Source organism: Sminthopsis crassicaudata, chromosome 3 (genome assembly GCF_048593235.1).
Source record: "Sminthopsis crassicaudata isolate SCR6 chromosome 3, ASM4859323v1, whole genome shotgun sequence".
NCBI lineage: Eukaryota > Metazoa > Chordata > Mammalia > Dasyuromorphia > Dasyuridae > Sminthopsis > Sminthopsis crassicaudata.
The window spans coordinates 402252250-402324338 of record NC_133619.1 but is presented as its reverse complement, the minus strand read 5'-3'; the positions used below and the strand labels follow the sequence as shown (position 1 = coordinate 402324338).

Below are 72089 nucleotides of genomic sequence, written 5' to 3'. Positions count from 1 at the left end.
CTATTAGAAATAATTCAGAATTTTAGCAAAGTGGCAGGATACAAAATAAATCCACATAAATCCTCAGCATTCTTATATATCACCAACAAAATGCAACAGCAAGAGATACAAAGAAAAATTCCATTCCAAACAAATGTTGAGAGTATAAAGTATTTGGGAATCCATCTACCAAAGAATAGTCAGGAATTATATGAGAAAAATTACAAAACACTTGCCACAAAAATAAAGTCAGATTTAAATAATTGGAAAGACATTCAGTGGTCTTGGATAGGTGGAGCGAATATAATAAAGATGACAATACTCCCCAAACTAATCTATTTATTTAGTGCTATACCAATCAGACTCCCAAGAAACTATTTTAATGACCTAGAAAAAATAACAACAAAATTCATATGGAAGAATAAAAGGTCGAGAATTGCAAGGGAACTAATGAAAAAAAAAGTCAGAGGAAGGTCGTCTAAGTGTACCTGATCTAAAGCTATATTATATAGCAGCAGTCACCAAAACCATTTGGTATTGGCTAAGAAATAGAACGGTACATCAGTGGAACAGATTAGATACAAAGGACAAAAAAAGGGTACATCTATAGCAATCTAATCTTTGACAAACCCAAAGATACCAACATTAGGGACAAAAATTCATTATTCGGAAGAAACTGTTGGGAAAACTGGAAATTAGTATGGCAGAAATTAGATATGGACCCACACTTAACACCATATACCAAAATAAGATCAAAATGGGTCCATGATTTAGGCATAAAGAATGAGATAATAAATAGATTAGAGGAACAGAGGATAGTCTACCTCTCAGACTTGTGGAGGAGGAAGGAATTTATGACCAGAGGAGAACTAGAGATCATTATTGATCACAAAATAGAAGAGTTTGATTACATCAAACTAAAAAGTTTCTGTACAAACAATACTAATGCAAACAAGATTAGAAGGGAAGTAACAAATTGGGAAAATATTTTTAAAAGTAAAGGTTTTGACAAAGGTCTCATTTCCAAAATATATAGAGAACTGACCTTGATTTATAGGAAACCAAACCATTCTCCAATTGATAAATGGTCAAGGGATATGAACAGACAATTCTCAGATGATGAAATTGAAACTATTTCAATACACTCATATGAAAGAGTGTTCCAAATCACTACTGATCAGAGAAATGCAAATTAAGACAACTCTGAGATACCACTACACACCTGTCAGATTGGCTAAAATGACAGGAACAAATAATGATGAATGTTGGAGGGGATGTGGGAAAACTGGGACACTGATACATTGTTGGTGGAGTTGTGAAAGAATCCAGCCATTCTGGAGAGCAATTTGGAACTATGCCCAAAAAGTTGTCAAACTGTGCATACCCTTTGACCCAGCATTGCTGTTATTGGGATTATATCCCAAAGAAATACTAAAGAGTGGAAAGGGACCTGTATGTGCCAAAATGTTTGTGGCAGCTCTTTTTGTTGTAGCTAGAAACTGGAAGTTGAATGGATGTCCATCAATTGGAGAATGGTTGGGTAAATTGTGGTATATGAAGGTTATGGAATATTATTGCTCTGTAAGAAATGACCAGCAGGAGGAATACAGAGAGGCTTGGAGAGACTTAAATCAACTGTTGCTGAGTGAAATGAGCAGAACCAGAAGATCGCTATACACTTCAACAACAATACTGTATGAGGATGTATTCTGATGGAAGTGGAAATCTTCAACATAAAGAAGATCCAACTCACTTCCAGTTGATCAATGATGGACAGAAATAACTATACCCAGAGAAGGAACACTGGGAAGCGAATGTAAATTGTTAGCACTACTGTCTATCTACCCAGGTTACTTATACCTTCGGAAGCTAATAATTAATGTGCAACAAGAAAAAGGTATTTACACACATATATTGTATCTAAGTTATATTGTAACACATGTAAAATGTATGGGATTACCTGCCATCGGGGGGAGGGAGTGGAGGGAGGGAGGGGATAATTTGGAAAAATGAATAAAAAAAATAGTGCACATCAAATAAGTTGGTTTTAGTAAAATATGTTTGCACAACAAGATGTACTCTATAAACAGATGTTATTTCCACATCAAATAATAAACTTAAATAAAATTGTTTTTTCCCTCAAAGTTACACAAAATATTTCATGTCACTCTCTTTTAAGAAAATTAATTGCACTAAAATTCTTTTCTTGAAAACAAGGATTGTTGAAGAAGTGAAATTCTCTGAAGTTTCAAGCACCAATGTTTTTCTTCTAACTCTTATTAAACAACGCAAGAACTAGTTATCACCATCTGCTTGCTATTAGAGAAGTAATGTTTAGATGGTTGTACTAAATTATATTGTGATCTATTTTGTGAAAGATTTTAAGAAAAATATCTGGGGATCTACAAGTCACATGACTTGTAGCAAATATACTTCAAATCTACTTCAAAAGAGGAATCCATTTCTATGAGGGAATATGTTTTCAGAAGACCAGAGTCATCTGAGAATCAAGATGAAATGTGCTACTTGAGTAGATATTGAGGGCTAATCACTTCCAAGTATTAACCTATTTCCAAAGTGCAGTTTAATCCCCCTCACCATTGTTCATACTATGGTTTGTAAGAGTGCTATCCATCCACTCTTTTTCAAGGAACATTTCATTCTCCTTCTACATACCTTACCTTTGAGGCGATTAAGCATTGTCTAAATGTCTCTTTTCATATTGGGATCTGTGTAACTGATAGTGTTTAACTGATAATAAAAATCCAATGGTCCCCCTGATCAAAACGGGAAAGTGTCGATCCCTGGAAAATTCTGGGACCCCTACCATATTCTGATTAGCAATTTCTAATTATCTTCTACTCACAAGATAAACTACTAGGAGTTTTTGTTGTGATCAATAGTTTCTAACTTCCCCAGTTTCCAAAGAAAGCTCCAAGGCACTTCTGCAAATCCATTCTTTCTGTAGTTCAGTTATTCTTTTGAACCTACAGTTGACCTGGCTAAGGGCATGGTCAGTGACCTCTCTCTTTTGGCTAGAAAGAGCCTAAACCAATTCTATGATTTTTTTCTCCCTAGAAATGTGATTTTACCCTGCAATGAATAATTTGTAATCCATTATCTATTCCCTCTACCTAGCTGCCCTCCGGAGCATACATACCCCCTCTTTTTTACTCATCTCATTCTAAGAACAAGGCATTGCTGTAGAGTGCAATTTTTTGATCCTTAATAAATGTCTTACTTTGTTTATTGATTACCATGTCGGTATAATTTTTTTATAGGTTTGACATGGGCCAATAATAAATAAGGCAAGCTTTCCTATATGTTTTTTCTGACCCTGTACAATAAAGACCAGGCAAGGGGAAGGTGTTCTATTATATATTTTAGCATTCATATTGATGTTAAATTCAATTTAACAGACATTAATCAAACATCTCCTACGTGCTAGTCATTAGTGATATAAAAATATAAATGGAATAATCCTTGTCCTCAGGGAGCTTATATTCTTCTTGAAAAATGCTATATGTATACATGCATCTAAGTAAATGTAAATTATGTCTAAAGTTATATAAATTAATTTTGAGGGGAGCAGAATTCATTAAGAAAAACCTTGTGGAGGAGATTGTTTCTAAATTGTATATATAAAGTGGAAGTGAAAAATGGTTAAAGTCCAAATATGTGGGATCATCAAAGTAAATGTACAGAGGCAAGACAGGAAAGATCATAAAATTATCCCTCCTCAAATTTCTCACATATCTGAATCCCTCTTTTGTGCTTACCTCACATAATATTATATCATAATTATTTTTAAATGTGCCATTCTCTTTCCTCTATCTTAATGATTCTAAACTCCTTGAGAGCAAAAATTTTGTTGCATCTCTCATTATATTCTCTTTATTGAAAGATTCAACATTTCTAAAACTAAGGTCTTTCTTTAATCTCCAATGCCCGCCTCTCTCCATAACTTTACTGTTTCTGTTGAAGGTACCACATTTTTCCAGTCATCCACCCCTCAAGTCACTCTTGATTATTTCTTGTTCCCCACATCCTTCATTCAATCACTTTCCATGTCCTGAGGATCTTGCCTATAAAATGCTTTTTCCAGCCACCCTTTCATTTCTGCTTCCACTAAGAACCACCCAAATTTAGATCTTTATCATCCTTTGCCTGGACTATTAAAATTGACTTCTAAATAGACTTATTATTTTTGGTTTTTATCTTCTACAATTCATTCTTCACACAGATTTACATGTATAAAAACCTAATGTGTAATCTAATTCAAATGAATCATATTTAAGGGCCTACTAAGGCATATTAAGTGTTTAAATAGAAAGAAAAGATGAAAGAGTCCTTGCCCTTTAAGAGCTTTCATTCTAATGAAAGTTCACAACATGTGAAATTAAAAGAATGTAATAATTTAAAAATTATTTAAAGAGGGTAGGAGTACTTAATTATGAGGCTATCAGGAAAGATATTGCTTAGGATGAAGATCTGAGTTGTACTTAGAAAAAAGTTAGGGATTCTGTGGGAAATGGGATTTCTTGTATAGGAAACAGTTAGCAAGCCATTATAAGTAAAAGAGAGAGAGAGAGAGTACTTAAAAAGAAATTAGATTAAATAAGACCAGAGAGATTCATATAAACCATTTTATTGAAGGGCTTTAAAGGTTAGGCTGGGATTTTGTATTTTATCCTAAAGGAAATATGAAGCAACTGCAGATTTTTAGAAGAGTGTGACATTTTGGTAGAGATGACGGATTCAAAGTACAGACTGAGGCATCTTCTACTTATGGATGGTAAATGTGGAAATTTCCTTAGTTATACATATTTATAACAGAAGTTTGGGGTTTTGTTTCTTTTTCAGTGTAGTGAAGTGGATGAGAAGAAGGGAAGATTTTTGTTTCCGGAAAAAAAATTTAAATTAATTTTAAGAGATAGGTAGAAACTCAGTCTATAAAATAAAATCTATGTTTTACTTAAATGTGTACATATGTGTACATATATATTATATATATTCATGTTTATCCACTTGATGATTTTATAGAGAATGACTCAGATAAGAGAAAATTTTAAGAATAAGAGTATTATATTAAGTTAGTTAAAAGTGATGAGTGCTTGAACTAGAGCACAAGTTAAATGAGCAAAGAAAAGGGAATGGATGAGAAAAGATATTGAATATTGTGAAGACAATATCAGTAATATATTGGAAATGTTTGGGAGAAGGAGTGTAAAATTAAAGAAAGAAAGAATGATGGTGGTAATGTTGTGAATGTTAATGAAAAAGAATAGAAGGAGGAGGAGGAAAAAGAGAAGAAGGAAGACAAAGGACGCGGAAGACAAAGGAGGAGGAGGAAAAGGAGGAGGAAGAGGAGGCAGAGAAAGAAGAGGAGGAAGAGAAGGAAGACAAGAAGGAGGAAAAGGAGGAGGAAGGGAAGACAAGAAGAAGGAAGAGGAGGAGGATAAGAAAGATGAGGAGGAAGAAGAAGAGGAGGAGGAGGAGGTAAAGGAGAAGAAAGAGGAGGAAGAAAAGGAGGAGGAGCAGAAGGAGGAGGAGGAGAAACAGCAACAAGAAAATATTGGATTTGTTTTGAATTATGTTAAGTTTGAGATTCCATTGAAATATCCACATGAGAAAATCCATTGAGCCATTGTTGATGTGATACTAAAACTCAGGAGACAGGTTAAAGCTATATAAATAGATTTAGAAGTCATCTATATAAACATCTATATAGAAATGATCTTTGAATCTATGAGAACTAATGAAATCACTAATATAGAAGATGTAGAGAAGACCCAGGAAAGGATCTTGAAGACTCCTCAAATCTAAAGAGACAATGTTATCTTATCCTGAATTGTAGGATGTCTCTGTTTTGCACCATTCTCTGGTGATCTGATAAATTTAAAACCTTAGTTAGGGAACAAGCTTATCAGTTGTGAAAGATCTTGCTGTCTATCCCCTTTATCATCTTTCTCTCCAAGTCCTTCAGTGTCCCTGTTGATTTTACTGTACTCTGTACAAATACAGTGGGGCAGGAGAATACTCAGATGTTTGTTTAGGTGCTATAGCCATTTGCTAAAGGAATGTTATTTTAAAGGAAAACTTCTTTGTAGATTACAGAGATCAGGTGTACTGATAAAAGTGAAATTTCAAAGGCAGAAAAAAGGACAAGGAAAAGTAACTTTCAGAAATAGGAGACTTTCAAGGAAGGCAGTCCTATGCATTATGTCTTACTCTAGAACCCATAATATTAGATCAATAAGTATAGTGATGAGGGTATATTAGAAAATGGATATGATTACAGAAAAAAAATAGTAGAAAGACAAAAAAGGAACATTTCTCCTTAAAGAGTTATGCTGACATAATTATACTGAAAAGAACAGTTTAATAATATTAATAGTATGCATTTATACTGAACTTTGAGGTTTAAAAATGTTTTACATATGTTATCTCACTAGGTACTTACAACAATCATGGAGGTTGTGTTATTTTTATATTAATTTTATATATGAGAAAACCGAGGCAGACTTAGGTGTGCTAACTTACCCAGAGTAATAAAATTAATAAGTGTCTGAGGCAGGATCTGATTCCAGGTCTAGTGATCTATCCATTGCACTATTCAGCTTTCTATAATGTAAAAATTTGGAAACTAGTGGTTCAAAATATTACATGTCACCTCAGATATAGTAGCTTTGTCAATTCTTTTTCATTATCATAAGGGAGTTCCATGGAAGAAATATTTTGGAAAAATATGATAAAAAAACAAATTTTTAAAAAGTTACCATATAGAAAAGTATAAAGATTTACAAAAGGATATCTTGGTATTAGATATGAATTTAATGAATTTAAGTCCTGAAACTCTTATGAGCAATAGTAAGACAAACCACCGTTTGTTCCCCTAAGCTGAATATGCCTTATTATTGCAAGTCAATTTGGGGATAAATCTCAAATCATAAAAGCTAAGTTGTATTCACAGTCTTAGCATTCAGAGCCATAATTAGAGTTGGGAATCTGAAGCCAGAGGAGATTTAATTTAGAAGGTACTGTATTCCTTCAGAGGCCCAGAAGAAAGCAACTTCTAAAGTAATTAGCAAGAACAGTTAAAGTATAAAACTACAAGGACATCATTTTTCACTATCCACCCCCATAGATAAATTTCTCTATCTCAAACTCCTGCCAATGACTTTCCACTATTCCACAGTCTTCTCTCATAGACATTAACATCCCAGTATTGCATGGATCCTGGTGTACCTATTTCTCACCACCCTCAACTGAATTTAACATTAAAATTTTAGTTAAGGGCACCTTTCATACTGCTTACTTTCAATGTATGGATTCCATGTCCCTTTCCCCAGTTTGCCAAACTTGATTGTTATATCTCTAACAGCACTTATTCTCTTTAGGGGTCAAAAAGATAGTAATGGTAGCAACATGAAAGTCAAAGTCAGTACTTACTTTTTCTCTCAAGGGATTAATTACAGCATTTTTGTGTAATGAGCATGGGTCAAGATGGTTTTCTTTGGGGATCATAGCTCTAAGAAAGTTAAAACAAATTTTAATTGATAGAATTGGGAATGAATTAGCTGTGTAAAGTTTAAAGAATTTCATCTCTTCAAATGCGCAAGTCAATAGGAAGGATAAATCCTAGTTACAGCTCATTCTTTTTATTTGGAGAGTTCACTTGGCCCTAGGACCAATTTGGTCCTCTGTAGTTAAATTAGAATGATTTCAGTGGAAGAATGCAAAAGAATAAAGTATTGGGATGGGTAAGTGAATCAGATTCTTTCAACCTATGTACAGTGGGTTTTCAAACTCAATGCCTATATTTTATCACAATTCCTATTTCACTAAAGTTCAACTGACTGATGGACCTCTGAGACAGAAGGACAAGGGAGATAGAAAACCATGAGCCATGGGACCTGTGTGATTTTGATTAAATTACTTAATCCCTTTGAGACTCCATGAAGTTATTTGTACAATGAAGTTGAACTACATCATCCAGAAGGATCCTTCCATTCCTAGTATTTTATGCTTCTAAGATGCTAAACTCTAAGTCATCAGCTCTGGGAAGATAAGTTAAGATTTTCCATTTCGATTCCTGGTAATTGGGGTTAACTATTTAACGTTTATTTATTCATTCACCAAACCTCTATTATGCCCCCTATATATTTTAGGAACTATTTTAAGCACTGATTATTCAGAAACAAATTTCCAACAGTCATCCCTTGAGAAGCTTTTCAAAATGTACATAAGTAAGTACAAAATAACAAAGTAAATATGATGTAATTTTTTAAAAGTAGGAATAGGAGGTAGTACTAACATCTAGGAAGACCAGAAAATGTCTTAAGTATCAGTGGCACTTGAATTGAATTGTGAAGGAAAGCTAAGGATCTCAATAGGAGTAAATGAGGCAGGAAGGTATTCCAGGAAGGGGTAACAGACTGAACAAAAACATGGAGACAAGCAATGAACTGTAGTGGATGTGAGATGATAAGCAAGTCAGCTCTGGATCAATAAGATGAAATAAAATGAAACCAGTCTTGACTGGTTAGAGTCAAAATTGCACAAAGCTTTGAACATCATATCAAAGTATTTGTATATTATCCACAAAGAAAGGAAGGAATGACTGAATGAACACATATAGGAATAAAGGATTCAGCATTAATTGAATATTTATTGTTTGCCATGAGCTGTACCAAGTAATAGGGATAAAATTTAAAAGAAAAATACTAGCAGCTCTCATGGTACCCATCTTCTAATTAGGAGAGAGAACACATAATGTGTATATATGAATTTTAACCTATGAGAACTAGAGTACATAATGTATATAGAGCTTTAAACTATGGAAAGTGCTTTGCATTTGTGATCTAAGTTAAATCTTATGCTTAAGATGTGGGGAGAGGAAGAAGTGGAAGGCTTGCTAACATGGTCTTTGGCTTTCTCAATTCCTTCTCACAGCCTCCTGTTGGTTCAAATTGTTTTTCCATCTTTCCTTAGCTCCTGAGGCTTTCTATGGTGCATCCAGCTTTATTGTGACTTCCAGATTATGACTAATGTGTTTTGCTCCTTTCATAATCTCTAGTTGTCTCTTTTAACAGTCTAGTAGCTTTGTTGGACCCATACTATTTGCACTTCTTTTTCAGGCATAACTTTCTCTTGGCTACTAAGTTTCAGAAATGTATTAGAAGTCAAGAACTTATTCACAATGCAATGCTGTTTCCTTTATGCTATGCTGATTAAATCTTCTAATGGATAGTTACCAAAAGTAATATCTATTACTTTTGAAAAGTAATAGATACTGAGAATAATCATAGCTCCATTTCTACAGCCTTTTATGAGTAAAAAAAGAGCTTTTCTTACTGCAATACTACTAAAAGAGATTACAAATTCTATGATTTCCATTTTATCTTTTTTATTTTATGATTCCCATTTTACAGATGAGAAAATAGAAACTTACATATATTAAGCAATTGTTCACAGTCACAAGCTAGTAAATGACAGAATAAGGACTCAAATCTAGGTGTTTTAATTTCAATTCCAGGATTCTTTTAACTAAATGACACTAGGGATTCAATAATTTTTTTGGTAAATTGAATTTAATAGGTTACCAATTTTCAAGGAATTAAAATATGATAAAAATTGCTCAATGTTATAAACATAAAATTTCAAATTTTCATATCCTCACTTTGTGCATGAGAAGACCAATATCCAATACACATTAATTTCCATCCTATGCTGACTTTCTCTGTCTCTCATATAACACTGCTTTTCTCATCTGCCTGTCTTTGCACTAGTTATGCTCTGTGCCTAGAATACATTTCTTCCTCTCCTCTAATTTGTAGACTCCCTTAATTCCTATAAGATTTTCTTTCTACTATAACAATATAATTCAGGAGATACTTGTGATTCCAAGATTCAGGGGTGGAGGTCACTATAATGTACAATGTCATTTCTGAACACCTACAACCATAAATTTACATGCCCAATATGTGGCTCAACATCTTTAAACAATAATACCAATAACATATTATCACACATACTTATTCTAACCTCAGTCATGTATTAGACTATTCAGTACTCCAATCCTTGTTTACTCTTTCTTCACCCATAACCCAGAAGTGTATCTTAGCTTGGGTTGGGAAGTAGGTTGACAAGCTCTAGAAATGTTATGTATTTTTAGTCAGAAAACATGAATTTATTTGATTCTTTATTTTAATATGTCCTAGTTGTTTTATTGTAAGTCTTTTTAGATAGTCAGCTTTTTCATCCACAAAATGGGATTAATAATGGTCTCACCATGTATCTAATGATATTATTCTGAGGAAAACACTTTGTAAACTTGTGGGTCTTATATAAGCATGTCTCTATCTGTTGGGTTGACAGTCTACTAAGCCAAATGGGGCTGGGGAAAACATAATTTTAACATAAAAACTATAGGAGGAGGTGCTTTACCTGAGGGTTTAGCTTTATTTTAAAGAAAGATATGCATGCAGCCCAATGAGCTTGTCCTCTCTAGGTCTTCCTAAAAATATGGGAAAGATCCCACAGGAACTTTACCAACACCTAGATTAAAAATAATTAGAATGCTTTCCCAAAATTTTTCTTCCCCAATACTATGTCTTCAGCTACATGCAAATTGGAAACTCTGTCTCTGTATATACTTAATGCTCTCACATTCTTGCCTGGGGTCCTCCATATGGTAGGTTAAAAATAAAACAGGATTAATTATATATTACTTAACCTCAAATCATTCTTTTCCTTATACAGATAGAGGGAAATGTATCCAGAGAATTGGACCCAGGTAACAGAATTTGTGCTGACAGGTTTCCCTCATAGCTGGACCCTACAGCTCATGCTGTTTCTGGGACTTCTGGTGACATATATAGTGACAGTCATGGGAAATTTGATCATCATTGTGCTTAGCTGGTCTGACCACCGCCTGCAAACTCAAATGTATTTTTTCCTGAGAAATCTCTCCCTCCTGGAGCTGGTATTGGTCTCTGTTGTTGTTCCTAAGATCCTGGTCAGCATCCTTACTAGGGATTACTCAATCTCCTTTGCTGGCTGCATCACACAATCCTACCTCTATTTCCTCCTGGGCACCACTGACTTTTTTCTCTTGGCAGTCATGTCTCTGGATCGCTATCTAGCCATCTGCCATCCATTACACTATGAGACCCTAATGAACCGTCCCATCTGTGTCCGGCTAGTAATGGCTTCTTGGCTTGCTGGTTTCTTATGGGTGCTCTCTCCCACCATCCTCATGGTTAGTTTGCCTTTCTGTGGCCCTAATGTCATTGACCACTTCTTCTGTGACAGCTGGCCACTTATGCGGCTCTCTTGTGGAAATACCCAACTTCTGGAATTAGTGGCCTTTATACTTTCCACAGCTGTTCTTCTTGGTTCCCTGGCAGTGACTTCTGTTTCCTATGCCTGTATCCTTGCTACTGTCTTCCAGACTCCAACAGCCGCAGAACGAAAAAAAGCCTTTTCTACCTGTGCTTCACATCTTACTGTGGTTGTCATTGTTTATGGCAGCTCTATCTTCCTTTACATCCGCACATCAGAGGCTCAATCTATGCTTCTTAATAAAGGGGTCTCAGCTCTGGGATGCATCATCACCCCACTTCTGAATCCGTTCATCTTCAGTCTCCGTAATGATAAAGTAAAGCAGGCCTTAGGAGATGCTTTAAGATGGCACAGGAACATAGGTGACAGAAGGTTGTAAGGATCTTAGAAACTGGAGAAAGGGAGTGATGCAAAAAGACCCAGGTAACTTGGTATTACTCTCTCTTGGAGTCAAAGAAGAGACTTCATCCATAAACAATGAAAAGATTCTTCATGAGATTAGCAATTCTATTGTCCTTATGCAGTTCTGGAACACAGTTGCAGTGCAGAAAGGAGTGCTGATGGTCAGTCAAAAGAGAACAGACACTTTGTTCACAGTACCAAAGCAGAAAGGAATGCTACCTCTTGAGACTGCAAGGAACCAGAAATTCTTCCTAGAGAAAAACCAAAGTGCAAACCAGGAGAGCAGTGATCACACTTCTCCCAGTATGGCATCACCTTGGAAGCTTCAAAAATTTGCACTCCCCAGAACTAGCTCTGAAAACAGCAGTACAAAAAAACTTGACAGTTAGGGACAGTTTCTCCCCAACCCCACGTGAGCAGAGTCTAATTTAACATAAAGTTCAAAGTCAAAAATAGTCTAGAAAATGAAAAAACAATAATAAAAAGAATTTACTAAAGTTAACAAATAAGACCAAGACATAAACTCCAAAAACAATGTGAAAACAGCTACCAAAAAAATCTTCAAAGCAAAAGGCTAGTTAGATCCAAAGCCCACAAGAACTTTTGGAAGAGTTAAAGAAAGAGATAAAATTGCTATAGAAAAGAAATGAGAATGATACAAGAAACTTATGAAAAGAGGAGCGATGACTTCACAAAAGAAGCATAAAAATATTGAAGAAAATATCACTTTAAAAACAGAATTGGCCAAATTAATAAAGAAAATACAAAATTTCACTGAAGGAAATAATTCCTTAAAATTAGAATTGAGCAATTGGAAGCAAGTGACTCCATAAGACATTAAGAAACAAACAAACAAAAAAAAGGAATTCAAAAGGATTGAAAAAAATGGAAGCAAATGTACAATTTTTCATCAGAAAAATCACTGACCTGGAAAATACTTTGAGAAAGAATTTAAGAATTATTGGACTCCTTAAAATTCATGATCAAATAAAGACCTTAGACATCATGTTTTAATAAATTATTAAGGAAAATTGCTGTGATATCTTCGTTCCAGAAGCCAAAAATTCATATTGAAAGAATTCAAAATGGAAATTCCCAGAAATATCATAGCCAAACCCCAGAGCTCTCAGGTCCAAGAAAAAATATTTCAGACAGCCAGAAAGACACAATTCATATATTGTCGAGTTATAGTCAGGATCACACAAGATATAGAGACTTCCACAATAAAGCAAAGGACTGGGAATATGATGTTCCAGGAGGCAAAAGAGATAAGATTAAAACCAACAATCATCTACCCCATAAAATTGAATATAATTCTTTGAGGGGGAAAACGGAATAAAATGAAGGATTTTCAAGCTTTCCTTGTAAAAATACTAAAGCTGCATAGAAAATTTGACTTTTAAACACAAGACCCAAGAGAAGCAGAAATGGGTAACCATGAAAGAGTAACAACAAGGGACTCAAAATTAAATTATTTACTTTCCTTTATAAAAAGATATCTGAAAGAGGTCAAAAAATAAAAGGACCTATATGTGCACAAAAATTTATAGCAGTTCTTGTGGCAAAGAACTAGACATCAAGGGGATGTTTATAAATTGAGAAAGACTGAATTAGTGTGGTATATAATTGTGATGGAGTATTATTGTTCTATGGAAAATTGCAAGGGGGTATGGTTTCCGAAAAAAAATATGGCAAGACACATGAATTGTTACAAAGATAAGAGAAGAATTGGTAGATCATTGCATAGTAATAGCAAAGTTAAAATGATGATCAACAGTGAAAGACTTGGCTACTGTAATCAATACTATAGTCCAAGACAATTACAAAGGTCTCACAGTGAGGAAAAAATGCTATCTATCCACGTCCAGAGATGGAACTGATGAACTATGACTACAAATTGAAATATAAATTTTTACTTTGTTTTTCATACTTGTTTTGAAATATAGACATATTTTACATGATTTCACATATATAATTGATATCATATTACTTGCCTTCTCAGTGGGTGAGGGTGAGTTAGGAAGAAGAAAGAATTTACAACTCAAAATTTAAAAAGAATATTATAAATGAGTTTTTTAAAGAGGGGAGGACATGTTGTAAAATGATCCAAGTACTCTAGAGAATAATATGAAACTATGCCCAAAGAGCTATAAAACTATACATACTCTTTAATCCAGCAGTGCTACTACTGCATCTGTATTCCAAAGAAATTATAAAGAAGAGAAAAGGACTCACATATACAAAAATGTTTGTAGCAGTCCTTTTGGGGAATGGGTGAATGTTATGGTATATGAATGTTATGGGGTATTATTGTTCTATAAAGAATGATCAGCAAGATGATTTCAGAGAGGGCTGGAGAGACTTACATGAACTGATGCTAAGTGACATAAGGATAACCAGAAGATCATTGTACACAGTAGCAACAAGATTATGACATGATCAATGAGATCCTGAGAGTGGAGTTAGGCAAGCAAGTGAGATTGAGTTTAGTTTCTCAAATACAAGAAAAGAAATGACATTGTGCTGAACTGCAGATAAAGGATCTTAAACATCTAGAACTACATTATCTTCAAGGTATGGGGATGAATTTTTCTGAAGGATGAAGAGGAAACATGACTCTTCCCTCTTTAGCTAAGGCATACCCACTGGATAAAACTCTAATTGTCTCACTATGATTATGGCTCTAAGCACTTGCACAGTATATTTTTCTAAACATGTATATATCCATTACACAGATTACAGATTCTAAAGTATTCTACAGAGAAATCCAAGTAATCTTTGTGTAGCTTCCATTTCCCCATTTTTAAGGGAAAAGAGTGACTTAAAAGTGGATAATGTAATCTTCAAATTGGAAGAAGCATAGCAAAAAAGAGCCAGAAATTAGAATAAAGAGTTAGACAACTCTGAGCTATATGACCATGGCCATTAAACTTTCTAAATCTCACTTCTATAATATGGGTGTGATAATTCATTTTCTGTTTACTTTACATAATTATTGTGAAAATAAAATAAAATAATGTATCTAAACTGTTTTGAACATTTTAATTAGGAACTAATTGGAGACTAATTAGGAACTAATAGCATAAACTAAATAATGACTGATAATAGAAAAAAATCAATAATTTCATTAAAGATAATGACAACATATGAAAAGTGCTCTAGAGCACTATTGATCAGAGAAACACAAATTAAGACAACTCTGAGGTCAGATTGATTAAGATGACAGGAAAAGATAATAATAAATGTTGGAGAGGATGTGGGAAAACTGGGACACTAATGCATTGCTGGTGAAGTTGTAAAATGATCCAAGTACTCTAGAGAATAATATGAAACTATGCCCAAAGAGCTATAAAACTATACATACTCTTTAATCCAGCAGTGCTACTACTGCATCTGTATTCCAAAGAAATTATAAAGGAGAGAAAAGGACTCACATATACAAAAATGTTTGTAGCAGTCCTTTTGGGGAATGGGTGAATGTTATGGTATATGAATGTTATGGGGTATTATTGTTCTATAAAGAATGATCAGCAAGATGATTTCAGAGAGGGCTGGAGAGACTTACATGAACTGATGCTAAGTGACATAAGGATAACCAGAAGATCATTGTACACAGTAGCAACAAGATTATGACATGATCAATTCTGACAGACATGGCTCTCTTCAACAATGAGGTGATTCAAGTGCATTCCAATAGTCCATTCAATGGAGAGAGCCATCTGCACTTAGAAGGGGCTGGAGGAATTTAGTGTGGATCATAAAATAGTATTTTCACTTTTGTTGTTGTTTGCTTGCTTTTTGTTTTCTTACTTTTTTTCTTTTTGATCTTACTTTTCTTGTGCCCCATGATGAATGTGGAAATATGTATAGAAGAATAATACATGTTTAACATATTGGATTACTTGCTATTTGGGGAGGATGGGGGGAAGGGAGGGAGAAAAATTTGGAACACAAGGTTTTACAAGAATGTTGAAAATTATCTATGCATATATTTTGAAAATAAAAGGCAATTTTTAAAAATATAATGACCACAATGACCATATTAAATGATAACATATCATAATTTGTGGGATGAACCCAAACAACAGTTAGGAGAATATTTATCTTTAAATGCTTAACATCAGTTAAAAAAAGACAGAGTACAACACTGAAATGGGACTTTTCTGCTTTACTTTTCCATCATATCATTGCACTGGATAAATTACCCCCAACCCAGTCACCTCTTTTGTGGGAGATAAAGTAGCATCAATCTCTACCTCTGGTCCTCTGAGTACTGTATGTTATTTTTAACCTGTTGGCTTTCTCCATAGGAATGTAGCACTGTCTATTTTCCAAGTCTGTTTAAAGCAATACAACCTAAGGGGAGGTTGAGTTTACAAAGTCACAACATTTTCAAATGCTATTTTTCTTGCCTCCACATACAAGCTCTACATTTCAAATAACCAATTTTATCAGTCATCTCTTTAACAGGTTCACCACAATTGCTACACAATGAAATGAACTTACAGATTCTATTTCTGTGAGCCTTAAGTCACTTGAATACAAATATATGCTATAATGTCTGAGGTATTATTTCAATTTTTTTTGCTGCTGAGCTGCAAGCAAAGTAGGTTCACATGACAAGATCTGAAAAATGGCAGATAAGGAAATTCTGTCCCAAAATATTATCTCTAATCATTATTCAAATTCATTTTTCATAGTTTCTTTTATTTTTAATTTATGGAATAAAATAAGCATTTTATTTTTAAACTAACAATTACTCACCTTATCTTAAATGGAAAAAAGAAAAACATCTGTGTATAGAAATGCATTTTATTAGAAGAGCATAAGTGATTTATCAGATAATCTTCTATTGTGATTGAAAGGTTCAGCATAAGTGAATATCATTAGATGCCAATCATCATCATCATTATAATATCGTATTGTTCCAATTTTGACCCAATTTGGGATTTCTTAACAAAGATATTGGAGTGTTTTGTCATTTTTTTCTCCAGACTATTTTACAGATGAAGAAACTAATGCAAACAGTGTTAAGTGATTTATAGAGTCACACAGCTAATAAGTATCTGAGATCAAAGCACTCATGATACTGTGTTTTCACTAAATAATGAAAGTATCCAATTAATCTGGTAAGAAGAGCATAGAACTATGCCAACAAAGCTGTGAAAAAAAAAACTGTTTTCTGCTTGACCTTAGGGAAATTTCTTCTGTGTCTATGAGTGAATTGTTGTCTTGAGTCTTTTTCAGCTTCTTTACACTTTTCCTTTATTGCTCAGGGCTTTGGTTTATGGTAGGTAACCTTTTCCCAATATGTATGTATATTTTTGAAGCTAGAGAAATTTGGAAGCTCATGTTGAGCTGATAAAAGCACTAGGGATACAAGTCCTTGGTGAGAAAAGCCCATTATATGTTCATCTAGGCTTATGATTGAATTTCAGGAGTTAAAAACCCTATCTATATTTTTTTTTTCGGAAGAAAAGGAAATTGTAAGAAGAAAAAACAGAACCTATTAAACTTTATTTATATATATAACTTTATCCTATACACACATAATCTAAATGTGTGTACATACATATATATATGTGTGCTATAAATGTTATTCTAATTTAGAAAATAATTTTTCATTCAACTCTTTTCTACTTTGATTAATAAAATGTTCTAGAAGAATTCCATAAAACTCATAATGCAAAATACTATAGACAGAGAGAGAAATAATAGACTCTGGGTACAGATTGAAGTGTGTTTCTTTCTATTTAATTTTTCTTGCTTTTTCAACATGACTAATACAGAGAGAGAGATGGTTTACATGGCTTCACATGTATAACAAATTATCATATTGTTTGTTTCTCAATAATGGGGGAAGAAAAAAATTTGGAACTCATAATATGAAAAATAATGCTAACAGATGGACTATATAAGATAAATTGAATAATGTGACTAGCATTGAGTAATTTTTAAAAGTTATTATGTGAAGAAATGAGTATCTCAAGAAGTGAAAGTGATAAATTTGAATAAGAAACAATTGATCATGAACTTGGAGTAAGATATCTAGCTGCATGCCTTAGAAATCTGTCCATGGTCCTGAGCTGGTCGACAATTTTTTTACTTGATTTGTAAGGCATAAATGGTGTGATTGTCAAATTCTCAAATCTGTGGGAATAGTTTAAAAAGATTAATATCCCAAGAATTTCTAGCAGCTGTAATAGTTTTAATTTAATAAAGATAATTGCAAAGAGTTACATTCACTTTTATGAAATTAAATTCACCGGCATAATAAAGGGGAAACCTGACAAGAAAGTCATTTGTCTGAAAGTGATTTGGTAATAATGGAGGACTGAATTCTCTCCATGAATCAACATTGTGATGTGGTAGCTATGTGGTAGCTAAAAATGTAGAAATCAATCTTAGGCTTTGTGTTTAGAAGAAAAAACTCGGATTAGGGAAGTGACACTATCATCCTACACATTCTACTCTGATTAAAACATGCCTAGAAGACTGTGTTCTAATTTTCAAATTACATTTTAGTTAAGGCATTGAAAACTGTGCCTAAAGAACATAATTAAGATATTGAAGAACTTTAAAACCATAATATATAAGTATTCACTGAAGGAACTGAGAACATTTAGCATGAAGAATAATGATTTCACTTAGGTACAACAGCTATCTGAAAATCCAGTACCTGGAAAAGAGATTAAGCTTGTTTTATGTGACTCTAGTGGGCAGAGCTCTGAACAATGACCAGAAGTAACAAAATGGTGAGTATTTATTTGGTCTAATCTCTAACATTTAAAGTTATCAAAAAATGACATAGTATTCCTCTGGAGAATGTAGGTTTCTCTTAAATCCAAGTCTTCAAGAAAAGGGTAGATAACCAGTTATTATAAGAATGGCAAAGAGGAGATTCTTATTCAGTTAGGATTAAACTAGATGGTAACTGAGGCTTTTTCTTTTCAGAAAGACTCTCTGATTCTGAAAAATGATAGAAGGCTAGGGGGGAAAAAGGGTACTATGAAAAAAGATCTGACCATTTAGTAACTCTAAGCAAAAACACAATTAACTGTGTAAGGAGATAATAAAAAATTTAATGTTAACTCAGAAGAACTTGGTATCCAGAAAGAAAGTCTCACTGTAGTCTCTGTTCATCAGACCATTTCTCTAGTACTATGTTCTATTCTAGAAACAATAAATTCATTTTCCTTGGGAGAAAACTATTCCACGTTATAATAAATGATAGAAGAGGAGGAACTAGGCATAGTCTGATAAATTTTAGGAGGACTGGTTTTAAAGGAGTCAGAGAAATGATAGCATCTTTGCATCTTCTACCATTCTTTTTTTCATTTATATGGATCAAGATGTCCCTCTGCCAAGTACCCCTTGGTATCCTGCTTCCCCATGCCTCCTTTTTGTGTATTATGTTTCCCTTTGTGAGGTAAGCTTATGAAGAGAATGGGCTGTCTTTCTTTTTATTAACTTGATACCCAGCACTTAGCCCAGTGCCTGGTGCAACATAGGCACTTAAATGTTTGTTGAATTGAATTGGATGGATAAGATGTTATAACCTAATGCTGTTCAAATCAGACAGTTTTCAGATACTATGCCCTGAGCACCAGGCACGTATTGATGTAGGTATAGATTTTATTGTAAGAGACTCTTATTTTTACATGTTTGTGCATCTAAAAATACATAAGAGAACATTTGCACAGATACTAAAGTAACACTAAAAGAGTTGAAATCTGACATAGGAGAACTGTAATCAGAGTATTCCTGACACTAACGACCTTTCAGTCCTTGAGGGGAATTGTCAAATAATTAAGATGTGTCCATTGTTTCTGAACATTAACCCTAAAATATATTTAACATATTATAATCATTTCTTTCAAGAGTCCTATATGTGTTACTTTAAATTGTATTGGGGAATATAGCCATATTTGGGAACGTGGAAAATATATTCCAATTTTTACTAATCTCTCTCTAAACAAAATGCTTGCATATTAAGAATATGTTAAATTAAATAAAATTGTTTCTAGCAGATCATGCTTAAAACAGGGTAAATCAACAGTAATCAGCAAGCAATCGTTTTAAAGGATGATTAGAGAGACTCCCTAAAGGTTTTTACTGGGGGTTTTTCTTATTCCATAGGCTTGTTTACTTTGAGACTGTATTGATAGTGTGTAGAAGGGGCTGGGAGAATCAGGATAGCTGGACTTGGCCAATACAGAGAGTGGTCAATTACTCAGGTACTATGACTTTAAAGGAACACTGCCCATTAAAATAAATTCAAGGAACTACCTGAGAAATATATGAGAAAGTGGACTGACTCTACCTTCTTTGACTAGGTGATGATGGGTGACCATGGATGGGTATATATAAACAAGTCTAAAATCTTTGTGAGCAAGACAAGTTATCTTTTCTCCTCCTACTACTAACCCCTGTTTGTGTTTTGTCACTGCCAGACCTAAATCATAGAAGTCAGCATGTACACACAGATGTAACAAAATGCCTTTGCCTTTGGGTCACAAAGGAAGCAGTTACAGCAACACCAAAGTCACAGCCAATACTCACCCTCTACCCCCAAGAGATTAATTACACTGTTCATGTTTAATGGGTCAAGGTCCCTTCAGGATTCTAACTCCAAAAAAAATTGAAGTAAATTTTAGTTGATTGAATTGTGAATGTATTAGTAGTACAAAATTGAAGGAACTTTTGAACTGCTATTGTCACAGATGTTGCTGTGCTTAATATTATTTTGAAAGACAAGTCCTTTATCAGGTTAGTTGGAGCACTCTTTTCAGAGTAATGGAGTTATCTACATTCTCTGATATTGAAACTTCTATAATGGCCATGAGAAGAAACTCAGGAGAATGAGACGCAGGTTAGGTAAGTGAATCAACTTGACAGTTCATCTGACTTTTCAATCACTCTCCTCAGTCCTAGTTCATACTTCAGTCAAATTTTAATAGATTTCTCTAAGTAATAAAGACCATGGAAGCATGGTATTTTTTTCAAAGTGCCAACTTAGCAATGTGGTACAATGAAGTAAATTTTAAAAACCAACACTAAATTGAAAGTCAAGGAAACATGACATCTTTCTTGGCTCTCCCATTAACCTCCTGTGTTATCTCAAGTAAGTCACTTTCCCTCTCTGGGTTTGAATTTCTTCATTTATGAAAATATAACTCTTCACAATATGATATTTAATAATCTTTATAGATTTAGAATTGCATAATATGTGGTAAATGAAAATGCTTCATTCATATTCCCCATTTATGGTGGCCACCCACATAGAAAGAACCAAAACCTCAGTTTTATATTATACCTGAAGTACATGAAGAGTTTTCTGAAGTAGTCAAAGATTTTGGGGATTTTATAGTATAAGACTAGATAAAATGTCTCATATTTCTCCTTCTGGTTGGAAATGATTGGGTATTATGATTTGGGGGGGGGGGGGAATAATGTATATGTGTGTTAAGCTCTCTGACCCTCAGTTTTCCTCTTCTGTAAAATAGGGGATTAGTCTTAATGATGTCAAAGGTCCTGGGGTCAATATGGTAAAGGGAAAATGTACTACCTCTGGAAATGGAGAATTTGATTTTAAATCTCACTTCTGATGCTTCAATCTGTGATCTCAAGCTTAAGTCCTAAGCTCCGGTTTCTTCATATGTAAAATAAAGGAGTGAACAAGATAGGTTCTGTAGTCTCTTCCAACTCTAGAAGGACACTGCTTCCTTCAGTGTCAATTGTTCTCTGATTCTGAAGAGTATCAAACATTTACTGCAGTGCTATGAGCTTTACAGATAGGAATCACCTGATATGATGATTTGAGACTATACTGGGAAGATAGTCGATAAAAATTTGGTCAACAGGTAGCTCAATGAGTTCTATTCTTAACTGAGGAGATACTGCATAATTGACAAAAAATAGAGGCACTGGAGGTTCATCTAACAAGCAATCCTCCTCCTGTGGCCTGAGAGTATTATAAATACCCAAATTAACCATAAAAACATAAAAAAAGACTTTATCTGCATCAAAAAAACCTGATAAACAGATGTATATAGAGAATCATTTTATAAAATACAGATCAGAATGATTAGAGATGGCCCTGGATACAGTGGGAGATCTTGGCCTTTTAAAGTTAAGTTCCTTTTCAAGTCTCACTTGACTGAAGCAATGTCTATACAAGTGATTAAGCCTAGGTAAGAATTGAGACCTAAAAAATAGCCTCTTTCACCTAGTCAAAAAAAAATCAGTAGGGGAGGGAACTCTCAGGGTTTCTGACCAGAATAGAAACAATTGCTCTTTAAATTCATTCTGAGTTAATCAGGGCCCTAACACTGAGCAACTGAGGTTTGGTGTGGGAGCTATTGTTGGCCAAGGAAGGAGAACTAGAGTGATTTGGGTTTAAGGCAAGGTCCTTAAGTATGATATGTAAGTAGTAAACTACAAAGGGAGAGACAGACAGACAGACAGACAGACAGAGACAGAGATTGAGAGAAAGAGAGAGAAGAGAGAGAAAGAGGAGGGAAGAAGAACTTCCTCTAAATTAAGACTGTGCTGGCTTGAGAATATACTGTAAATATTTTAAGTGTTTGTTTTGTAAGCAACATATTGTCAAAAACTAAAAAAAATCATAGGAATAAATTACGTTTTCCTTAAAAATGATCAGCAGTATTTACCTAAAACCATCAGCAAACATTATATGTAATGGGAATGAGGTAAAATCCGTCCCAATAGGATCAGGGGTCAAATAAGGATGCCCTTTATCAGCACTATTATTCAATTTTATGTAATATTTTACCGGAAATATTAGCTATAACAATAAGACAAGAAAAAGAAATTGAAGTAAATAGAATGGGAAATGAAGAAGCAAAACTGTAACTCTGCATACAATATAATAGTATATTTGGAAAATCCTAAAGAATTAACTTAAAAACTAGTTGAAATAATTAACTTGAGAAAAGTTATGGGATATAAAATAAACATATGTAAATCACCAACATTTCTATATATTACTAGCCAAGTCCAACAAGGTAAGTTAAAAGTGTTATGCCACAGTCTCCTTGAGCTGTTCTACCTCAGTTACCCAGCACTAGTTTTCCTCATTGTCCTGACTGAGTTTTCCTGTATTGTTCTATCTCAGTTTCCTTAACTATTCTGCCTCAGTCCCTTAAGTCGTAAACCCCCCCTGGTTCATTAAGACTGAGGACCATTTGCTCTAAGGTTGTAAATTGTCAAATGGGAGAGGAAGAACAGATCAGACTTTCTGGCTCCTAGCTCCTTCTGCCCCCAAGAATTTATGACACTGCCCCTCTAAAATATTCCAAAATATAAGACTACCTCAGATACTTCACTGACATTTTTACTTCTGTTATTCAAACATTCTGACTCTGGCTTTTAGTAAAAATTTATAGCTTCCCCCCCCCCATCCTGACAGAACCAAGGCTTCTAACTTTTCCCGCTCTTCTTCCTTTCCTTTGTCTGAAAAGCTATAAAAGTGTTTATCATTCCCCCATTCATTACTGGATACTTTGAGATGAGAGTCCTGTCCAGTCAATTAAATTCTCCAATTAATAAAATGTTAAAAAACTCTATAATCTCTATCTTGCCTCAGTTTCTCCGGCATTACAAAAGAGAAATTCCATTTAAAATAATTTCAGATAACAAAATATTTGGGTGGGAGTCTACCTTCCAAGACAAACTTATGAACTTTATACACATTATCACAAAACACTTTGCACACAATAAAGACAAATCTAAACAATGGCAGAAATAATAGTTGCACATGAATAAGTAGGAAAACTTGCAGAAATTATACCAGCATCTCACAACATATAACAAGATAAGGTCAAAATGAGTACTTGATTTAGAAATAAAGGATCATATTATGAGCAAATTAGGGAACATGGAAAATTTATGAGCAAATAAGAAATAGTATTATGGGATATAAAATGGATAATTTTGATTACATTAAATTAAGAAGGTTTTGTACAAACAAAACCAATGCAACCAAGATTAGAAGGAAAGCAGGAAACTGGAGAGAAGGTTTTAAAACAAGTTTCTCTGGTAAAGGCTTCATTTTTTCAAATATATAAAGAATTGAGTCACATTTGTAAGAATTCAAGTCATTCCTAAATTGATAAATGGTCAAATGATATAAATGGGCCATTTCCAGAAGAAAAAATCAAAGTTATCTATCATCATTTTTATCTATCTATCTATCATCTATCATCAATCTATTTATCTATCGATCATCACCATTTTGTATACCTGTCTACAGGAACAGTGCAGTTTCCAGACTGATTAGGGAAAAGATAAAATTTCAACCTAAAGTTAACTATGATTTTGGCTTAATATTAAAAGAAAATTTTGAGTTTGTCTTCTCACAATTATATAAAATATAAGGAAGAAAAATGGAGGTACTTTCCTAAAACTGTTTTTTGATAATCGGAAAGATTTCCCCAAAAGTTTCTTAGAAAAGTACTAGAAATATCATAAATCAGACACTTAAACCAATATATTTGAATGCTTTGTAACAGTGGATTGGGTAAGTATCTCTCACCAAATGTCAATTCTTCTCCCATTCCCTTTTTTACTGCAGGAACTAGAGATGAGGCGAGAAAACTGGACCCATGTAACAGAATTTGTGCTCCTGGGTTTCCCTAAGAGCTGGAGCCTACAGCTGATGTTGTTTCTGGGGCTCCTGGTGACATATATGGTGACAGTCATCGGGAACTTGGTCATCATCATGCTCAGTTGGTCTGACCACCGCCTGCACACCCAGATGTATTTTTTCCTGAGAAATCTATCCCTATTGGAACTGATGCTGGTTTCTGTTGTGGTCCCCAAGATGTTAGTTAGTATCCTTACTAAGGATTATACTATCTCCTTTTCTGGCTGCATCATACAGTCCTACTTTTATTTCCTTCTGGGAACCACTGACTTCTTTCTCTTGGCTGTCATGTCTCTGGACCGCTATCTGGCCATATGTCGTCCATTACACTATGAGACACTGATGAGTGGTCCTATTTGTGTTCGGCTAGTGTTGGCATCCTGGCTTGCTGGAGTTCTCTGGACCCTTTGTCCCACTATCCTCATGACTAGTCTGCCTTTCTGTGGCCCAAATGGCATTGACCACTTTTTCTGTGATAGCTGGCCACTTATGGGACTCTCCTGTGGGGATACTCAACTTCTTGAGTTGGTGGCTTTTGTGCTTTCCACAACATTGCTACTGGGCTCACTGGCATTGACTTCTAGCTCCTATGCCTTTATTCTTGCTACTGTCTTTCGTACCCCAAAAGGCACTGAGCGAAAGAAAGCTTTTTCTACCTGTGCATCACACCTCACCGTTGTGGTCATATTCTATGGCAGCTCCATCTTCCTGTATATCCGCACATCAGAGGCTCAATCCATGCTTCTTAATAAAGGGGTCTCTGCCCTGAACTGCATCATTTCCCCACTCCTTAATCCTTTCATTTTTAGCCTGCGTAATGACAAAGTAAAGCAGGCCTTATATGATGCCATAAGGTTGCACAAACTGACAGGTACTAAATTATGAAGATACTAGTAAAGAGAGAGAGCATATCTTTGTGAGAAGGAAGATGAGACTTCTAATGTGATAGATTACTTGTATCTCATTAAGTCAAATAAGGACGTACATGAATATATGTGATAAAGACCCTTGCTAATATAGGAGTGTTTTCATCCATCTCATACACAGGGATAGCAAACACTATCAACATTTATCTTTAAAATGGAAAAGTTGTAAAAGAGTATAATGGAAAGAGCACTGAACTTGAAATTAGAAGACTTGGATTTGAGTCTCAGTTCTTCCCCTTAGTTGCTTTATGATCTAAGGTAAGTTATTTCCCTTCTCTGGGAAAGAGTTTACTTCAGTATAAAATGAGAGAATAAGTTCCACTAGATATTATATTATCATCCATATATGGCACAGAGTTGACAGTTTCAAAAACATGATATTAGAGGAACCAGGAAAAATTTCTGTGCTTCACTTATCCCATTTGTGAAATGAGAAGAATAACTCAGAAGAAAGTAATGCCTTCATCTGAAAGGAAGTCAGCATGAAACAATGTGAGACGATGACTCAGGATGGCTTGAGTCATCTCTGACTGTGGGAAAGTCATTTGACTTCTTGAACCCAATTTCTACCTCATCTACAAAATGGTAGACATAAGATCAATAATGCCAATCTCTCAGAGTTGTTTTGTTTTTGTTTTTCCTGAGGCTGGGGTTAAGTGACTTGCCCAGGGTCACACAGCTAGGAAGTGTTAAGTGTCTGAGACCAGATTTGAACTCAGGTCCTCCTGAATTCAGGGCTGGTGCTCTATCCACTGCGCCACTTAGCTGCCCCCTCTCTCAGAGTTGTTATGAGCCTCAAATAAGAAAACATATGTGAGCGGTTTGCAAATGTTACAAACTTTTAAGAAGAAAGCATTTATTTTCATTTTTCCACTTGTAGCCCAGTGCCTTTCATATAGTAGTTATTTAAATGCTTATTGAATTTAATTAATTAGCAATTATGGCAAATAAAAGCTCTTTAAACCTAAGAATGAATGCATGGATGAAATGAAAAGAGGGTAAAGAAAGAATGAAGAGAAGAAGGAAAATAGGAAGGAAGGAAGGAAGGAAGGAAGGAAGGAAGGAAGGAAGGAAGGAAGGAAGGAAGGAAGGAAGGAAGGAAGGAAGGAAGGAAGGAAGGAAGGAAGGAAGGAAGGAAGAGAGAGGGATAAAAGAAGGAGGGAGGGATGGAGGGAGGGAAAGAGGAAGGGGAAAAGGAGGGAAGGAAAGAGGGAGGGAAGAAGGAAAGGTGGGAGGGAGGAAAGAGAGAGGGAAGAAGGAAAGGAGGGAGGGAGGAAAGAGGAAGGGAAGGAAAGAAAGAGGGAGGGAGGAAGGAAGGAAGAAAGGGAGGGAGGGAGGGAGGGAGGAAAGTCCCTCTCAGTCTTCAATCAAGATAACAGGCCCAAGGAGAGAGTTTGAAACTTAAGTGAATTAGTATTCTTAGAGCCTATTGTATAGATTCTGCAGGTCTAGTACAAAGGATAATGATCCACTTGGCTGAAGGGGGTGGGACTATAATTTAGAGAAACTTAGTGTGTCCCTTTGCAATTCATGGCCTTAGTCTTTCATATATTTCATCTCCATAGTTCATGAACACTCCTCCCCACTATCACCAATTGCCTATTTCCAGATAACATACACCAAACCAACATATCCAGAGATTCAAAACAGAAAAAACTTATAATCAAACAGCACAGCCAAATAGTAAAGAGTCAGGTAGTAAGCATTCATGCCAACTAAATCTGCCAAGTCTCAAACCTTCAAGTAAGGCAATAGGTCCCCAACTCTATTCTATTCTCTTTGTCCTCAACACAGTGGGAATGCAAACTCACTCTTTAGTGTGTAACTTATAACCTGTTGTGCCTACTCAGAAAAGGCATTAGCAACCTGATGCACTAAAGCTTCTTGTTTCTCTGTTGCTTTTTTCTCAAGTAGTTCCATGATTCTCCCTACACTGTTTCTCTCCTGGTGTCTTGTCAGAGCACTCCTTTGCCAGCCTCTGGCCCCATAGCCTTGGTCACAGACACCAATCATGGATCTCTCTCCTAATCACCAATTCCTTTCTTCTTTAGTCTTTGGCTTCCCTCTCCTGGCAGCCTGCACATCCAATATTTATAATATACTTCTCACACACATTCTTAACCAATACTTTTTGAACTCTCTATACCTAGAGCTTTGGTGACCCATCTTGTGAAGTTGATTTATCTTTCCTCTGGAACCTATATACAGACTTTTAGAAGATGCAATTCAAAGATTACCATCCCCCTCTCCACTGAATGAGGCTCTGAGCCCTAAATCATTGTGGCAACATAAAGTCCTGTATATGTAAAGTTCCATGTATGCACAGATCACTTCTAAGCTATAAAAGCACATAGTTCCATAATGCAAGTTTCATGAAGAAAAAGTGTCCCTTCCCAAGATCATAATACTTGGAGATGAGAGCTGTATGTACAGACTATAGAAAAGGACTATATTTTAGACTGCTGTGACCAGAGATGTGGGGGCAGCATGTGACACAATGGATAAAGTGCCTGCTCTGAAACCAGCAACTCATCTTCCTGAGTTCAAATCTGATCTCAGATACTTACTAGTTGTATGACCGACCCTGAGCAAGTTACTTAACTCTGTTTGCCTCAGTTTCCTCATTTGGAGAAGGAAATGGTAAATTGCTCCAGATCTTTGCCAAGAAATCTTCACATTGTGTGACAAATAGTCAGACACAACTGAAAAATAATTGAACAACAAAAACCAGGAATGTGAGATTAAAGGAAATAATGGACATAAAGCACTTGGCAAAATGATAAATGGTATATAAATGCCAGTAATCATTACCATCTTCTTTCATGTTTTAATACTTTCGATTTTCATTCCTTGAACTTCAGCTGTACTCTTCTTGAACTCAAGAAATGTTTATAGAGCTATACAGGAATATGCTAATAAATGTTTAATAATCTGGTTCTTAGGGAAAATGCATTCACATACATTATTAAATTCAATTCACATTATTCACACTTTCTAAAGTCTAAACAATCAAAAAAATAATAAATCAAACCTTGATTTGCAGCTGTGATTTCTAAAATGTAAATGCTCACATTGAAAATTTATTTATAACCATAAAATAATGTACTGACAGACAAAACAGAATCCCTGTTTTAGGCACACCTACTCCAACCCAGCCATATACAAGCAGATCAGCAATTCTCTGTCTCCCTTCCCCTGAAATTCAACAAATTGCCCCCAAAACTGGCCAGTTGCAAATCCAGGTGATTACATTCTCCTTGAAAGCAGTTTCCAATAATTTATATTGGTTTCTTTTATAAGCATAAAGCAAAAAAGTAAAAAATTAAGGGAAGTTGTACTGAATCACAAATTGTTATTCAATACAAATTAAACAATGTTTTATTAAGCATTGTTTGATAAAGTTTAAAATTTGATAAGAATAAAGTACATAGCTCTTAGATATAAATTTGCAACATCTTATGATATTATTTGTCATGGTTATAAGCATAATAAAATATATTATGAAAGTTTTAATTCAGTGGTTTGGATTTATAGAAGTTCATATACTTTGTTCAAACTATATTCCTTCAATGTCAATCTTTGTCTAAATTATTTAAGTGAGAGATCTGCTGTGTATTTTGTCTTACACAGTTCCCCTCTCTTATACTTATAAGTACAATGCTATGTGAACTGAAGAGACAAGAAGAGAACTTCTTGAATGATTTTAATAATAACAAAAGAGTGAGAAACAGTACTACATAGATTTACAGAATATTAAATGATTTATACAACCCTGAGGCTCTGTACTGCCATATCATTGCCAGGAAAATGGTTATAGATTGACCTAAAATTTTCTCCTGTGAAAACCACCCATGCACACATACAAACAACCCCAGTGTCAAAGCTTGTTTACGGTCTGAACTTCCAATTTTTGCTTTTAATCTGAACTAGTCTCAGTTTCTAAAAGTTATTGTAGCTATAGAAAATAGTTTAATAACCACTCAAAGCTTCTTGTTTAATATTTTTTACACTGGACTACTTAGTATCTATGAAATGTTTCAAGACTACTTTCCTAAGTTCTAAGGGGAGAATAGAGCAAAGGGGATCTTAAAATTAGTTCAGGGCTTTACTGGCTTCTAACCTGGTTCATGGACTAAGATGCACCTGCTACATTTCTTTATTGGGTTTAACATCCCATATCAACATCCTTGAGCATGTAGACATTCAGCATTTTAGAAAATAACTCTTTTACAAGAAATATTTTTCATCCTCGCTAACCCGTCACCATGGATTCAAAGATACTCAGTGCCATTAAAACTTAGACACTCAATGATGGAATTTAAGGTGGAAGAGGAAAATAACAGTGACAACTTTCAGATGTTCTTTCAAGTTACAAACTACCCAACATTTGGAGATACTAGGCAATGCTAATATGTCAACATAAACCCTTTATGTCAACACCAAAGTAAGAAAAAGTAGTCAAGTCTGTGCCGACAAGAGATGCCATCTGCCACAGTTACATTTCAAGGCTTACAATGAAGGCAGAATACAATTATCTTTGAAGTGAACATGAATGCCAGCATGTTTACAGTTGTAATATAATACATGGAAATCATTAAATTATCCATCTTTTGTGCCCATTAAATTCATACAAACTCTTTCTAAAAGCTTCAAGCTAATTTTTTCTTCCTAAGATTCTTATATTACCCTTTCTTCTTACATGATACCTCATTTCTTTTTCATAATGTATTCCAGAGCAGAAACCAAGAGTAAAAATCAATAATCACAAAAAAGAACAATGATACTGTAGCATTATGGAATCACCCAAGACCAGAAAGGTTTTTGCTGAGATAAAAAAATGACATCTCATCACAAAAGTTGTAAGGTTTATATGGTTTCTGGGCAGGGGAGAAATTATCAGCAAAATCACTCCATTCTTCAGTTTCAGTATCAACCTTTAGAATCACAAAAATCTTCAAGTGAAAGCTGTGGTCCAAGATTGAAAGCCTTGATGTTTATGTGTAGTGAAGTCTCTTTCAGCAGGTTTTCAGGAATAGATGGATCAGATATGGAGATTCTTGGCCTGAGAATGAAAGCTGTCAATAGTCAATATCACTTTCTTAAAGTAACTGAAAAACATCATACTCAAAAGAGCAAAAGTGGGGGACCAGTTCATTATTTTTACCAATTTCTCAAGATTGTATACTTGGTATATTGGTAAAGAATGGTAATTTTGGCTTTGTATAAACAATTTATTATGGATCAATTTAATGTAAAATGGATCCTTTTAATCATTCTAAATATTTCTAGTTCTAATGGATTGCATTATTTTGCCTTTAAATATTTATTTTCTATTGATTCATTTTAAGATTAAAAGAGGCTGTTATATAAGGTACAAAATAATCCAACCCTATTATTCAGTTACTCAGCAGTATAGTGGATAGAGTACTAGGCCTGAAATCAGGAAAACTCATTTTTGCCAGTTCAATGTTGAGGCACCCCCTGCCTCAAAAGAACTCCAAAAATAAGGTCACAAAAGTCAGAGACAGCAGGAATACAACCAAACAATAAAAAAAATATTACTTGATATAGAAATTATATTGTCAGATATCAAGATTATCTATTTCATTCATTTTTACATTTTTAATGTTCTTTTATGTGTTGTTTCCTCCATTATACTGAAAGCTCCTTGAGGGAAGGAACTAAGTTTCTTTTTATTAATGGTATTTTCAGCACTTATCACAGTGCTTGGTACATGGTAAGGGCTTAATGTTACTGAATTTTTTTTTGATTGAATTTTCATTAGAGATGGCAAGACCTAGACTAATTTGACTCTGAAGCTGCTTACTTTTCAATTTCAGAGTTATGCCTTAAGTATTTTTATGGTTAGCAGTCAAAATCCTTACTCATCTAACATATTTACTCACAATCTTACAGGCACATCTTTAAAGTAAAACAAAAAAATTTCCACAGAAATATTCCTTGGTCACTGTAGAGAAATATCAGCTCAAGTCTTGCTTTTTGAAAAATGATGTAGTGTTTAATTGAACCAGCTTCTAGTTTCTTACAGCCAGCCACATTAAATATATATGCTTTGTAAAACAATAAACCATGAATACTCTTTCCATACATGGGCTTATTTTGCACTCAGGTTTGGTTGTAAATATTCAAAACCTTAATTTCAAATTTAACCATCCATAGTATATTCAGATAAATTGTATCTTATTTTTATGAAGCCATGATTTTACTCTCTCAAAGAGAGTTTGGAGTCTTTTTATTGTCCATTAATTTCAGAAACAATAGACTAAAAATCTGGAAAAGGCTGCCTATATATATATATATATATATATATATATATATATATATATATATATATATATATATATATATATATATATATATATATATATATATTTAGAGATAGACAATACAGAGAATTCAAGCAAGCTCTCCTACAATCTAAGCTTAGAAGTCATATGGGTGCTTCATGGAGTTTGTGAAATAGATTTTTCTTTATAGAATTCCTCTCAGAATCAGTCAAAGTAGAAAAGAATATAGAAAATGATCTCTTTTAAAAAACAGGAGGGACACACAATAATACTTTAGGCAAGAAGAGAGTTAATAACTTTTCTTCATTTGGTATATATTTTGGATTTCCCAGTCAATACATCAAAATTGTCATGGGAAAAAAGTTATAATAAATTTAGGATAAAGACCATAAAGAAGTTTTAGTTTCATTGTGAGGCATATCAGGGAAAGATTGGTTGACAGTATTTCTTCCACTAGCCAACTAGGTTTTCCTTACAATAAAGTTTTACATTGGTTTGCTTTATAAGCAATTATAGATATTTATCTATACATATGTAAGTACATTTGTGTGTGAATACATATATATTTATGTATATAAATATATTTTACATTTACATGAACACACACATACATATATATGATATACATGATATAAAGAAAAACAAGAACAATTATACTGAATCACAAACTTAGTTCATTGTAATCATTTTATAATACAGTTCTCAGATATGGTTTACAAGTATATATGATGATCATTTGATGATCCATCTCTAAAATCTTATGGAGGAGAATTATGAAAATTTTTGTCTCATAAAGTTAGAGCTTATTGAAGAAAAAAAAAGAGATTTAAAGAAAATTTGACGAGAGTTCCAGTGTAGTAAAATCGTTTTCAAGATATTTAAGAACAAAAAGAGTGAGAGGAATAAAAAGGAACAAGCAAATTGGGTGCCAGGCAAAATGCTAAGCACTTTACAAATATTTTATTTGATCTCATTTAACCTTCACAGCAACCCTGTGAAGTAGGTACTGTTATATTTACATTTCACAGTAGAGGAAATTGAAGCAGAAGTTAAGTGTCTTGCCTAATAACACAGCTAATAGGTACCTGAGACTGCATTGGAATTTACTGACTCCAAGTCCAGCTCTTAATACCTTGTGCCACCTGGCTGTTCCAGAAGGAAAGGGATGAAACTCATGTTAAGATTTTTAAAATAAACTCTTTTCACTAACAAGGACAGAAGAGTTACTGAATTTAGATTTTAACATTATAAGCTAAGATGTACTTCTTTAGGCAAATAAAATGGCACTAAAAAAAAGAAAACAAAAGAAAAATAACTAACATATACATACACATGCATATACACAGAGAGGGTCCATGGATATAATTTGAAAAAATATCAAGGAATTCAATCTCAAAATATCTGAAGAAGAGCAAGGTATCAAAAGCAGATCTCAGACATTACATTAGCCCCTTTTCAATCCTTGCTGAGATATAGATCAAGATGTCTATAATGACTATGTATATGTATATATCATGTGTGATTCCAACCAGTCTAAAAGTTCATATCAAAAATTTTTTTTCTCACATGTCTGAAATTGAACCATTTCATGAGCACAGAAAAAACAATGAACAATGTAGTCTAGCCACTTCAGAGGCTTTTTCAATCTAAAAAACATCTTGCAGACACTATTCTCAAATACATCTTCCCACTAAAAGCTGTTGATTTATTGTTCTTGTTTCCCCCATGTGAATATATACCGCCTCCATAATTTCTTCATGGCTTCAATCACTTCCTTGTTCCTCAGGGTATAGATGGCAGGATTGAGCATGGGGGTGACCATAGTGTACAGAACAGAGACTGCTTTGTCCATAGGGAAAGTCTGAAAGGGCCGGGCATAAATATAGATACAAGGAACAAAGATCAAGGTCACCACAGCAATGTGGGAGGCACAGGTGGATAATGCTTTGCTCTGGCCCTCCCGGGAATGGCTCCGAAGCATAATAAGAAGAGCTGTATAGGATCCCAGGAGTATCAGGAAGCACATCAAAGTGACCAGACCATTGTTGGAGACCATTAGCAGCTCCAGTACAAAAGTGTCTGTGCAAGCCAGCTTGATCAGCTGGGGCACATCACAATAGAAGTTGTCTAATTTGTTGGGTCCACAAAATGGGAGTTGAACAGTCAGGGCAATTTGAACTATTGAGTGGACAAAGCCTCCCACCCAGGAACCTGCCATAAAGAGTCCACAAACTCCCTGATTCATAATGAGTGGGTAGCGTAGTGGCTGGGAGATGGCAACATAGCGATCATATGCCATGACTGTGAGTAGAAAGATTTTAATGCCCCCAATGAAGTGGAAAAAAAAGAGTTGTGTAAGGCAGCCCCCAAAGGAGATGGTTGGGTTCCCAGAGAGCAGGTCAGCTAGCATCCGGGGGGAAGTGATAGAAGAGTAGCAAAAGTCAAGGAAGGAGAGGTTGGCTAGGAGAAAGTACATGGTTGTATGCAGGTGAGGGTCAGAGGATACAATGACCACAATGAGCAGGTTCCCCATGACTGTCAACAAGTACACAATAAGAAATACCACAAAGAAGAAAATCCGGAGCGCCCATACTTGGGAGAGACCCAAGAGGAGAAATCCTGTCACCTGAGTATGATTGGCCAAATTCATTTGTTTTATATATCTCTGGAGGTGAACCTGTTGGAGAAATGTGCAAAAGCAGGAAGTCATGCTAAGTATCATTATTAACAATAATACTGCCATCTGTAGTAGCATTTGGCTCTCAAAGCAGGCAGGGAATCTGGTTTCTCCTTTAATCAAGAAGATTTATCATTTGTCACTGCTGCTCTGGATGGAAGAGAATACAAATTCTCTCTGAAAATATCCGATTCTTCCAAAATGGGATGGGCTCAGAATGCATGCCCAGAACAGATTGAGCAAAAGTTGCTTGGGAAGAAATGTCACACAGGTGAATAAAGCAGATTCTGGGAGCCTAGAATGAGTGTAGAGAATGGAGGTCATGGCTTCAAGATGAGTAACCAAGGGTCAGAAACAGGTTAGGAATTCCAAAAAAGGTCACAGTGATAGAAACAGACAGCAAGGTAGGTAAGGAGAAATGAAAAAGAAAGCTTATACCTCTGCAAAATGAGTGCAATTTCAAAGAAAGGACAGAAGATAACTGATGTGAAACCTGAATCCACAATAACAATGCATCAAAGCTTCTGGGACTTTATCTCCTGGTGACATAATTTTCGATAAGGATTGTAATCTAAATTAGAGAAGTGTGATGGAAACTATTATTCTTTTTGGTACATGTAAATACTTAATAAATTCTCTCTCTCTGTCTCTCTCTCTGTCTCTCTCTGTCTCTCCTCTCTACTACACTATATTATAATATTCTTACACACTTTTAAAATATATATTCATGTATTCAAATATATTTAATATATATATTTAAGTAGTTCATTGGCTTCAACAGACTGCTAAAGGGATCCATGACATTAAAAATTTTCATAACCCCCTGAATTAGGTGACATCTGAGCTACTGCTTCTCTAACATTCTATATTGTAAAAAACAGCAGTTGGTTTTTTCTAATGATAGACCAAGGTAACATGATGAACCAGTAGGAAGAGTACTGGCTCTGGAGTCAGAGGATATAAGTCCAAAACCTATCTTCCACATTTTGCACTTTTGTGACCTTAGTCAAATCACTTAACTTCTCAAGGACTCAGTTTCTTCAAATTTAAAATGAAATTGAACTAGATGGCTTGGAAGCCCCTTACATCTCTATATCTACAATTCTGTGATGCCATGGTTTCCATCATGCTAATAGGTGAGTGGTTTGTAGATCACATCAATGAGCAGCAGAAAGCCACATGAAAATTTTGTAGATAAGAATGATGTTCAACTAAAAATGATTGAAATAATTAATAATTTTAGCAGAGCAACCAGATTTAAAATAAACCCACATAAAATCATCAGCATTTCTATATATTATCAATAAAACCCTGCAAGAAGATATAATAAGAAGTACCCTCATTAAAAAATAGCTATAAAATCTATAAAATACTTGGAAGTATACCTGTCAAGACAAATACAGAAAATACATAAACATAATTGTAATATACTTTTTTATACAAATAAAGTCAGAATTAAATAATTAGAGAACTATTAATTATTCATGGTTGGGCAGAGCCAAAATAAAAAAAAATGACAGTTCTATCTAAACTTATTTATTTTTTCAATGATGTCCAATTAAATTACCAAAAAATATTTTTCTGAGATAGAAAAAATAATAACAAAATTCATTTGAAAGAACAAATGGTCAAGAAAATCAAGGGATTTTTGTAGAAAAATGCATAAGTAGAAAGAGATTTAGCAATATCTGATTTAAAACTATATTATAAGGCAGTAATTATTAAAACTATCTAGTACTGGATAAGAAATAGAAAAGTGGATCAGTAGAACAGAGTAGATAAAATTCACAGTATTAAATGATTACAGCAGCCTTGCTGTATTTGATAATGTAAGCATTGGGGATAACAATATACTATTTGGTTAAAAAAAAACGTTGGGAAAACAAGAAAGCAGTCTGGCAGAAATTGGGTATAGACCAATATCTTAACTATTAGCCAAGATAAGGGAGATATTAGAAAATTAGAACCTGGAACATTACCTATCATATTTGTAGATAGGAGAAGGATTTATAAATAAATAAGAGATAGAAAATATTTATTGTGAGATATAAAATGGGTAACTTTGAATACATTAAATTAAAAAGATTTTGTACACATAAACCCAATATAACCAATATTAAAAGGAAAGAAAATTGGGGGGAGCAAGAGAATAGATAGTTTCTCAGATAAAGGTCTTATATCTCAAATATATAGAAAACTTTGAGAAATTCATAAGAATATGAGTCATTTCCTAATTGATAAATGGTCAAAGGATATGAACAGGCAATTTTTTCAATGAAGAAATCAAAGTCATAGACTTATAGAGAAAAGTATTCTAAATTATTATTGATTAGAGAAATGCAAATTAAAACAACTTTGAGTTATTATCTCACCTCTATCAATTTGACTAAAATTATAGAAAGGGAAAATGATCATTGTTAGGGGGGATATGAAAAATTAGGATGCATACTCTGCTGGAGAACTGTGAACAGATTCAACCATTTTGTAAAACAATCTAGAATTATGCCCCAAATGTTATGCAACTGTGTACACCCTTTGACCCAGCAATACCACTATTTTGCATATTCCCCAAGGTGATGAAAGGCAAAGAAAAATAATCTCTGTATTCTAAAATATTTATAGCAGCTGTCTTTATGATGGCAAAAAACTAGAAATTAAAGGGATGGCTATCAACTGGGAATGGCTAAACAAGTTATAGAATATGATTGCAATACTACTTTGTTGTAAGAAATGAAGAGCTGGTTAATCTTAGGAAAACATGGAAAGATTTGCATGAAATAATGAAAAGTGAAATGAGCAGATTTGAGAGAATGCTGTATACAGTAAGAATACTATTTTAAGAACAACTTTGAGCAAATAAGTTATTTAGCCAATTATAAATACTCAAATTAACTATAAAGGACATATGAAGGAAGATACTATCTGCATCAAAGAAAGAATATATAAATAGAAGTAGGTATAGAATGACTATATAAATATGTGCATGTGTATATGTATATGTATGTATATATGTATACACATACACACACACACATATGTGTGTGTGTATACATATTTGTGTCTAATGGTACCTAGCCATCTCTAGGGTAGAGAGGGGAGAAGGAAAGAAAAAAAAAATTTACATGTTAACTTTATTATATATTTAAAAGGAATAGCAAGTTGTGATATGGTGCAGTCCTTAGGAAGAATGTAGCAATAACCTCAAGACCAACTGGCCTTGGGAATGATGTAGTTAAGAATGATGTATTTCTTCCCTTAGGTTATCCTGCCCTAATTTACTCTATATGACCAGAATGCTGAGTTCCACCTCCCCCCCTAAAAAAAAAAAAGATTGGTAGCCTATTGGTCAGTGATAAGAGTTTCTAAGACTAATGAGCAGCAATAATGAGTTGCTTAAAATTAACACAGGTGTAGAACAAAATTGAGTGCCTGCCATTTGACCTAGTGACATTTCAGGCCTAAAAACACACCTCTGGAAGATTCTGCCCATGAGCTCTGCCCAGGAAATTATGGATACTGCACCTGAACACAAAGTCAGAAGCCATAAAATTAGATATCAGTGACATGAAGCACCTGGTTTCTCTAATTTTTCCCTATAAATCTACCTTCTTGCTGTTGGCCCTTTGCTAACTTCTTTTGGAACTTAGCCTGCTGTTAGTAATATAAGTAAAACTTTCTCTTTTAACTTGGAGACAATTTGAGTTTGTGAATTTTTTCATCATATCTGTGACACCAATCAGGGATCCCAACACTTTTGGGGTGTCATAGACCCCATTAGTTGTACCTAACAAATCTGCAGTTTAATGTACAGTATATTTTTTTTATTGTATTATGTTATGGAATTGCTTGTTTTATTTCATAGATTAAAAATAAAATAAATAAAAATTTTGAAAAATGATGAGTTGGTTGACTTTAGAAAAACATAGAAAGACTTGCATGAAATAAGAAAAATGAAATGAGCAGAATCAAGAGAATGTAGTATAAAATAATGACAATAGTGTTAGAAAAACAACTGTGAATAATTGTGAATAACTAAGTTATCTTGAGTATTATGAATACTCAAATCAACTACCAAGGGCTTATAAAGGAAGATGCTGTCTACTTGCAGAGAAAGAACTAATAAGTAGAACTATGCATAGTATGATTTCACATATATACATATACATATATATATTTAGTGTGAGTATACGTGTGTGTAAATAAGATGAGTAGATAAAATTCAAAGTACTAAATGATTATAGAAGCCTTGTTTGATGATGTAAACTTTGGGGATAAGAACATAGTTTTTGGTTAAAAAATTATTGGGAAAACATTTATACATATATATATATACATAAATATACATATATACACATATAATACATACACACACACATATATACATTATATATATCTGTGTAAAGTGGTGGTCTTCTCTAATATGGAGTGGGGAGGGAGGGAAGAAGACAATTTAAAACTTTAAAATTAACAAAAACATAAGCAAAATTTAGGAAAAGGAGCAGTAGCTTATACTCCAACCATACAACGTGAACATTTGTTAGTAAAATATCTATATCTATAATTGTACATACACACACAAGATAAGTGTAAAAGGGAAAAAAGTGAAGGGGAGTAAGGATTGTCAGAAAAATCTTCTGTTAAAAGTTTTTCTGCAAAGGAAGCTACAAATTCTAAGAACCAAAGTTGAAGAGGGAGTATGTTTAAGAAATGGGAGGAATTATACATACACACACACATTTCTGAAAGTATGAGATAGGAAAAGGAGTCCTAAAGGAAAACTTAAAAGGCCAATTCAGCTGAACCACAGTGCATATAAAGAGGGGTAATATGTAAATAAGATTGGAAAGAAAGATTGGAACCAGGTCATGGGAGATTTTAATTACCAAACAGAGCAATCAGTGTTTGACCCCCGGGCAAGTCACTTAATCCCAATTGCCTCAGGGGAAAAAAAAATCACTTTTGAAGTTGAATGGTAAATGGATTTGAGTAGGGAAAGATTTAGCATAGGAGACAAATAATCCAAGCCCCTGAACTCAAAGAAGTCATATTCTACTAAGAGGGATATATCATGTACATGAATAAGCATATTATATGTAGAGTACAATGAGAATGATGGAAATATCTAGATAAATTGCTCTAGAAAAATTGGAAGATATTGAGATCAGCTGGAGGGGCACCAGTGAAGGTTGAAGTAAGAGAAGTGCCTGAGATAGATCATGAAAAAAGAGAAGGATTTTAGTGGATAGAGACATGAAGGGAAAGTATTAATTTAGTGACAGGGAAATTTGTTGAATTTTTTTGTTTGTTTTGTTGAGATAGAGAGAAAGAAAAAGGGAGGAAAGAAGAGAGGGAGGTAGAGAGAGGGAGAGAGAGGGAGAAGAACAGGAAGAGGGAGGGAAAGAGGTAGAATAGCATTTATAGAATGATTTATAATCCACAAAGTATTTTACATCTATTATTTCACTGAATCCCAAAGATAAATTATATTTTATATTCCCTATTAGATATGAAAATTAAAGCAGAGAGAGGTTTCAAAATTGTTTAAAGTTAGTGATCCTGATAACACACTAATAATAGAGTCTGTGAATCATAGTACCTGAAGGAGTTGCAGGGCAGCCTTTGCTGACACAGGTGTTGTGGACTAGGAATGAAATAAATTGGAGGCACAGGGAAGAGGAGAGAGGTCAGAGAACAGCAACTGCCTCTCAGTCTCCTTGTATCATCCTCTTACAAGAGGAGACCTATTCTGGGTTGGATCTCTAACAGCCACTGTCAGGTGGCCCCAGTAACACAACAATTCCCAGTATTTAATAATTAGCCCTTGGCCATGATAACAGGGCCCTTGATCTTCATGGTAACTCTTCTTTGGATTCTCTCCAACTTATTAATGTGATAAGTTACTAAAATGTGGCAACCAGAAATAAACATGATTCTTTAGATATGATCTGAATGGGACAGAATATAGCAAGATTGACCATAATGCTGAATACCATGCTTATTTTAATGTAGCCCAAGGGGACATCAGTCAGTGACTCTGGCCTCCTGGCTGTTCCACAAACAAGATAGTCTATCTCTTGGTTCTGGGCATTTCTGCTGACTGTCCACAATGCCTGGAACACTTTCCCTCCTCAACTATAGCCACTGGCTTCCTTTAAGTTCCCAGTTAAATCCTATCATTTACAACAAGACTTTCCCAGTCTGTCTTAATCATTTCCTATTTCTACATGGGTTTGCTTTTTTCCCCACCATTAGACTGTAAACTTATTAAAGACAAGAATTAATTTTTGTCTCCTTTTTTGTATCCCCAGCACTGTACCTGATGCAGAGTAATTATTAAATGTTTATTGATGGATCTAGTTAATTGTCATGTCATACTATCAACTCATATTAATTCCACAAAAAATCCAAGATCTTTTATAAACTTAGGCCCATGTTTTCACTTTTTGAGTTCAGTTCAATTCAAAAAGCATTTATTAAATGCATATTATGGACCAGGCTCTTTGATTGATACTCAGGAGACAAAAACAATAGTGCCTGACCTCACCAAGCCTATATTCTAACTTTTGCTGATAGCTCAGGGGAGGTTTGCAATTGCTTCTCAAACTTTCCCACTAACCACCTCACCATTTACTCTTGATTGGATCACACAACCATGAGCATGCTTGACCTTAGGAAGAACCAGATCAAAACACAATTGGGAAACATTTAACAATGTAAATAAAAACATTATTATCATTTTTATCATTATTACATCATGGTATTGATGTATTACTAATTATTATTTGTTATAATCTGATTATATAATATATTATAATTCTGATATGTTATTAATATATTATGTAATATGTAAATATATAATATAACATATTGTCATATATAACTATAAGTAAAGTAATTAAATTATTAATTAATCATAGATGATGTGTTTTCTGGAAATTTCTATTTGAGTTTGTTCTCAATGTATGCTCTAACACATCAGTTCCTTCTAATAGCTATATATTCTGCTTTTCCCTACTTGTTGGGAAATTGACTTGCATGTTCATTTTGCAGTTCTACTGCCAGGCCCCATCACAATTTCATAGAATTATAGAATGGGACCTCATCTATTCCAATACATTACCCCCCCTTCCAAAAAATATCCTTTCTACAATAGGTCTATTGAGACAGCTGGATGATCCAAGGGACAAATCACTGGGCCTGGAATCAAAAAGACTTGAATTCAAATCCTATCTCACCCATATGACCTGTGTGTATTTGGGAAAATCACCTGGTCTTTGCCTCAGTTTCTTCAAATGTAAAATGGGATTAATAATTGCACGCACTTCCCAGAGTTATCATGAGGATCAAATGAGATATTTATAAAGTACTTAGCACAATGCCTGAAACATAGTAGGCACTATGTATACATTAAATGCTATTATTACTACTATAAAGTGGTCAACCAGTTTTTGCCGGAAGACTTCTAATAAGAGGAAAGCTAGTACTTCCAGAAGTCTCCCATTCCACTTTGCTAATCGCCTGAAATTTGAAGAAGTTTCTCCTAACATTAAACCTCAGCTTGACTTTTTTTGCAACTGCCTCTCATTCCTCTTAGTTATCCCATTGATACCAAAAAGGACAAGTTTAGTTTAATTTCTACATAACAATTTTCCAAATATTTGAAAACCCAGGATTTCTGTTCTCCAATTTCTTCAGTCAATTTTCCTTATTTCCTTATTTCCTTAAGCCCTTATTCATCTGGGGTGCGTTCCCTTGGACATTATTATATTTATCCATGCCCTTCCTTAAAGGTAACACTCAGAACAGAAAACAATATTCCAGATACAAGCAGAATCCAGCAGAGTATAATCAGATGATCTTTTTTCCCATTATTGGAAGTTCTTCTTCCCTTATTATAGCTCAATATCACATTGGTATTGTTTTATTTACCATATCATAAAGATAATTTATATCATGCTCTCAGTGCATCCAATTCTCAAATCATTCTCAAACAAACTACATAATTATGCCTCCCACATTTTGTATTTGTGAAATCAATTCTTGGAAACAAAGTGTGAGACTACCTTTGTCCCTATTAAATCACCTCTCTTTAGATCCATTCCAGTCTTTTAATTGTCTCAAAATTTCCTTGGATCCTGACATTTTTATTAGATATACTTCTTGATTTGCCATCCAATCATTTGCAAATTTGTTAAGCATTCCATTTTTCTTTAAACCAAATTATTAATTAACATCGTGAATATCATGAAACCAAACAAATTTTTTGAGAACTCTACTATATACCAATTTCTAACCTGATATTGAATCATCAATAACTATTATAGGGGTCTGAGCAATAAATTGATTGTAAATACATTTAATTTTATTTCTGTCTAGCTTACAGTTTGCCATCTTTTCCACAGAATAGCATGTTAAATATTTTACTGAAATTTTGCAAGCTACACATGAAAGATTCTTATCTATCAGCTTAGCCTGTCAGAAAAAATAATATGATTAGCCTAAAATGACTTCTTAATAAAGTTATACTGTTTTTCCAGATCATCATTTCATTTTCTATATGTTCTTTAATCAAATTTGTAATAATTCAGTTTAGAATGTTAACAGGAATTGAAGTCAGTTGCATTTGCTTGTAATTTACTATTATCTTCTTTTCCTTTTTTTTTTTGAAAAATTGGAAAAAGATTTTTCTTTCTCCAATCTGTATTACTTCTCCAGTGTTCCTTTATCTTATAGCATTTCCAGATTTATAAGACATTTGCTATTTTTCTTTTCATCTACAGTTCTGTTATACTTACTCTTATTCTTCCACTTATTTACTTTCCTCCTTCTTTTCTTTTTTCTTTACACTACAGTTCTAACATGGGGCTACTTTCCCCAATGAAGTAATATTCACATCACCTCAGTAAATATATATCAAGAATTTATCTTTAAAGTAAATTTGTATCTAATCATAAGGAATTCACATTTATATAGCTATCTGAGTCCAAATCTTTTTACCTAATTAGCTCATGAGGTCTTCCTAATAATCCTGTGGAATAACTAGTGTAAATATTATTATCTTCAATCAGAGAAATGTAAATTAAGACAACTCTGAAATACTATTATATACCTGGCTAAGATGACAGGAAAAAAATAATGATGAATGTTGGAGGGGAAAACTGGGACACTGATACATTGTTGGTGGAGTTGTTAACGAATCCAACCATTCTGGAGAGCAATCTGGAATTATGACTAAAAAGTTATCAAACTGTGCATACAGTGCTATTACTGGGCTTATATCCCAAAGAAATACTAAGAAGGGAAAGGGACCTGTATGTGCCAAAATGTTTGTGGCAGCTCTTTTTGTAGTGACTAGAAACTGGAAACTGAGTGGATGCCCATCAGTTGGAGAATGGTTGGGTAAATTGTGGTATATGAATGTTATGTCTGTAAGAAATAACCAGCAGGATGAATACAGAGAGATTTGGAGAGACTTACATGATCTGATGCTGAGTGAAATGAGCAGAACCAGGAAATCATTATACACTTCAACAACAATACTATATGAGGATGCATTCTGATGGAAGTGGATATCTTCAACAAAGAGAAGATGTAATTCAGTTCCAATTGATCAGTGATGGACAGAATCAGCTACACTCAGAAGGAACACTGGGAAATGAGTGTAAACTGTTTGCATTTTTGTTTTTCTTCCCAGGTTATTTTTACTTTCTGAATCCAATTCTTCCTGTTCAACAAGAAATTCCATTCTGCACACATATATTGTATCTAGGATATACTGTAACACATTTAACATGTATGAGACTGCCTGCCATCTAGGAGAGGGGTGGAGGGAAGAAAGGGAAAAATTGGAACAGAAGTGAGTACAAGGGATGTTGTAAAAATTACCCATGTATATGTACTGTCAAAAAGTTATAATTACAAAATAAAAAATAAAATAAACATTTTTAAAATATTATTATCTTAATTTAAAGAAGAGGCAATTGACAAGCCGAATTAAGACTAAAATTCAGATTTTCTAACTTTCAATTTGCTATATTCTCCATAAAATCATAATATTGTCTATACATGATGATAATGATGAATTGGAATCAATTTAACAACATGTAGTTACATAGAGATAATTTTGTTAAATGACTGAAATCAAGTGATTTTTCCTCATTTGCTAACTTTACTACAATAGAAAGAACACTAAGCTCTGGATTAAAAAGATCATGATTTAAATCTTCTTGATACTTGTATGACTAGTATAGTACTAATACGTATAATATAGACTATAGGACATTTAACATAGAATATATTCCATGGTTAACTAACTAAAAGATTCCAGGCCATAATTTCCTTAATTAGAAAATGGGTGCACATAAGAAGGAATTTTGATTTTTTGAGACTTTTGAAACTACTAGATTTAGATCATCTGATCCAACCCTTCTCATTTTATGGATGAGGAATGAAGTCTAGAAAGGTTATTTGCTGGACATCACATTATTAGTAAATAATAAAGTGTTTTTTTTTTTAACTTTAGATTCAATTTCCATTGTATAGTGATGCTTAGTGTGTGATCTTCAGCAGAGTTTCTCTGAGATTTAGTTTTAAGGTCTAAGTTTTCAAGGCCTACATCTACTATCCAATGATCAATTAGAAAGATTTTGTGATGGACAAAGATATTGGGTTTAATGAATGGGTGCTATGAAAAAAAGCACTACATCAATTACCACCTAGGAAAATTATTAATGTTCTGACCAGAAACAGTAGAAAGAAAACACATCATAGATGACAACTGGGACATTATCTAATCTAGCTTTTCTGCTTCCTTCTTCTCTTTCTTTCTAGCTCATTTATAATAATTCTACTTTCTTCTTTTTCTGTATTTTTACTTCCTTCTTTTTTCTTTTTAGACCATTTATAATAATTCCACAGTTTCAGTCTTCTTAGTATCAACCCACTTACAAAATTCTAAAATCTCAGAGGTTTGTCTATCCAAACTACACCTAAAGGAAAATCTCTGCCCACCTCCCACCCCTAACATTTCTAACAAGGGACCATCTAGTTTCAAATAACAACATCAATTGAATATCAGAATACTAAAGAAAGCATTTCCACTTTTAAACAAAACTAATTTTTAGGAAATTTTTTCCTGAAAGGGATTGAAAAATTGCCTCTTCGAAACTTCCATTTATCACTTCAAATTCAGCCCTCTTGGCCTGTTACACTTCTCTCTTTCTCCTCCATTAATTTCTTGCTCCTTTCCTCCTTCCATCTTCAGAATGACATAGTACAGGTTTCCTGCAGGTGACAATCTATTAGATATTTAAAGGCATCTATCATTCATATACACCACCACCACCACCATCACTGTCACCACTATAGATTATCATCTCCTTACTTCATTATTGCGCAGTCTTTTTAATGTGTTAAACTCTTTTTGGCCCTATTCTTGATAAAGATGCTAGGAAAGTTTTCCATTTCCTTTTCCAGTTCATTTTTTTTTTTCAGTTTCTCTGAAGTGAACATTTTTTTCTTTTTTTATTTATTTTTTCCAGCTCATTTTACAGATGAGGCAAACAAGATTAAGTGACTTGTTCAGCATCACACAGCTACTAGATGTATGAGGCTGGATTTGGACTCACAGAGATGAATCTTCCCAACCCTACACTAGCATTCTACCTATTACACCATCTAACTGCCCCTGATCTTGTGTATGTATCCTTAATTCTTTCAACAAAGCTTCACATAAAATGGATTTACGTTCCCCTGTTATCCAAGTTGTCCTTCCCTGGATTTACTACAGTTTACAAATAATTTTCTTAAGAGGAAAACTCAAATAATAATCCTTCTGTAGTCTGATTAGGGCAACAAACAACGGGACTAGCAGCTACCTTCTTTCCTGTCAATCAGCTTCTTATAACAAGGCAGAATTGAATTAGCTTTTCTGGCTACCATATTACAATACAGACTTCTGAGACATTCACCTCCTTTCCTCCCCTCCATAATTTTCCTGCCTTCTCTTTTTCCGTCTCCCACATTTTCTACATTTACATGTAATAGAGAAAAAGGGGAAGACATTCCAAGCAAAGAAAGAGCTGTTAGATCAATTATAAACTTTCTAATTTTTATCTCTTCTTTCATCCTTACCCCCCCCCCACCTCCAGTGCTGCTGGGATTGGACAAGTTGAAGAACTATGCCTAGAAGTCAGTTCACAGTGTTCTTGCTACAGATGTTATCTATGAAGACTTTCCAGCTAGGCTAAAGGAGTCAGGGCATAGGGGAACCAGCATAGGCTTTGTCTTGCCAAACACTAGCTTCAAAACCCAGTCCTTCCCTGTGAATTCTTAGGCAAGTTACAACACTCTCTGTACTTGTTTCCTCATCTATAAAAAGAGGGGGTTGGACCAATTAAAAAGTAAATTCTCTTCCAGTTCTTAAGTATATTAAGATCCCAGCCTGTACATGAGAAAGGGAGAACAAGAAAAAGAGGAAGAACTCAAGACCTTAAAACTTAATTCTGCAAACATTTGTTATATTATTATGTGTAAGACTTCTACAAGGACTGAGAGGAAGGTGATACACAAAGATGCAGGAGATGTAGTCCCTGAAATCAATTCCAAGGAAAAGTGGAAATAATTCTTGATTTGAAATAGTATCTCTTTCTTCTTGACCTGCCATCAGATACCACATAGGACCAGACCTTGGCAAAATGGTGAATTGAACTGGACAAAGTTTTTCTGAAGTGCTTTCTCCTCTACTTCAGCTCTTTGAAATGTTTCCCCTCACTTGCTTTTTTACCTTGCTGGCAACTCCACTCTTTCCTCCCCCAACCCTCAGCTCAGCTCCTGGTAACTTCTTATCTTTCTTATCTTCTCTAACTGATATCCAAACCTCCTTTCCAAAAAAGTTGCAATAAATTCGCCCATATTGCTATGCAAAGGACAACTAACAATTTAATTTGCTATCCCCTGCTTTGGAATTTTTGCCTTTCAAGACAAGACGTATTGAAAAGAGCCAAGTACTTAGCACCAGAAGACCTGGGTTTGAGACCCTGATCTACCATCTACCAGTTTTGTGGTATTAGTCACATTACTTCTCTCTGAACCTTTGTTCCTTTCTCTTAAAATGAGGGATTAGACAAATATTTATAAGGTTCCTTTTGGCTCTAATCTTTTCTAAGAATAGGAAGACTTAAGGATTGCCTCCAAATGAAAATTTGCCATGAGCTTTCTAATTGCTAATCTTTCTGTGAGTAGCTCAAGTATTATTGTACCCATGTTATAGATGATGAAACCAAGTCTTAGAGAAACTCTGCTAAAGGTTACACAAGCTAGTAAGTATACTAAGCACCATGATACAATGAAAATTGGATCTAAAGTCAAAAGCTTTAATACTTATTAATAATGTGATGTCCAGCAAATAACAACATCTCTGGCCCTCATTCCTTATCTATAAAATGAGAAGGATTGGATCAGATAATCTAAAATCTCTAAATCAATGACTCTGTGCTAAATTCAGAGCTCTTCATATCATATGTGTAAGAATATGGGAATTTCAAAGGAGACTCCTAAGACATATCCATCTCCATTTAGCCCTTCTCTTCCCCAACAACTCTTCTCAAGAGACTTCAGGAATCGCTGCAAGAATATGATTCTAATATTGCATAAATGGCAATTTAATGCATATTAGAATTTAAAAATCTAAATAGCATAAATAAAAAATATATAGCAAACCATTCAAAACAAATTCTTTTGTCTCTTCCAATTATTTATTTCCCAGTTTTACTTATTTTTCCTGAGGTCAGGGTTCTAATTTTAATCTATGTCTTACAAAATATCAACAAGGTTCATTGCCTGAAGCAGCTGAATAAATGTTGAATGAATTATTACTATAACTTCTGTTATGTTAATGTTGATAACATTATCATTATGATACAAAAGTGAAAGTATGCATTTATATAAGCCTTTAAAAGTGGTCATCTGATTTTATTCATTATCTCATTTGAGCCCCACAACTCTGTGAAGTAGGTACCATTATTATCTCTATTTTACATATGGGGAGATAGACACAGAGATTAAGGGATTTGTCTATATCACACAGCTATTAAGTAACAAAGGCAGAATTGAAGGAATCTTCCTAACTCTAAGTCTATATTCTTCATCAGACAAAGAGAAGAAAGAGAACAAGAATAAAAAGAAAAAAAAAAAAAAAAGATGGAGGAAATATAAACCTAAGTTGAAAGAGAAGCTTACCTGGAAAATACTTGTTACAAATCCTAATCTCCAGCTTTCTGAGGGGTCCTGGAGATGCCATATTCCAGGTTAAAAAATGACCTAAATTCTCATCAACTCAAAGATCTAGATTTGTTCTGAAAAAGATACTGGTCAGAAGACCTAGCTTTGAGTTCCTGTATTTCCCATTCATTGAGAATATGACCGTAGAAAGTTGATTTTACTCTCTGGATCTCACTTTTCCCCATCTGTATAATGGTGCTAATAATACCCTACATAGCTTATAGTACGGTTCTATGGCAAACGATTTTTTAAATTATAAAATATTATACAAATGTGAGCTATTATTCCTACTGTCACAATGATAATTATTATCAACAATCACCCCTTACTAATTTCTATGATTTCTTTGGAAACTACTTTTTTATTTGCTTTCAGTTCCTCCCTGATCAAACTTTCCATATTCTACAGCTCACAATCAGAATCACAGACCATCATAGCTACAAAGCACCTCCTCATATAAATTACCTGATTAAAAAAATCATCTTTATGAAATTCCCAAAAAGGGTTCTCATTGTCTTGAATACTTTCAATGATGGGGAGCTCTTTACTTCTTGAGGTTCCCAATTTACTTTTGGATAACTCTAATTTTGTCTCACTTATAAAAGGACAGAATTCAGCTTTTGTATATTTTCCACTCCTTTCTCCTAATATTTGCAACTTAGGAACAAATAGCATAAGCCTAGTACTTTTTCCATAAGATAGAATGTCAAATATTAGAGGTAATGCACTTGGAGTCAAAAGAATTTGTTTGCTTCCACTTTCAGGCATTTATAAGGCTGTGTGGCCATGAACAAATCACCTAATCATTTTTTTCAGTCTCCATTATCTCTGTAAAATAGGCATTATAAAAGCTTCTACCCCACAAGATTGTGGTGAGAACAAATAAAATACCACTTGTAAAGTGCTATGCAAATATTAGCTATTATTATTAAATACTTAAAGCAGCTATCTGCCTCTCATCCCCAGTCTTTACAAAGCATTGTCTTTAATTCTGCTTAAATGTTATAAGGACTGTCAGAAACTCACCAGTCATGGAATTAAACTCAGAGCTCCCTTGAGTTCTATATAGTCTTGCCCTTTAGTCCATTTCAGGGAACCCAGAGGGACCCAGATATTTGACTGTGACTGTACATGAGGTGCTAGAAAATAAGCCTCTTTGTCCTATAAAGGAACCAAGTTTGGCACACAAACCATATATTACAATCAGTGCCTGCTAGAAAACAGGTGGTGAGCTTTAGAAGTGATGAAATCTGGAAGACATCTGGAAGCAGTTCCCCAGCACTGACTGCCATAAAAGATATCCCAGTTTCAACTCGAGGTCAGAGAATAATAGCTGACATTTATATAGTATTTTTAAAATTTGCAAACCATTTTTACACATCATCACAACTTTAACAGGAACAGGGCTTAGGTATTATTATCCCCTTTTTACAGATAAGGAAAATGAGTTTTAGAGACAGTAAAGGACTTACCCAGGTTTATATAACAAGTAAATATCAGAAGCAGACTCCCAACCCAGGCAGGTCCCTCTTAACATGAACTCCAGCCCTGTTCTATAGGCACACTACCTCTCATGTCAGAACCTCACAAAGGTATGTTGTAATGAATTAAAATGATGAGAAGGAAATCCACAGAGCAGGATTCTAGCTCTGGCTCTGTCACTAACTTTTTCGGTGATATAATTTGCAGAGTAATGATAACATTAAAGTATCTAGGGACACCCATTTCCCCAAGGTGGGAGAAAGGCCCTGGTCTGGAACATCGTAACTAGAGCAATTACCTACATTTTTAAATGTCCCAAACTATGTCTAGGGACCCATTGGTACAATACTCCTTATTTAGTTCTAGTATTGAGTAAGTAATCCTTCTATGCTTCGATTTCCCGATGAATTTGTATGTGACCTCAGCCCCTCTTGGAGTTCCAAATTAGGTATCATAGAATGTTAGCATTAGAAGGAATTTTAGAGATCCTAAACTTGGCGGCACAATTATGAGTTCAAATCTCACCTTTGCTTAACCACTCTCCACATCAGCTTCCTTCTCTGCATAAAGAAAAGTTAGATTTAAACTAAATCTTTGATCTCCCTCATAATCGCTCTATATATGATCCAAAAACCACATTAAATGAGTTTATATATCACAGACATTTGGCATTGCTGAGCTAGGAGTTATAGGGGCTGAATTAAAACCCTAGCTCTAATACTTATCACTTATGTGATCTTAAAGCCACATCACTGAGGTCTATGAATCTCAGGCTTTTATCCTATTAAATGAAGATTCTTCAAGTTTTAAGGCCCTTTCTAGATCATTTCTCTCTAGGATAAACAGAATTTTCTCGTATTTAAGATAAATTATCTTTGATCTTTTAATTGTATTAGCCTCAAAATGAGCCAGTGGCATTATTACATTGTTTTCACTATTGTATGAAACAAATCAGAAAACAATTATATTTTCCTGATGTTTCCTAGGCACTTGTTGAATATGTGATTTGTAGATACTAAATCTCTATTGAATCTTAATTCCACTGTTTGATAGCTATGTGACTGTGAACTGTTTGCTCATCTATTAAGTCGACATAGCAATTGTAGGATCTCACTTCCAAAATTCTTTTAACAATGGGAATAAAATGTATTAAATGCTTTCTAAACATTAAAGTGCTTTCAAGGATAAATGTCATTATATTGTGCATTAAAACATGAAGTATAATGTCAGTTACTGTAACTGTTGCTTTGCTTTTCTAGTTCTCAGTTTTCTTCTTTATATAATTAAAGGATTGACCTATATCAGAAGTTCCTATAATTTTTTTTTTTTATGTGTGTGTGTGTGTGTGTGTGTGTGTGTGTGTGTGTGTGTGTGTGTCATGGACCCTTTTAGTAGTCCAGTAAAGCCTACAGACCTTCTCAGAATCAGATTCTTAAATGACTAAGGTAGAATACATAAAATTCCATATTGAATACAGGCATAAAAATATATTTTTTTTCCTAAGGCTGGGGTTAAGTGACTTGCCCAGGGTCACACAGCTAGGAAGTGTTAAGTGTCCGAGATCATATTTGAACTCGGTTCCTCCTGAATTCAAGGCTGGTGCTCTATCTACTGCGCCACCTAGCTGTCCCCATAAAAACATTTTTAAAAAACAAATTTATAGACGCCAGGTTAAGAAGCCCTAGTCTAGAAATGATGTCTAAATACCTTGCAGTTTTAAGTACTATTATTTTATATCCAGAACAACCATAGTTAGTGATTTTCAATGTATTCTAATTATGGAAAAGCATGACAATATGATGCTTTTGAAAACCAGAAAAAGGAATTTATTTTTCTAAAGGTCATGCTTATAGTAATTAGCAAAACCAGAATAAGAACACAAATTTCCTTATTCCAAACTCAAAGTTCTTTCCACTAGATCTCATTCAGGCCATGTCCTGTTCTTATTAAGTGTTGTTGTTGTTCAGTCATTTTAGTCATGCCCAACCCTTTGTAATGCCTTTTGTGGTTTTATTGAAAAGATGTTGGAGTGATTTTCTCCAGCTGATTTTACAGATAAGGAAATTGAGGCAAAAAAGAATTAAGTGACTTGCCAGGATCACACATTGAGAAAAGATTTGGGAAAACTGGGACACTGATGCATTGTTGGTGGAGTTGTGAAAGAATCCGGCCATTCTGGAGAGCAATCTGGAATTATGCCCAAAAAAGTTATCAAAATGTGCATACCCTTTGACCCAGTAGTGCTACCACTGCGCTTATATCCCAAGGAAATATTTGTTTGTGGCAGCCCTTTTTATATAGTCACTATAGACTAGAAACTGGAAATTGAATGGATGCCCATCAATTGGAGAATGGTTGGGTAAATTATGGTATATGAATGTTATGGAATATTATTTCTGTAAGAAATGACCAATACAGAGAGGCTTGGAGAGACTTATATGAACTGATGCTGAGTGAAATGAGCAGAACTAGGAAATCATAATACACTTCAACAACAATACTGTATGAGGATGTATTCTGATAGAAGTGGATATCTTCAACAAAGAGAAGATCTAACTCAGATCCAATTGATCAGTGATGGACAGAATCAGCTATACCCAGAGAAGGAACACTGGGAAATGAGTGTAAACTGTTAGCATTTTTGTTTTTCTTCCCAGGTCATTTTTACCTTCTGAATCCAATTCTTCCTTTGCACAACAACAAAAAAATTCGGTTCTGCACACATAAATTGTATCTAGGATATACTATAACATATTTAATACATATGGGAATGCCTGCCATCTAGAGGAGGGGGTGGAGGGAAGGAGGGGAAAATTCAGAACAGAACTGAGTGCAAGGGATAATGTAAAAAATTGCCCATGCATATGTACTGTCAAAAAAATGTTATAATTATAAAATTAATTTAAAAAATTGAAGGACAAAAAAAAGAAGATTGTTAGGCTTGGAAGAACTAAGATGTAAAGAATTCTTTCATTACTTTGCCATTCACATGAATTTCATATCCTTTTCTTTTCTTTTTCCCACTGTGACTCTCCAATATGGAAGATACATAATGGAGTGTGTGTTCTTTATTAGTGGTAGTACAATAAAACCTTACACATGTGCTATAGATGGAGTCTAAATGCAGAAATCTTCATAAATACCCCCATAGTATTTCTGTTGGTTTGCCTTGATCACTCCAACTCTTACTTGCTCACTCCAGCAATTTAAGTGTAAGACCTTACATTCATAGGTCTAAGTTTCAAGAGCTATAACTACTTCACTATTTTAAAACTTGCTCAGGATCCTAAGAGTAAACCTGTTAAAAGGAAATATACTTCCCCCACTAACCAATATAGCTCCTAAGACCTGTCCAAAGTATTTTCTAACTATACAATCAACCATTCACAATAAAGATTCATTTAGAACTTGAACATTTACTTAATAAGATAAAATCATTAATAACATTAGAAACACATTTAAATAAATAATAAATTATATCCCAATACACACATAAACCCAAATCACACTTCCCCACCAATGAACTAAATAGACATGGTAAAGAGTGAAGACACAAGTTTAACAAAAAATATATATAAGGGAAGAAAACTCATACTTAGCATGTCACAATTCTAGATTGTGATCTAGAGATAAGGGATTTCAAAGAAAAAGATATGAAGAAATGTGGAGGACAACCTGTGTCCAGATATGAAAATGGAAAATGGAGTGTTATATGTGGGGAACAGTAAGAATGTCAGCTTGCTTTTGTAGGAAATCTTGACCAGGTCTTTCTAGAACCCTGATTAATATCCATTTGCTGTTATCTCAAAGCTCTTTTCCCCTCTGCTGATTTCAAATTTATCCCATATATATCTTCTTTATACATAGTTGTTATAAGTATTATCTCCCTCTCATAGACTCCTGTCTTGATTCATAGACTTTGTTTTGACAATTACCAAAGCAATCACAGGCTAATGCAGCTTCTAATTTCTAGGGATAAAAGCATTCTCCAGGAGAAGGGCCATTATTCCTGTGACCTGAAGAGACCTTCAATTAATTTAGGCTGTTGTTAGCAGCACTTGAGATGAGCTTTACTGAGGGGGATGGAGTAAGGCAATTGGCTTACAACTAGTTTTACATCAAATATCTTGATTTTGATTTAGATATTTTCTATAATTCTCAGTAAATGTAAAACTGGTGCTATTAACACAGAATGTTCATTGTAAGCTAAATATGGAAAGATAGATTGGAGCCAAATTTTAAAATGCTTTAGGTGATGAAGTTTTTAATCTTTCCCTAAAGGTAATATGGAATCACTAAAATTTCTTAAGTAATCAATCATTCAATCAATAAATATTTATTAAGCATCTTCTACATGCTTGAGATTGATAGTTTATGGGAACACAAAGCAAAAATGACAGTCATTGCTTTCTAAGAGTTTATATTTCCTTGGAGGAGACTGTAGATCATGCATAATCAGACCTGTACTTTAGAAATATCAGTTTGGCAGGTTTGTGGAAGAGGAATCAGGAACAAGTGAAACTGAAAAATAATTAATCTTCTGTAATTGTAAGGATTCTTCGAATCAGATTGGATAAGTATTAAAAAGTATAAAGGGGAAAACACATAAAAACAAAGCTTGAGGTGGAAATGAGTTGAAAAATAAAATTTGAGTTATTACTTTATTAGCAAGAAATATAAAAGCAAAATATACACCACTAAGAGAATATTTTCCTTTCTGTGAGTTTCCTCAATGCATTCTTCACCTCCTTATTTCTCAGACTATAGATCAGGGGGTTCAGCATGGGAATTACTGTAGTATAAAACACTGAGGATACTTTTTCCTGGGCCAGGTTGCTATTGGAAGCAGGTTTGAGATACATGAACATAAGGGACCCATAAAGCACAGTGACAGCCATGAGATGGGAACTACAAGTACTAAAGGCTTTTGACCTGCCCTCTTTAGAGTTGATGCGGAGGATGCTGGAGAGAATGAAAGCATAAGAAATTATGATTGTAAGGCTGGTCGCTACCATGTTGAATCCACCAATAATAAAAATCAAGAGCTCATCTAGATAAGTACTAGAGCAGGAGAGTCTGATGAGGGGAACAATGTCACAGAAGTAATGACTGATTACATTTGACCCACAGAATGGCAGCCTCAATATACATCCTGTGTGTATCACTGCATCAGTGAAGCCAACAGAGAACACAGCAAGAACAAGCAAGGAGCAGACCCGAGGGGACATGATGATGTTGTACAATAGGGGGCTACAGATGGCAATATAGCGATCATAAGCCATGGCTGCCAGCATGTAGCACTCAGAAATAACAAAAATGCAGAAGAAAAAGAGTTGAGTCATGCACCTAGGATAAGAGATAGTTTTATCTTTGAATAAGAATCCTACTAACATTTGGGGGGTAATGACAGAGGAATAACAGACATCTAAAACAGACAAACTGCTGAGGAAATAGTACATGGGAGTATGGAGATGAGAACTAAGTCTAATCAGTATAATCATGCCCAGATTCCCCACCACTGTGACCACATAGATGCCTAAGAATATGAAAAAGAGGGGCAGCTGAAGTTCTGGCTCATCTGTTAGTCCTACAAGAATAAACATAGTTACTTCAGACTGGTTTCCTCTTCCCATTTTCTATGAAGAAACCTGTAGAAATGAGGAGAAAGAATAACATTAGAGAGGTACAGAACTCTTCCCCTTTTTCTTAGTTGCTTTTCCTCAAAGGAAGGTAAAAATGACTGGGAAACTCTGAATTCTGACCTCTCCAATCTTGCCAGTTCTCTACCCCACCCCTGGCTCATGCCTAATGATTTTATTTCATTTAGGCAGAATTGGCCTTAGAAACAAAGAGACAAAAATTGCTAGAAAAAAAATAAGAAAATGGTGAGCAGAAAGTAAATATAAACCATCATCTCACATAATTACAACAAGTTCTAAATAGGTACATGACTTAGACATAAATCATGATATATAAATAGATTAGAAAGCAATAAATTACATTTCAGAACTATGGATAGAAGATTTCATGACAACAAAGGGATCACAGAAAATAAAATGGACAATTCTGATTAAACAAAATTTAAAAGTTTTTGCACAAATAAAATCAATACAGTTAAAATTATAAAGAACATGAATAACCAGGGAGAAAATCTTTGTAGGAAGTTTCTCTGATTAAGTTCTGAGAGCCAAGATACATGATGAATTGATTTAAATATATAGAAATAAAAGTTATTTTCTAATTGTAAAAGATGAAGGGATATGAATAACAGGAAGAAATTTTTTGTTTTAACAATAACAATATAAAATTCCTCAAATCATTATTAACTACAGAAATAAAAATAAAAGCAATTCTGAGGTTCCACTCCACACTCATGAGATTGGCAGTTAGCAAAAAAAGAGGAAAATTTTATATATATATAGGAGGGATTGTGATAAAACCTTAATGTGTTATTGATGGAATTATTAAATAGTCCAACTATTATGGAAAGCAATTTGTTACTTTGTCCAAAAAATTACTAAACTCTGCATACTCTATTACCAGAGATCTTAATACTAGGTCTTTCTCCCAAAGACATCAAGGAATGAGGAAAGGGTCTTATATGTATAAAATTATTTTACAAACTCTTTTGTGCTAACAAAGAACTATAAACTATGAAGGTGCCTATCAACTGAGAAATGGCTGAAGAAATTATGGTTTATTAATGTAAATATGATACTATTATACTATAAGAAATGATGAAGGGAATACTTTAAGAGAAAATTGGAACATCTTAAATGCTGAGTAAAATGAGCAAAAATAACAATGTATACACTATGCAATAACATTGTAATGACAAATAGATATGAAAGCCTTAAAAAAAAGTCTGATCAACATAATAACCACCATGATTTCAGATGATCAGAGATAAAGTATACCACCTAACTCCTGACAGAGAAGTGATAGATTTAAGATACAGAATGAGCTTCTTTTTTTTTTTTTTTTTGGACATAGCTATGGAGGAATTAGTTTTCTTTCACTTTACATATTTTTATATGGGTTTTGTTTATTTTTTCAGCATAAGAGAAAAGAGGTGGAAAACAGAGAAAACAGATTTTTATCCATTAAAAAAAAAAACTTTTTAAATTAAAAAAAAAAAAAAAAGAAATGAAGGGACTTCCTGTGTGGTGTGATTTTAGGGTCCCAGAAAGATTGTCTTGTCTCCATCTCATGTTTTCCCTTCTATTTTACTAGACTAGAAATCCCTTTGCCAGAAGACAAATGAGAACAAGTGAGATTAAATATTGATAAAGTTTAGCAGTCAAAGATACCTCTCAGTGACTTCCCTCACCTAACCTTCCTTTCTGAATCCACTGGTCACCCAGTTTCATGGTGTAGGCACTAAAATAACTTTTATCAATGCCAAGTAACTAGTTTGAGAATGTATTACTATCGAGGTCCTACAAGTCTTTATAACTAAGTAGGAGCAGGAGAGTTGGGGAAAAGTGGTACCCATGAGATTGTCTTCAAGAAAAAAAAACCAAGACTTGTTAGCAGGCTAGACAGCAAGAAGGGACCCTATTCCAACATTATAGAGGGCATTTCAATGATTCAGATGAGTGGGAGTCTGGCATTAAAGCCCAGATAAAGATTGAACAGAATACTAGCTACTCCAAGTAGACAATTCCATAAAGGGAAGAGAAGTCACCTTTTCCAGCTCAAAGTTCTCTGAGTCCCGACTGTGTCTATCCTGTCCCCTTAATCCAGTGCTATCTTAGCACAGGTCCTTCTCTACCTGAAAAGCCAAGAAATCCATATTTTCTTCTAAGTTCCACTCTGCTTCTATCTTCTAATATGGGGAAAGGATACAGTGTAAATTAATTCAGAAATAATAATAGTAATATAATAATGATAATTTATATTTGTATTATGCTTTGAAGTTTGCAAAGTATTTTGCTTGCATTGTTTTATTTTAATCTCACAGAATTCCAGTGATGTACAGGTATTAATAGACTCATTTTACATATCTGGCAACTGAGGCTTAGTAATGCTAAGTGATTTGCCCATAGTCATATAACCAGTGTCAGAGAGAGGACTTGAATTTAGATCTGACTCCAGCTCTCTTTTCCAGAACACAATGTTATAATTTCTCTTTTGTCCTTATTGCATATTGCATTATGCATAATTATGATCTCCCCTTATAAATTATAAATTCCCTAAGGGAAGTGACTGATTTGGGAGGGGGAGGGAAGGAAGAGGTAAGGGTTATATTTAGGGCAACTAACCATCCCCTTAGTTCGTAGTATTCAATACATGCTTGTTGATATAAATGAAAAGAACAAAAATCCCTCAGTGAATGCTGTGTATTTATCATACCCAAACTCAGTCCAAAAGAAGAAATGAGAAAATTTACCTCACTCCTTTTTTAGCAGGGCTGAGGAGTTATAAATGCAGAACATTGCATGTGCAATTAGACACAACTGATAGATTGATTAGTTTGCTAAACTGCTTCCCAATCCCCTTTCTTGTTATAGGCAACTATTATAAGTGACTTAATAAAGATACTGAGCAGAGGCCCTGTCTTAGAATCAGAAAGAACCTGGAATCAAGTCAAAGAAACACTGTAAAACTTGGGAAAAATCACCTACCTAACCCGAGAGTATCCACTTACATATAAAATAAACTAGATAATAATTGATGACCAAAATTCCATGGAAAGTCCAAGACAGAAAACTTAGGAGTAAATATGCTGTGAGAAACAGAGAAGATGGGCATAAAACATTTTGTGACTATAAAGCACTATGCAAATCTATTATTATAATGTGTAAGAGGATAATGCAAAGTTTATTGTATACAATTTAATAATAGAAAACTCACCTTCCTCTACCCTGGTGTGATAATAGAAATCTCCCTCCTTCTATCTTTTGTTTTAGTCACTCTGCAATCTCAAATTGTTCTTCATTGGTAAGCAAAAGTCTCATTTGTTCTTGGAATCCCGTCTTCTCCAAAATGCCTAAACACCTCTTTAACCACAGTAGCATCTTCCTGAGACACACTACAGTGAGCTCATGAATTCAATATTCTGTCTGGACATTTTAGATCTATAAATACCAAATCAGTTGGTCCCTAAGGTGTTTTCCATCTCCCGAGAACAAGCTGTGTTTGTGTAAAACAATGATTTCCCAAGCATTTTTTTTTTCAATGAGACAACTTCCTTTGAAAACAAGCAAAGCAAAAGATGTCACTCTGCCATCTAGTCCAGGATTATAAATCGGCTTTATATTCAGCATCAATGATTCAGAATAAATGAGAAAAAGAAATTCTTATTGACTGAAGTTTATAGAATCTAGACAAGAAAAATTTTTGGTTATTTTTAAAGGCAGGAGAAAGTCTTCCTCATACAATCCCACTACTTTACTTTTCTTCCCCTCCCCATGATGATATAAGAATAGTTGGCTTGAATCATAATACCTAGGTCAAATGATCATGGATTATAAAATCTAATCCTCTTATTGTACAGATAAAATAATGGAGGATTAGAGAAATTACTAGTTGATTGAAGTTGCTCATTTGAACCCGTGTCATCTAATTCCCAAGCCAGGACTTTTCTTACTATTCCATATTTTATGCCCCAGTTTGGGAGGATTTTTTTTTTAATCAGTGAGTGAAAATGTTATTGGCAATTATATGTGAATGACCAGATATCTGACTTCTCACAAACAGGATGGTGCAATGAAAAAAGAACAGGCGCTATTTTCAGAGAACCTGGGTTCAAGTTTTCCTTTTAGATTACTATCTCTGAGTTTGCTCAAATTTACTTTTCATGGGTCATATACAAAATGGACTACATAACATTTGAAGTCCCTTTCAGCTCTTTCTTAAAAATCAATGATCCTATAATTCAAAGGATTCTATATGTTGCCAGTTCTAGAGAACTGCTATTCTACAATCCATCAAAGATGATCCTGCTTCCTGTATCCTATTTCCTCTTAACTATACACTTCTAAAGAAAGGTTATTACATGGTACTAAGTTCAAAGAGGTCCTTCACCAAAATTCTGACTACCAGATCAAATGTATGGATACAACCAGTTCACAAAGCCATCTAATAAGGTGCAGGAGTATTATCAATGTTCAGGCAGGAAGCACCTTTATACATTAATGAAAGTAAAAGGCGTTTAAACACTGAAATAAGCTCTGGACACTGTGCAGGTATGAATGCAGCCTACTGACTTTCTTAGCTCTCATTTATTATGCTCTAAGGATCATAAAACTTTTCTTTCCACCCACTTTCACTTCTATATGTGCTGTCTCTTTCAATTAAAAGGTGAGCTCCTTGAAAGCAGACTGACTTATCTTTATTTGTATTTTGACTACTTAGCAAAGTGATTGTCATTTAATAAATGCTTAGTGAATACTTTTTTCATTCCTTTATTTTTATATTCATGATAGGTTATCTGTAATGATTTGCTTATCTCAGAACGATTTCTGCAATCCTATCCAGTGCTAGGGTACCATGGGATACCTATTACCTAGATGTAGAAATCAATTCTGGAAATACAAGTTATGCATAATATTTTGGGCAAAATATAACTAAGAAGACTAAAAGTGACTTTGGCATTCCTGAATTAAATTATCCATGTTGCTATTCCCCATCATTAACATAAGCAATTAAATTGACTGTAGTTAAAATAATTTATAGATATTCATAACAGGAATTCCTCCCACAGGGTATATAAATATTTATGAATGATTTACTATTTATCTTATCTGAACTGGTGTAGGATGTATGCAATGTAAGCAAAGGTACCAGGAAGTTCCTGAATCATATTGCCAAATGGGTAGAAGCATTATCCAGTTTCCACCAAAGAAAAGAGGTGGAAAAATTAAAGCAAAGAGTAACCTGGAGAAACTTTGGGGATGCAGTTTTCCTTAACGTCTTCAGGGATCGGTTTTTCCTTGGAATCTGGGAATCACGAAACTCTATTTTCTTGGATATAGCATAAGAATTGCTATATTTATATGTCAAAACCCTCAAGTGGTTTCCTGGTTGAGGTATTCCCTAAGGTATAGTAAACTGCTCTAGCTCAGTGCTTTGAAGAGATTCAGTGCTGCTATCAGGCAATGACTCAGAGCAATAAAGTAAGAACTAACCCAAGTTGATGATAAAGAAAAGAGATAGATAGATGATATAGATTTTCTTGTTCATTTTTTTCAGTCACATCCAACTCTGTGAGTTTTTCTTGGCACAATATACATACATGCAAACACACATGTATACATATGTACATATTATATTCATATTTAGAGGTATATACACAAATGTGTGTATGCATTATATTCATGTAGATGTTGATTTACAGTCTCAATTTCAAAATTTGACATTGGTCTCTTACATGTATCCAGGTAATCATTCTAGAACTGCAGCTCCAGGTCAGTAGCCAAAAACAAGACCATTGGAACTGTCCTCCATCAGAATTGATCATCCCATAATCTTATTGTTGCCATGTACAATCACTTCACTCAGCATACTCCAGGCCTTTCTGAATCATCCTGCTGGTTGTTTCTTACATAACAATAATATCCATAACATTCATATGCCATAACTTATTCAGGTCATTTCCCAATTGGATATCCACAGAGTTTCCAGTTCCTTGCCACTACAAAAGGGACTGCTAAATAGATATTTTTGCACAAGTGGGTTTTTTCCCTCTTTTATGATCTCTTTGGGATACAGCCCCAGTAGAGATATTGCTGATCAAAAGATATGCACAGTTTGATAGCCCTTTGGGCACAGTTCCAAGCATTTATTAAGCACCTACTATGTATAAGACACTAAGGCTATGTAAATGAAAAAGGAAAAGACCTTGAACAAAGGAAATGACCAAGCTCAAAAGAGCATACACAGAATCATAGTTATTTCTTAGAGTCAACAGAGCTTTTGGAAATCATCTAGTGCTATTCATACTCAAGAATTCAATGAATTTTAAAAGTGTGCATACAGACTGTTCTTGAAAATATTGCTACCTCCTCTAAGTTGCCATACTCCACTTCAGGTTGTCTAATTGTTGAGGAGGTGTGGGGAGAAGAGGTGGGCTTCCCTCACACCAAAGTAAAATAAGCCTCTACAATTTGTACCCATTGTTAGTACTACAGGGTCAAATAGAACAAAACCAATGTAAAAGAGCTGTATACTTGAAGACAGCTTAATTATGCCTTAACCTATTCCCACCAAGTCATCTCTTCTTTAGGATAAATATCTTCATGGAGAGAGCCATCTGTATCCAGAAAAAAAGATTGTGGAGACTCAATGTAGATCACAACACAGAATTTTCATCTTTATTATTATTTACTAGCTTTTTTTTTTCTCATTTTTTCCTTTTGATATTATTTTTCTTGTACAACATGATAAATGTTATTAATTTTATTAAAAATATAATTAATATCCTATGTGTTATTTTATTATTAAATATAGAAATATGTTTAGAAGAATTGTACTTGTTTAACATATATTGGATTACTTGCTGTCTAGGGGAGGGGAGAAGGGAGGGAAAATTTGGAATACAAGGTTTTGCAAGGGTGACTATTGAAAACTTTCTGTGTATACTTTAAAAATAAAAAGGCAATTGTTTTTATTTTAAAAGAAAGAAAAAAATTAATTTTCTCAGTTCCTTCAACTAATCTACATCTGGTATAATTTCAAGAGCCTTTATCGGGACTTCCGGCCAAGATGGCGGCGTGGAGGCAGACAGCTGCTTGAGCTCCTCGTTTTCTCTCAGAACTTACTTCATGACAAGCCTCTGACTTAATGCTTGACCCAGAAAGAAATCCACAAATTATCACCAAGAGAAGACATCCTTGAAAGTCGCCAGAAAAGGTCTGTGTTTGTTCGGGGGAGGGTCAATCAGACTGGGCGCAGACTGAGGGCAGACAGCCAGAGCAAGACAGGCAGCTCACACAGCTCAGACCGGAGGGGGAGGGGTGTGATCTCTGTCGTTTTTGTGAAAGGGCTTTTGCCCCAGTGTGGATGCTCCGTCTTGGCAGCAAGCCAGGAGAGGTGGAGAGGGTGTAAACACTGGAGGTGAAGATTAAAACCCCAGAAAGCCAGCGTCTCTCAGAGCCCGGCCACCCCCAACCCCCACCTGGACTGACTCGGTGCGTTCTCAGAGCCTCAGAGCGCAGACTCAGTACAGTCATTGCTGTTCTGTTAGTGGCTCTCTGCTGCCCTACCCCCAGTCTGTAGAGGAAGCCCATTAATACCATCCAGCCCTATCCCCCGCAAAACAGACCAATTGTTTCTCTTGTCAGTTTGTTTTCTTTGATTCCTACTCTGACAAAATGAACAAAAAATTCAAAAGGGCTCTAACCATTGACAGCTTCTGTGTGGAGAGGGAGCAGACTTCAAATGCTGAAGAGACTAGGAACAGAATGTCCCCAGATGTATCCCCTGGGAGGGATATAAGCTGCTCCTCAATACAAAAGAACCTCATAGAGGAAATCAAAAAGGCTCTCACAAGAGAGCTGGAAGAGAAATGGGAAAAGGAAAGGGAAGCTTGGCAAGAGAGCCTGGAGAAGTCATCCCATGCATTCAAAGACAGAGTGGATAAAGAAATCAAATCATTGAGAAACAAGATTAGTGAGCTGGAAAAGGTAAACAACTCCAAGGAAAACAGGATTAGAGAGCTGGAAAAAGAAATCAGCTCTCTAAAAAATACAATGGAAAAAAATTCCATAGAAGATAAAAACTCAATTGGACAATTACAAAGAGATATAAAAAAAGTGAGTGAAGAAAATACATCATTGAAAATTAGACTGGAACAAGTAGAAATGAATGACTCAAGGAGAAACCAAGAGGGAGTCAAGCAAAACCAGAGAAATGAGACAATTGAAAAGACTGTCAAGTACCTTACCAGAAAGACAACAGACCTGGAAAACAGATCCAGGAGAGACAATTTGAGAATAATCGGACTCCCTGAAAAATGGGAGGAAAAAAAGAGCTTGGACACCATTTTCGAGGAAATTATCAAAGAGAACTGCCCAGACGTTTTGGAAACAGAGGGTAAAATAGACATTGAGAAAATTCATCGATCACCTACTGAAAGGGACCCTAAAATCAAAACGCCAAGAAATATAGTGGCCAAGTTCAAGAACCATCAGACAAAGGAAAAGATATTGGAAGCTGCTAGAAAAAAACAATTCAGATATGGAGGATCCACAATAAGGATAACACAGGATCTAGCAGCGTCCACATTAAAAGAACGCAGGGCCTGGAACATGATATTCCGAAAGGCTAAGGAACTTGGTATGCAGCCAAGAGTGACTTACCCAGCAAGAATGAGCATCATTTTCCAGGGAAGAAGATGGACATTTAACGAAATAAATGAATTCCATCTATTTTTGATGAAAAAACCAGACCTACATAAAAGGTTTGATCTTCAAATACAGAACTCAAGAGACTTCTAAAAAAGGTAAAAAGAAATCTTGAGAACTATACTTCTGTCAAAAAAATATGTAAAGAACATATGTACAATTTGTCTTAGAAACTAGAGGTGGAAAGGAGATTATATCATAAAAAAGTATAAAGTGGTGGTACTACATCTCATGAAGAGGCAAAGATAACCTATTATATCTGAGAGAAAGAAAGGAGGGAGATGAACATAGCGTGTATCAATAGACATATTCGATTTATGGTGAAACTTCTTCCACTTCATTGAAAAGTGAAAGGGAAGGAGTAAGCTAAGGGGAAGGGAATACAGTAATTTCGAGGAAAAGGGATAAAATAAGGGGAGGATCTTTAAGGTGGGGGAGGGATCCTAAAAAGGGAGGGCTGTGAAAAGCAAGTGGTGTTTACCAGTTTAATACTGGATAGGAGGGTAAAAGGGAAGGAAAGGGGAAAAGCATAAGCAGGGGTTAATAGGATGGCAAGCAATATAGAATTAGTCCTTCTAACCATAAATGTGAATGGGGCAAACAGCCTCATAAAGAGGAAGCAGTTAGCAGACTGGATTAAAAGTCAGAATCCTACTATATGTTGTTTACAGGAAACACACCTGAAACAGGATGAGACATTCAAACTAAAAGTAAAAGGGTGGAGCAGAATCTATTATGCTTCAGGCAAAACCAAAAAAGCAGGAGTAGCCATCCTCATCTCAGATCAAGCAAAAACAAAAATTGATCTAATTAAAAGAGATAAGGAAGGGCATTATATCCTGCTAAAGGGAAGCATCAATAGTGAAGCCGTATCAATATTAAACATGTATGCACCAAGTGGTGCAGCATCTAAATTCTTAAAAGAGAAATTAAGAGAGCTGCAAGAGGAAATAGATAGCAAAACTATAATAGCGGGAGATCTCAACCTTGCACTATCAGAATTAGATAAATCAAACCACAAAATAAATAAGAAAGAAGTCAAAGAGGTAAATAGAATACTAGAAAAGTTTGATATGATAGATCTTTGGCGAAAGCTAAATGGAGACAGAAAGGAATATACTTTCTTCTCAGCAGTTCATGGAACCTATACAAAAATTGATCATATACTAGGGCATAAAAACCTCAAAATCAAATGCAGTAAGGCAGAAATAGTAAATGCATCCTTTTCAGACCATAATGCAATCAAAATAACATTTAATAAAAAGCCAGGGGAAAATAGACCAAAAAATAATTGGAAACTAAATAATCTTATACTAAAGAATGATTGGGTAAAACAGCAAATCATAGACATAATTAATAACTTCACCCAAGAAAATGACAATAATGAGACATCATACCAAAATGTGTGGGATACAGCCAAAGCAGTAATTAGGGGAAGTTTTATATCTCTACAGGCCTACTTGAATAAAATAGAGAAAGAGAGGGCCAACGAATTGGGTTTACAACTAAAATTGCTAGAAAAGGAACAAATTAAAAACCCCCAGACAAACACAAAACTTGAAATTCAAAAAATAAAAGGTGAGATTAATAAAATTGAAAGTAAAAAAACTATTGAATTAATTAATAAAACTAAGAGTTGGTTTTATGAAAAAACCAACAAAATAGACAAACCCTTAGTAAACCTGATTAAAAAAAGGAAAGAGAAAAAGCAAATTGATAGTCTTGAAAATGAAAAGGGTGAACTCACCACTAATGAAGAGGAAATTAGAACAATAGTTAGGAGCTACTTTGCTCAACTTTATGCCGATAAATTTGATAACTTAAATGAAATGGAAGAATACCTTCAAAAATATAGCTTGCCCAGATTAACAGAGGAAGAAGTAAGTAGTCTAAATAGTCCCATCTCAGAAAAAGAAATAGACCAAGCTATTAACCAACTTCCTAAGAAAAAGTCCCCAGGACCAGATGGATTTACAGGTGAATTCTACCAAACATTTAAAGAACAACTAACTCCAATGCTATGTAAACTATTTGAAAAAATAGGGATTGAAGGAGTCCTACCAAATTCCTTCTATGACACAGACATGGTACTGATACTTAAACCAGGTAGATCAAAAACTGAGAAAGAAAACTATAGACCAATTTCCTTAATGAATATTGATGCTAAAATCTTAAATAAGATATTAGCAAATAGACTTCAGAAAATCATCCCCAGAATAATACACTATGACCAAGTGGGATTTATACCAGGAATGCAGGGCTGGTTTAATATTAGGAAAACTATTAGTATAATTGACCATATTAATAATCAAATTAATAAAAACCATATGATCATCTCAATAGATGCAGAAAAGGCATTTGATAAAATCCAACATCCATTCCTACTAAAAACGCTTGAGAGTATAGGAATAAATGGACTATTCCTTAAAATAATAAGGAGCATATATTTAAAACCTTCAGTAAACATCATATGTAATGGTGATAAACTAGAACCTTTCCCTGTTAGATCAGGAGTGAAACAAGGTTGCCCACTATCACCATTACTATTCAATATAGTACTAGAAACTCTAGCCTTGGCAATAAGAGCCGAGAAAGAGATCCAAGGAATTAGAGTAGGAAATGAAGAAATCAAATTGTCACTTTTCGCAGATGACATGATGGTATACTTAGAGAACCCCAAAGACTCTGCTAAAAAGCTATTAGAAATAATTCAGAATTTTAGCAAAGTCGCAGGATACAAAATAAATCCACATAAATCCTCAGGATTTTTATACATTACCAACACAATCCAACAGCAAGAGATACAAAGAGAAATTCCATTCAAAATAACAGTCGATAGTATCAAATATTTGGGAATATATCTACCAAAGGAGAGTCAGGAATTATATGAGCAAAATTACAAAACACTTGCCACAAAAATAAAGTCAGATTTAAATAATTGGAAAGACATTCAATGTTCTTGGATAGGCCGAGCGAATATAATAAAGATGACAATACTCCCCAAACTAATCTATTTATTTAGTGCTATACCAATCAGACTCCCAAGAAACTATTTTAATGACCTAGAAAAAATAACAACAAAATTCATATGGAAGAATAAAAGGTCGAGAATTGCAAGGGAACTAATGAAAAAAAAGTCAGAGGAAGGTGGTCTAAGTGTACCTGATTTAAAGCTATATTATAAAGCAACAGTCACCAAAACCATTTGGTATTGGCTAAGAAATAGACTAGTTGATCAGTGGCATAGGTTAGGTTCACAGGACAAGATAGTGAATAAAAATAGCAATCTAATCTTTGACAAACCCAAAGATCCCAAATTTTGGGATAAGAATTCATTATTTGACAAAAACTGCTGGGAAAACTGGAAATTAGTATGGCAGAAACTAGGCATGGACCCACATTTAACACCACATACTAAGATTAGATCAAAATGGGTCCAAGATTTAGGCATAAAGAACGAAATCATAAATAAATTGGAGGAACATGGGATGGTTTACCTCTCAGACTTGTGGAGGAGGAAGGAGTTTGTGTCCAAGGGAGAACTAGAGATCATTATTGATCACAAAATAGAACATTTTGATTACACCAAATTAAAAAGTTTCTGCACAAACAAAACTAATGCAAACAAGATTAGAAGGGAAGTAACAAATTGGGAAAAAATTTTTACAGTTAAAGGTTCTGATAAAGGCCTCATCTCCAAAATATACAGAGAATTGACTTTAATCTATAAGAAATCAAGCCATTCTCCAATTGATAAATGGTCAAAGGATATGAACAGACAATTTTCAGATGATGAAATTAAAACTATTTCCACTCATATGAAAGAGTGTTCCAAATCACTATTGATCAGAGAAATGCAAATTAAGACAACTCTGAGGTATCATTACACACCTGTCAGATTGGCTAAGATGACAGGAACAAATAACGATGAATGTTGGAGGGGCTGTGGGAAAACTGGGACACTGATGCATTGTTGGTGGAGTTGTGAAAGAATCCAACCATTCTGGAGAGCAATCTGGAATTATGCCCAAAAAGTTATCAAAATGTGCATATCCTTTGACCCAGCCATACTACTACTGGGCTTATACCCCAAGGAACTACTAGAGAAGGGAAAGGGTCCTGTATGTGCCAAAATGTTTGTGGCAGCCCTTTTCATAGTGGCTAGAAGCTGGAAGATGAATGGATGTCCATCAATTGGAGAATGGTTGGGTAAACTATGGTATATGAATGTTATGGAATATTATTGTTCTATAAGAAATGACCAACAGGAGAAATATAGAGAGGCTTGGAGAGACTTACATCAACTGATGCTGAGTGAAACGAGCAGAACCAGAAGATCATTATACACTTCAACAATGATACTGTACGAGGATGTATGCTGATGGAAGTGGATTTCTTCAACATAGAGAAGAGCTAATCCAATTCCAATTGATTAATGATGGAAAGAACCAGCTACATCCAGAAAAGGAACAATGGGAAATGAATGTAAACTGTTATTTTTACCTTCTGAATCCAATTCTTCCTGTGCAACAAAAAATTCGGTTCTACACACATATATTGTATCTAAATTATACTGTAATATATTTAACATATATAAGACTGCTTGCCATCTGGGGGAGGGGTTTGGGGGAGGAAGGGAAAAAATCTGAATAGAAGTAAGTGCAAGGGATAATGTTGTAAAAAATTACCCATGCATATGTACTGTCAAAAAATGTTATAATTATAAAATAAAATAAAAAAAAAAATAAAAAAAAAAATAAAAAAAAGAGCCTTTATCATCCTAGCCATCCTTTGCTAGATGCTCATCAGCTAATTATATATCCTAATATATAATACCTCTAAGATTCTGCAAAATGGCCAAAGAGCCTATTAATCCAGAGGCAAAGAATCAGAGTAATGAGTCAGGAAATCTGAGTTCAAATCCTTACTTCACTATTTCATAGATATTTGAGTCATTAACTTCCCCTCTCTAAACCTTGATTTCCTCATCTATAAAATAGAGACTGAAGATTCAGTGATTGCTAGGATCTTTTCCACTTCTAAATCCTGTGATTTCTCCCTATCTTGTCTAAGTAATAAGATGGGAATGGGACAGAAATGTATGCCTTTTAATGCCAAGGAATTAAGAAACAAGCAAGAGATCCAATTCTTAGAACTCAAAGAAGAAAAGAAGGGAGAAGTTAGCCCTATACATTCAGATCTATGTCCTTGGATAGTCACCTAGAAGGCCCTGTTCTTGACAGTTCTTTACCAATTCTTCCTAAGCCTACTAGGCAATCAAAAACTAATCTATTCCATTAGGACTCTCCACCCTTTCTACAAAGCCATCAACAATGACTTGAAGTTAGAAAAGTCCTAGTCATATTTCTCTCCCATACACTGATAGTTGTACCTAAAGCAAAGAAGAGAGGAGAAGGGAACTTTAGATTCCCAAATGTCACTCTACAGAAATACAGTTTTAGATGGCACTTAGGTTTGATAGCATTACCCATTTTACTAAGCTTTAGGTGTGAAACAAGTTCATTGCCTTTTATGTGACTTCACCTAGGAGCTTAACTATTGCATATAACATTGTTTCTAGGGAATATATATCAATACTAACTAACCTCTGAAGTATAATTCCTTCTTAAATTGAGGACTATCTGTGTGCACATAATCAGAAAGTGACAAGCTTTCCTTTAACCCACCTAATTCCAATTTACTATGTCCAAATCCTCATTACTGCCAAGGCAAAATGACTGGTTAAAATTCATTTTAACCTGATCTCACATACATAAAAATCCCTGTCTATCTTTAGGGATTCCCTGTTAAATGAGAATCTGGGTCAGATAATAATGGTACACTGAAAGCATGCTCCCTTGAACCTAATTAAGAAAAGTTTTTGTAGAAATTAATGGGAGAGAGCAAGCCAACATTCAAAATAGGCTCTTTACCCCTTAAAGACACAAGACTATCTGTATGGACTGGAAGAGCTGAGTGTCCAAGAGTTTTCAGAAATAGGTAAACTGACTTGGAAATATTTTATGGAAATCCCAAGTCTAGTTAACAGAGGCCCCCATTTTTGTTTTAGCACATTAAGCTTTAGAATCATAGTTTGTCACAAGAGAACCTGGTCAGATTCCTGAGGGAGAAAAATCCTGAATTAGAAAAATGATTGTTCAATAATTCTCTGCCTCATGTTGAAGAGAAAAACTTTTAATTGTACCCATTGGGACAATTCAGCTATTTGCACAGGCATGCTGTGAGTATTAATGTTGCAATATAAATATTTCTACTTCCAAGCTTATTTTCATGTATAAACTTTCTCAAATGGGTTTCAGATCCACACAAGAAAAAATCATCTTTAATGTTTCTTCTAATTGATTGTTTTGTTTTGTTTAGAGAGAAAGTATCCTCCAAAGCCTCCCTCTTTCTACAGATGGGAAGAGTCACTGTCTTGACTGCATCACTTGGCCAACTCGGATCAATCTACATTCTACAGTCTACAGGTAAACCAACCCATTTTTTTTTGGTAGGAAGGAAATAGAACCAGTAAAAAAGGCAGTTCCTCCAAGGCTGGACACCTTCTAAATCACAAAACATCAGAACTTGAAGAGACCTCAGAATTTATCTACTCCTATCCTTAACTGATCAAGAATCTATTCTAAAGCCACCCATATCAAGTATCAATCAAACTTCCACTAGATGGCTTCCAGTGAAGAGAAATCTTGTTGAGGGAAATCTGCTCTGAGTTCTTTGAGAGTGCATGAAGAATTCTTCCTGCCAATAATCCAAAGACTAGAGGTCAAGTAAAAAGTGAATAGCCAAACTGAAAGAAAAAGAAAGTTTTCAGAGAACTAAGGAGAATTGCTTAATGATTGCAGTTTTGCTCTACAGCCTTGATTTATATAACTTTTCAAACCCACTTAGTGTATAGAACCAATTAGAAGTATTATCTGTGAATTTACATGAACCAGTGGTATATTGTTCTGCTGTACAAGGAAAACTGATTATTAGACTTCCTAGAATGGGATATTCAGCAGTTTATTATGTAGTGAGCTGTTAATGTTGCCATCCTAGTTTGTGATTCTTGTAGCTAGTTAGCTGGAAGGTCCCTGCCAGAGGAAAGAACAAAATTCTCATTTTAGTCACTCAAAATGTTTCCTAGAATGATGCTTCTTTTCTTCTTGCATAGACCACTATTTCCATTGTATTTTAGGACAGTTAAATATTTACCAAACTTCCCTGTGAGTTTTTCCTAACATCAAATATAGATCCATAATTCTGCATTTTCCATGTTTTGATTCCGTGTGTCCCTTATGGAGCCAAGTAGAATCAATCTAATCCTTCATTCACATGATAATTCATCAAATACTTCAAATTGTCCCTTAAGGGACATTTATTCCTCTTAGTTCTAGAACTTCATTCTAGGACCTGAATGCCCTCCCTGGTTATGTACCACAATGGCCCATTATTTCTACTGGCCACTAATTATATTTCATCTTCACCTTGCCCATTTTGTCATAACTACAGCCAATGTTATGTCTGAAAATTAAGGCAAACTGGTTAACCATGGTCAGAGAATGAAAAATATATTAGTTAAGGTAGCAGTAACCAAGAAATTGGGTCAATGGACTATCTCAGTGACTGCACACCCAAAGCAGGGTTCATTGGACTTAATACAGTTTTGGGAAG

General features: G+C 34.5%; 4 protein-coding genes across 4 annotated transcripts; 2 read left to right on the top strand and 2 right to left on the bottom strand.

The window, feature by feature from the left end:
• The first annotated feature begins 10753 nt into the window (after window positions 1–10753).
• Window positions 10754–11704, top strand: LOC141559603 (olfactory receptor 6T1-like). The gene has a single exon (XM_074297392.1). It carries the CDS (start codon window positions 10754–10756, stop codon window positions 11702–11704), a length of 951 nt encoding a protein of 316 aa, XP_074153493.1.
• Window positions 11705–18129: 6425 nt separating this feature from the next.
• On the top strand, window positions 18130–25279 carry LOC141562180 (olfactory receptor 6T1-like). The gene is made up of 2 exons (XM_074302189.1): window positions 18130–18482; window positions 24323–25279. The coding sequence occupies exons 1-2, from the start codon at window positions 18462–18464 to the stop codon at window positions 25277–25279; spliced, it is 978 nt and encodes a 325-aa protein (XP_074158290.1). The 5' UTR covers window positions 18130–18461.
• An 8054-nt stretch (window positions 25280–33333) lies between these two features.
• On the bottom strand, window positions 33334–34278 carry OR4D5 (olfactory receptor family 4 subfamily D member 5). The gene has a single exon (XM_074297390.1). The coding sequence runs from the start codon at window positions 34276–34278 to the stop codon at window positions 33334–33336; it is 945 nt and encodes a 314-aa protein (XP_074153491.1).
• A 20486-nt stretch (window positions 34279–54764) lies between these two features.
• OR8D4 (olfactory receptor family 8 subfamily D member 4) lies at window positions 54765–55700 on the bottom strand. The gene has a single exon (XM_074297389.1). The coding sequence runs from the start codon at window positions 55698–55700 to the stop codon at window positions 54765–54767; it is 936 nt and encodes a 311-aa protein (XP_074153490.1).
• Window positions 55701–72089: the final 16389 nt, after the last annotated feature.

Bases quoted from the DNA above. Each gene is read 5' to 3' on its own strand.
- LOC141559603 (XM_074297392.1), top strand. From the start codon at position 10,754: ATGTATCCAGAGAATTGGACCCAGGTAACAGAATTTGTGCTGACAGGT.
- LOC141562180 (XM_074302189.1), top strand. From the start codon at position 18,462: ATGACCAGAAGTAACAAAATG. The intron at 18,483-24,322 runs GTGAGTATTTAT...TTTTTACTGCAG, and splicing joins TGACCAGAAGTAACAAAATG to GAACTAGAGATGAGGCGAGA.
- OR4D5 (XM_074297390.1), bottom strand. From the start codon at position 34,278: ATGAATTTGGCCAATCATACTCAGGTGACAGGATTTCTCCTCTTGGGT.
- OR8D4 (XM_074297389.1), bottom strand. From the start codon at position 55,700: ATGGGAAGAGGAAACCAGTCTGAAGTAACTATGTTTATTCTTGTAGGA.